Genomic DNA, 72,089 nt, shown 5'->3' on the forward strand with positions numbered 1-72,089 from the left:
TTGGGAAATAAGGGTAGAATGAAGTATATAACTACCCGCTGTTATCACTTGATTTGTTGATTATACGTGATTTGAAGAAAATTACAATGAAAGTAAATATTTAGCAATAAATAACCAAATAATTAGTATTTTATCTCTGATATAATTATTAACCATTCAAATTGTATGTAACCTATTAATGTTAAAAAAATACACATACTTTCGACTGATTTTTAACTATTTTTGAAAATTTAAGATAGCTCTATAGGCATGATACAATGTAGGTACCTTAGACTTAAGTGTTATCTTCGATGTTTCCTTAGTATGGGGAGTTTTATGCATATCACGTAAGTTTTGTGGGCGTGACTTAAAACAACTAAGATTTTACTTAAGAAATACTTAGTTTGAGATTTTTTATGCATACCACTTAGATAAAAAGGGCGGAGCTTCCTTAACTTAAGTGATTACTAAGGAAAATCTTAACTTAAGTAGCTTTGTGCATACGGCCCCCGTTCTTTACAATTCTTTGTTCACCCCGGTAGTATGTTTTTATACTGGTAACAGTCAGTTATGTCTCTATAAAATGAACCATAGAGATCATAAATGAGAACCAGTATGTCAACAAATAAAAATTATCTATGAAAATTATATATCTCCCCCAAATAGGCATAGTTTGAGAAACAGACGTATTTACATAGTTAAACCTATAAAGGTTAGACAAGAAATGTCCGATTCGATGTATTTGTTTATGCGCTTTAATTGTTAGCTTTAAAAAGGTAGCCTAAAACTTTTTGACTCCATCTTTAAAAAATAATTAGTAGACATTTATTTGCTAACTGCTTATTGCTAAGATACGTTTTCTCTAATTCGAAGGCAATAACTTTCCTAATGTAAAGTAACTGATACACCAAACTTTTTAAAAACAAACAAAGACAAACAAACATAGCAAATTACCCTGCCAGCCATATTCCTTGCTTTGTAACAACCTGATCAGTTATGAAACAATTCAAATGCATTTTATTCAGTGTTCGTATGATATACTTTTACCCCATTGATCCAGGATAGGTGAGTTTTGCAGACTTCAAACTAGTTTCGCAACATTCTTTATTTGCCTGTCACAGGTCAAGAGCCTGAAATTCAGTGTTTGTTGTTTTGTGCTTTTTGTGACATTTGTTTGTTTTTTCATTATTTTGTGAAAATCGGGACATTTGTTTACATTTGTCCTATCAGAGCAGTTTATCCACGTATGAAAGACATGCAAAAACCTATATTTAAATTAGATGTCATTTGGTCCATTGTAGACAGTTGTCACATTGGCACTCATACCATATTTTCTTAATAAAAAATAACCCAAACAATACTACGCTTATCGTCACCATTGTATATTGAGTCTTGATATAAGCCAACTAGAAGGAAACACATAACAAACCTGACTTCTTACGGTTTGTTCTTTTCATTGTTTTTCAACTTTGCTATTCATTTGGCCTTTCAAAAGTTTGGATTTTGTGATGAATTCTTTTTTTTAAAGAAACGCTCCCGTCAACCATAGTAACTTAAAAATCATGTATTGTTGTTGATTTTTTTCACATATGATACATACCTGTATCTGTATATATATGCGTATGAGGAAGTTCAATCATTGGTTAAAAATCTACGGAAATGAGGATAGTAAATTATATCAACTATGATTGTTTTTGTCGCAAGCTATAATTTGTACTACATTTCTATTTTACATGACGAATTATTGCTTCAGCAGGCTCGTAAGTTATTTATAAAACATTACAACATTTATTAATTCAAAAACTAAGATAATAAAGGAAAAAAAAGTACAAACATTTTTAATTAGCCTCATTCATCATGAAACCCGTAGGCAAAACATTTGATAGAACGAAGAGGACATTACAATGTTATAAAAATTTGTGAAGGTATATTGTACTGTGTACACTAAAATGAAAGCTTATCTTGTCGTCAATTGCAGCCACCGATTTTGTTTTACATTTTTGCGATTTCACTAAGATGTACTTTTATATGAACAATTATTCTTTTTGAAGGACAAAAATGTTATTACAATTTGATTGATTATTAGATATTCCCAGTTTCGCAAGTAATACATAACCTCCCACTTATATTTCTCTGACAAAATGATTGTTTTTCATGATCCTCTTTGCTTTGCTACTCTAAACTGGATAAAATATAAATATTTTGTTGAAAATGAATGAACTACCATGGATTCTGTCGATTTCCTTGTTCCATGCCCTTTAAAATCATCTGTGTACAGCTTCAGTGGTTCATAGTATTTATATTTTATTTTGTTTTATCTACTGTTGATCTTATATGAAATATCAATGAAGCAATTAATTGATTAAAAGATGTGGAATAATATGGAACATATTGGGTTTCCTGCTCCAAAGCATGTATAGCCTAAGACATATTTGACTCAACTTATTATTTATTTTTGTTTTTACCGAGCTTTCACATGTTAAATATCGATTTGATTTTACCCTCCAACTGTCTTGATAACAGAGTCAATGCTGAATTGTATATCAAAGAAGCGCATGTTTGGCATACAAAATCATAAGCATGTATCGTCAATTAGTTTTGATACACATAATATATGTCCAAGTAACTCGTTTGTCATTGGATATATTTAATATATATGACATTAAAAAGGGGAAACGGTTCCTAGTGAAAAATTAAAATATTAAGTCGTAGATATTAGAAACAACTTCATCACCAAAACCCCGGACAGAAGAATCATAATTCATCTATTGTAATCCAACAATTAAGGATTTAGAAAACTCAACCCCATTAAAACATAGTGTGAACTCACGTACCTGGAAAAGGTTGGTAGTTTATGTACTACAAGAAGATCCTATCATATTAACAAGATTTATGTTTAAACTGAAATTGTAGCTATATATAGGTTACTAACATTTTGAAACTTTTGAACGTGCAACTTCCTCTTCATTTAAAGGATTTTGTGAGCTCATTTGATAAAAGATAAATTTTCATGATATATATAGGGTACTTTTGATAATCATATTCGTGTAACTCTTTAAAATGTATCATATTTTTCTGTAAATATATCCTTGTTACCAAGTATTTCCTGTACGCGACTATTCATTAACCTTTCAATATCGGAATATGAACATGATACTTATAAACACAATAGTTATCGTCACAATAGATATAATGATTTGTACGTGTTGTGTTCATTGATATTATGGGGATTTATGAAAAATTCAACCGTTTTTTAGGCATTTAGAAAATCAAATAATACCCCCCCCCCCCAAAAAAAAACGAATGTTACAATTAATAAATCTCAATTAATCATTGAATTGTTGTATTTTTGGTATTTTCCGATCTTGAGATTGATGTTTATTCTATAATTAAATGTTCGTTTTATATGCTATACTATTAGTAATTCGTTTATTTGAACTACTTTGATTCGTTAATGGATAGTCACATGTTAAACTATATTTTTGAAGGTAGATAGAAAACGACGGATAGCAAAAACCATATTGCACGTTATTTTTAGGATATCTAAAAACCGATATACTTTGTGACGTCATATTATAAATTTCATGATTTTGTTAAAAGCTTTGTAAACAAATATCTATGATAGATTATTTAAAGAAAAATATCGTCAAAGACATAAAATGTAAAAAAAAACCATCAAAAGAGACAATATAATATCCATAAAATTCCAACAAAATCAAATGAACATTTTGATACAAAAATTTATAACATAACACTGATAGCCTATTTATAGGGTCAATACAGATATATCGACCCAAAAAATTAAATCGATCTCGGACTTCGGCCTCAGTCAATATACGTCTTTCAGGTCAGTATATCCTTGTATCTACCGTAATAAAACGCTATAATAATTGTTTTGCTGTTTTACAACATGTGAGATTGTAATCTTTGTATTCATCAAGCATTAAGATACCGAGTAAATGATGCCCTCGGGGAATAATTCACCAGTAGTATTGATTGCAGTTAAAAGTAAAATAACAGAAATACGGAACTATGAGGAAAATGTATATATTTGTGTTCATAATGAATTAAGCTTCATTAAACCAAATTAACGATGCCCTTGGAGAATAATCTACCAAAAGTATAGTTTCTTCTAGGAAGAGTGTTGACATCAACTTTGTTGGAGTAAAAAGTAAAATAACATAAATACCGAACTACGAGGAAAATCTAAATTACAACCCTGTCGACATCTATACATCAGGGTGGATCACGTCTTTCTGAAGCGTTCATCCTGTTATCTTGAATGTATTGGTCTGATAATCAAAACACACACCTTTTTCTATCTTGCGATGAAGAGTTCATAAAATGTTTACAAATTATATGTACTATACAGTACTAGTGTACAATTTGTTTTACTTTTAAAGGTCATGTGTAATCTTACAAAAGTAAATACCATATTGATCTGTTTATGGATGGTACAAGGACATATAAGTGAGTACACATAGTAACTTTTAAGAATGTTAATTTTCAACTTCCTATATAGTAAAAGGAAAGCAAACGATAATATAAAATAAAATAATCACTTAGAATGCATATTATCACATATGGAATGCGCAGAATTCCTTGAGTATGATGCGTTTACTTATTTGCATTTCGGTTTCAAAGGTTACAAGTATTTAAATACACAACGTCTATGCTGATATACCAAAGATATATCGTTCACCATTGCACATACTAATAAAAAAATGACTCTGTCAACAAAACGAAGCTTTACATATCTGACTCAAATGATTTTTACGAAAGGATTCATAATTAAACATTTGAAGTTGCATCTGACAATGTTTTATTAAAAATATTACCGATAAGTTTTCCCGTTTAGTGTTTTAAAGCATGTTATTATCTTTCTACTTTATTTTTCTATTCTTTTTACCTATTAACTGTATCTTCTTATTTGACAGCAATGAATGAAACTATCAAATACAAGTTTGTTTGATCAATATTGAATTCAGTTAAATGTGCTCATTCAGACCAGTCAAGACAAAATTAAAAGGTCAAACCTGAGTTGAGACGAATAAAAAATGATCAAAACAGGCTGAGACAGGTCGAGACTAAGTCGAGATAGGTCGAGACTGATCTACACTAATCGAGACTGGTTAAGCATTTGTCGACCATATTCAGACTTAATCCAGCTTTTGAAGTACCCAACCCGATTTATTAAGTAAATCTTACCAAAGACAAATATACAATTACCATGGTTTAGTACAGTTTAGTACTTTTGTACAGATAAACATATTTGGTTACACTTATTTCGGATATTTTAGGTAGGTGTGACATTCGTCTCTATATAATCTATTAACATGTTAAGTGAAAGTCGAAACAATCAACCTTGAAATTCAAAGGTGATATAGGCGGTTGAAACAAGTATTTGTATTTGGTGGAAAATTCCAATATGCTAGTGCTTCTAAACCGACACACCTTTTCGTGCCAATTTTTCCTTTTTTGCACTTACAGAATTCCGAAATAAATCGATAAATAACCTACTATCACTTCAATTTTTAAAGACTATATGTTATGTTCTTGTTTAAAAGCAAGAGTACTATCTTGAAGTTGACATCTTAAATTTTTCGAACTCCATCACGAGTTGGTTGGCCGTTGTAGAATAATCGTTTCAAAAACAATATCTAACATGTTCCTTATATCTTTACTACAATCCCTTCCCTTTTTCACAAATGTGACCTACCGAATAAGTCTATTTATCGGAATTATAATAACATGAGTAACACACTGTAGAACAAGATCTGCATACCCTTCCGGATCGCCTGCGTTTATCCCTAGTGTTTGTGGAGTTTGTTTTGCGTAGTCTTTAGTTTTCTACATTGTGTCATGTGTACGATTGTCTGTTAGTTTTATTAATTTTTAGACATGGCGTTGTCAGATTTGTTTTTATCTTTAAGTTTGACTGTCCTTTTTGTATCTTTCGTCACTCTTCTAGATGTTTGTGCATCAGTACATCCAAATCAAAAACAATGAATGTCATGTTAATACAATTACTTGACACTGTACATTCAAAAGTGGACATGAAAAGAATAACCAAAGCCACATAAAAGCCATACTTTGTAAATGTAGTGAATCCGACGCGTTCTCTCGTATTTTCTATTTTGTTATAACTAAAATAATGTTTAAATACTGAACGAGCTATATGACCAACAAGTAAGTAAGAATGACAAAAAACCCATCTAAGGTCATTTTTGCTTAAGGGTAATTGAGCCAAATTTCTACTACTTTTATACTTTTTTACACGTATGTTCAAAATCAGGAAATAGACTAATAGCTGATATCTTAACTAATGACACTTGGTTACAGTGTTGTTGATGTATACCCCGAGCCTCATTTTCGTAACATAGACAATTAGGTTCACTTAAAGACAAGTTTAAACATTACAATAGAAATATGTGAGTTTGAAATTAAACAACATACATTAGCAAATAACAAATCCTCCTACATATGAACATGATGATTACTGATAATCAACTTTAAACAGAACATTGTAATCCATGTTTTCTGCTGTAATAAAAATAAAATGTGTGAATGTGAATACGATGTACATCAATTTCAATAACTATTAACACATGTATAAGTACCAGTGGACAATGTGATAGAACAATTTATGATACTGCTCATTATTTTATCGGTCCATCATTGTCTGTATCTGGTCAGTTTAATATTGCAAATGATGAACATCAAGCAGTATATTTTTCATATATTTCAGATCATAATGTTACCACTTTGCCTAAATATACTTGCAGTCAGTTACAAGTAAAGACAGGAACTTCAATAGTGTTAGCTTGTCCGAATTATAATACTGAAATATCAGTTGAGTGGTTATTTAAGAACAACAGTAATGAAGAAGCACTTTTTGACGGAAATAAATATAACGCTGTCCTCAATGGAACTCTTATTGTTTTGAACAACGGATATCATCTCCGTATAGAAAATATCACTCAGGTTGATGAAGGAAATTATACGTGCATCACAGAACTTCAGCTTACTAAATTCCAAGTAGATGTGTCTGGTAATGTTATCATTATTTTATATATATATTTTTTTTATTCATCATGGATTAACAGGCATTTACATAAATTATCTATAGTGGCACATAATAAAACAAGCGAGAAAAAAAATCATAATCAAGCAAAAAAGAGTAAACAAAAATAACACTAATAATACGATATGATATAACGGAATATGGATGAAGTATAACATTTTCATTAAATATTATATAGTGATAATAGAAATTACATTTCAAGCACATCTATACAAAATAATTCACTATTAAATTAATAAATGATTTTATCCCAGGGGTTCCAGTACATGTTATAATCTTTCACACTCATATTTTTTGAGAAATATGTTTTTCTAAAATTAAATTTTCTTTGATATAGTTTTTGAGTCCCTCTATATGAGGTTTTTCCTCTCGCATCTTTGATCTGTATATAAAATACTTAACAAGTAAAACGACTTTATTTTTTATAAAATTTAGTTTATAGTTATCATAAAGACCAAACATGACTATATCTAAATTAAGTGGAATTTCAATATGTGTTGTTTAAAAAATCCAGGCATTCAGAGGGTGCCAAATGTATGCTACAATATGACAGCCCCACAATAAGTGTTCTATGGTTTTTGGTTCTTCCTTGCAAAATGTACATAATTTACATTGTACACGGTCCATCTTTAAAAGTAAAGTATTAGTAGCTAAACTACGGTGAATAATTCAGTATTGAAACCAACAGAACTTGGTATTTTTTTGAAATTTTAATGGCACAGTTATGGATTTTTTTCCAATCCCCTACAACGTTATTCAATATAACATCCCATTTTCGCTCAGCTGCTATTCCAACTGGTACCGCACCTTGATTTAATTTATTAATTTATTATACATGTCTTTTGAACCTTTGTTTGACTTTAAAAAAAATGTTAATATTAAAAGTAAAAACAGAGCTTGTTGTTGTTTATCCCTTTCAGTGTTGATTCCGATAGATTGTAACCATTTTTTTTAATGCTACTTTAATACCATAAAATTGTAAAAATGTCGGTTTAAAAGTATATAGCTGTTCAAAGTTTTGATAAGACAATATATTTCCTTGCTCATCTAGAAGGTCATTTAAAGTGCATACCCCGTTTAGGCCCCAACTTTTATAATAAACACTGACGTTATCAATTTTAATGTTCTCATTATTCCATATGGATGAAGATATGACTTCCTCAAAATAGCCAACTCTGTAAAATTTATATTTTGTGTAGCAGTAAATAATTTGACCCACTTTGAATTTGAATTAAATAATCTCTAACCCAGGTCAATTTTAGCCCTTGTATAAAGTTTCTCAAATTAATCATTTTTAAACCTACTCTGCAGTATTCTTGACATAAGAGCTTCCGATTTACCTTGTCAGGTTTATCATCCCAAATGAAAGTATAATTTTTACTATTGAGTTGTTGTAGTACATTTTCATCTGGACTTGGTATGGATAAGTACAGATGATTCAATTTTGATAAAATTAAAGATTTTATAATAGTTATTTTACCAAACGGAGAAAGCGTTTTGACCATTTTTGTATAATACTTTCTACTTTTTGAATTCGAGGAGCATAATTTAGATTTAACATTCTATTCAATCAACACAAAAAGTGATACCCAATAATTTGAAGGTACTGGAACCCCATTTCAATCCCCACTTTACGCATATTTCATCTTGACTATGTGTTTTACTTCCTATCCATATAAAATTTGTTTTATCTAAGTTGAATTTCAGTCCTGATATTTCAGCATATAATTGTAAGATACGGAAGGATACATTTAAAGATGAAGGAGATCCATCTAAAATAAGTGATGTATCATCAGCATATTTAGACAATATAAAGTCTGTATCATCTATCGTAATACCTTTTTAAATTATCATTACTTTTTCTGACTAAATTGCCAAGTATTTCTGCACATATCAAGAACAGGTAAGAAGACAAAGTATCTCCTTGTCTGCAACCTCTTTCCACACGAAAAAAAACAGACAGACAACAATTTTGAGTTACTGTTGAAGAAATATTGTTATAAAATGTTTTTATCCAGTTCATGATGGATTCCCCAAAATTAAAATATGTAAGTGCCTAAAATAAAAATCACCAGGAGATATAGATAGTCAAATGCTTTTTCAAAATCAATCAAGAGTAATATACCAGGGATGTCATTTTCCTCCGTGAAATGTAAAATATCGTTTATAAGTCTACAGGTCTCCCCAATAAATTTCCCCGGAATAAATCCTATTTGGTTAGAGTTGATTAGTTTATTAAGAACTGACTTTATTCTCTCTGCTATACAGCTAGATGCTAATGTATAAGTTGAGTTAAAAAGGGTAATTGGACGCCAATTTAAAAAAAAAAACTGTCTTGATTTACCTTCATTTGGGATACATGTAATTAATCCCTGCTTCTGTGTGACAGACATTTCCCCTATTTCATATGTATCATTTATTGACCTGAAGACAAATTTTCCAATATCTATCCAAAAAACTTTAAATAATTCTGCTGTGAAGCCATCTGAACCAGGGCTTTTATTATTTTTCATCCTTTTTAATGCTTGTGTTAGCTCACTAAAGGTAGTATTATCATTATTAGTTATGATACCAACAGTTAAATTAACATTTACAACAACGTCACGAATTTCGCAGTTTCAATTTAAAAACAATTTGTAGTAGTACACACATACCGTTGTCACTTTGTCGCGAAGGTGATCTCATCAAGTAAGATACATTATTTTATTTAAGATTGATGAAAATCTCATCTTTTAAATCGAAGGATACATGAATATAAATAAACTGTAAATACAAAAAAATATAAGGTTTAAGTATTCGAGCAGCTTATTGTATTTGACACATAAATCAACAATAATCGCATAGACTTAAAATTTAAACTGAAAACATAATGTCCGCCAGTGTACATTATGGACCTTATTTCTTTTCAGGTTTCACAGACACTGACATAACTAGAGTCAAGGAAACAATCAAAGAAGGGACTACTGTTGAAATCGGTTGTTTTCCAAGAATTCATCAAAAAGTAATAAAGTTTGCTGTTGAAGAAAGGTTCAACCGGGACACAAGCGAAAATTTAAAATATCGAATAGTTAATGCTTCCAGAAACACAGAACTTTCTTATTTCTGCAAAAACAAAGATTCGTGTGATGCAATATATTTGGTTGTACAGTGTAAGTGGTATTGATATTTAAACTATTTTTTTTATTATTTAAAAAAAAAAAAATTAAGAGTAGTTATCCAATATAGTTATTTATTATGAAAAATACAAAAATACAAACGAAATTAATTTATTACTTTAAAATACCGTACGCCATATTTAGTTAATAGTGATCAAAAATTTAAAACATGCTTCACAAAGAAACAAGTGATCAATATGCTGAAGTTTCTTTTTGACAACATATCTAAAAAAAGGAGGGAGGATGACTTGTTCAACATATTGTTGGCGTTCCTACGGAAACGATTAGTGCGCCTCTCCTTGTCGACCTCTTCTTTTTGTCATATGAGTCGGAGCTCCTTCGGACACTTGTCAAATTAAGATGATCAAAGATCACATTCATTTATATTTCCAATGTTCCTTTCATTATCAATCAAAACTTTTCTGACTAAGTGCCTCTTATATATCCTCCCAATCTAGAAATTAAGGAATCAACAGACACGACTTCCTTTGCTTCAAAATTACAAAGCGGATATGACATGCGCGTTCGTCACAGTACATAAATCTATGACAAAAGCAACAATTTTAATTTTAAATGATTAATTACCAACTCATTTGGTATGCGAGAGCCTGCAGCTTTTACATAGACTTTGTAAATGTCACCAGTGTCTGAGCAGAAATTTGATGCATCAGGGTTATATAAAAAAGTCATTGGATGATACCGATTCTTGATGATCAATATTCCGTATCAAATTCACCAGTAATACACGATGGCTGTGAGCTTTCGATTATATGTATTGACGTTCATCATCTTAATTACGTGCTATAGTGATCTTTTATTTGTCTTTGTAAAATATAATTTTAACTGTCTATTTTTGTTCAAATCAATTGTATGTGAGACCACTCAGTATACCGATTTACTTCTAGACGTCATTGATGAATAGTAAAATACCCTAAAAAACAAATTGATTTACAAAATGCTTGTCAATCTGAACAATTCGTCGAAGTATAATCTAATTGGAATTAATATGTTCTTGTAGATGCTCCTTCAGTTTTTATACAATTGATTAATGAAACACTTCACTGTATTACACGTGGTGGAAATCCTCCTGCTACGATTGTTTCTCTAAAATGGGAACTCAAGAAATTCAATGGCGACCTCATATCTAACATTTTTGAAACATCAAATGAAAAGTTAAACTTGACAAATTTTCAGCAAGACGATATGTATTATTTGCAGAACGGAAATTACATATGCACAGTAACTTACACACAGGATAACAGTACAAGTATTTCAAAATTGCAAAGCAGCATATCAGTTGAAATGGGAGGTTAGTCTGAGTAAAACATATGAAATATATATGAATTGTGTGTTGGAAACGTCTTTCAAGAAAAGACCTGTATTTGTATTGCTATGAGTTACAATTTATGACAAAAATCAGCAAAGACCCATCGAAACAACATCTGATACATAAATTTAATTATACTTTTAAATATTTGGATGATGTTTGAGTTCTCAATAATGACGACTTCAGTATGTATGCTAAAGAAATTTATCCTGTTGAACTTACTTTGAATAAAGCTAATACTAACAATGACCACTGCTCTTTTCTCGATCTTGATATCTATATCATTAACGGAAAGCTTAATACTAAAATTTATGATAAAAGAGATGATTTATCATTTCTTATCGTTAATTTTCCATTTTTAGATGGTGACGTTCCCTTGTCACCATTTTACGGTGTTTATATATCTCAACTTGTACGATTCGCTCGTGTATGTAACAATGTTTTAGATTTTAACGAAAGAAATTTATGTATTACTGAAAACTTATTACATCAGAGTTTTCAATATCACAAACTTGTCAAAACATTTACTAAATTTTATCATCGGTTTAATGACATCTTTCGTAAATATAGCTCTACATGCAGACTTCTTTTACGTTCAGTTATTTCACATTTAATATTTTATGGAAATATTCTTTAAGAAGCACAAAAATGTCAGTATTCACCTCAGAACCTAACAAAATCTTGAAATAGATTTATTAAGAAGGGATATAGATACGATACTGTTGTCAGGTCATAACAAATTGCATATTTTGGCCTTAATATTGATTCACTTAAAGGGTATTTGCATCGGAACTAAACACATTTATTTGAAAACAAGTTGTTGGCATGACACGGGTTATGTTTTTCTTGTATATGTTATGATGGTATGATACTTAACCCCTCACGTGAATGATTGTTCCTGATATTCATATGATGAAGAAATAATCTCTCAATCAGTTAAATTGGGTCTGGAGCTGGCATGTCAGTTAACTGCTAGTAGTGCGATGTTATTTATGTGTTATTGTCTTAAATGGACATCTATGAGAAAACCATGCAGATGGTGCTCCATGCAAAGTTGTTTGATTTTGATAAAACTTTGCTGACATGTTCAGGTTGACCCTATATGAAAGTCATGTAAGTTTGAAGCCCTTACACTGCTGGTAACCATGGCAACGATAGAGATTTAGGGTATTTCCGAGTTTATTTATAGATGCATATACTGAAATGCATAGATTTCATAGATTTCTCAAATAGAAATAAATACTATAAAACTTCTGAGTGTTTAAATACTTTAATAGCACATATAGGATGTGTATGAAGTAAAAATCACATAATTTTATTAAACATAATGATATATATAGAAAATAAGGGCGTGGCAAAACACATAAAGTGATAAAAAATATGGCCTTTTCATCAAATCACACTAAAACAGACACTACAGGCCAAAAGTCGCTTTAATTTACCCTCAATGTCAGACATACATTGCATTTTCTTTGGTTCAAAATATGTTGAAGGGATTTCGGTTGCAAATTTGTTTTATAGATTTTATTGATCATTTAGATAGCCTCCCCCCTTTTTTTTTGTGTATTTTCGCAATAAATTGAGGAAAGTCTCATATTTCAATTAAACCAAGCATTCAAAAATAAATACTTGAATTATACAGATTGTATTATGCAAAATAGGTAATTCAAATAGAAAATGCAAAGTGAAATGGATTTTTGTGTCACAAACAATAGTAAGCATCAGGCTTAAAAAAGGGGGGAGCTGCCAAAAACAATTTTTTTTTTTGGTATTTTTTTATTACACATTTCTTCAGTACACTTGTCCTTATTACTTTAAAGAGTAAAATCCTTTCATTTCTTCCTAGTAATCCTATTTTATTTATTGCAGCTTGCTAATTACTAAAGTTTTATTCTGGTTACTCAAAAATGATATGAAATTTAATGTCAACTTCATCATATTGAAAAATCTTAAGTATTGACATTCAGAATATGTGTTCTACAGGTAAACAAAGTTAAGAAAGTTGCAACCTTTTACTTGCATGCTGGTAACAATATAAGTCATTTTGATCATGAGTACATGAGACAGTGATGATAAAATCTGAATTTCTATTGTACAAAGGGAGATAATCCAATAAAAATGTCGTTTTTTAAAACCTTAAAATTGCATGTACATATTTATTTAAACTAACATAAGCTTCATCAATTTAATAAAATATAAACATATCTCTATTTGGTTATCTGGTGAGAAAGAAAATAGTGCATTTGAGCATATACTATTGGTTTGATTTTGTTGTAGTACTTTCTGAAATTCTCCTCGAAAAATGTCTAAATTTATAAATTCCTTTTAGCATTGATATATTTTTAAATATTTCAATCTGTTTAAATGATCATAAATGTTATTTTTTTTATAGCATTAGTATTATATTTAACAATCAATGAAGATGATACAATAACACAAAATGATGCTTAAATGCAAGAATAAGATTACTATAAACATACAAAGTAACATAAAAGTTAATTCAAATTGACTTAGCAGCACAAGACAATTGTTGCATTATATATGGAATTTAGGGACATATTAAATTGTTTCCATACTATCTGAAAAAAATTTACATACATGTAACTACATGAACTACGAAAGGTAATTTACTAATAATTCAATCAATAAAACTAGTTAGTCAATCTAAGTAACAATTTCTGACAAATGAAAATATTTTAATATTTATCAAATGGGCAAGTACAACCGTAATCTTCTTGATTGTCTTCAATATTGATGACCTTTTTATACAGAAGTAATTTTAGACTTCTTCTTTGCTGATGAGAAAGCCATTCTGATGGTGAGACAGTGAGAACACTCTAAGTCCTTGCAAATGTCTCTCTCTTCTCATTTGTGTTGCAACTGTGTGTTGACGTGGTTGTTGTTAAGACTTCGGCAAGATTCATATTGCTGTTTCTTTCTTTTTTTCAAAGCATATCTATGAGTTCCATTTCAATTTGTTTTTATTTGAGCTTGCAATTTGTTCACACCAACAGGAAAAATCAAAGACAGATCAGAGCCATATTCAAGTATCCGTAATCAGTCTTGTTTTATGAACTCTAGTTATTTTTGGATCACGAAATGTCTGTAAAAAATAATAAGATAACAATTGTTATCCATTAAATGAATGAAATTTCCTAAAAAGAAATTAATCATTAACTGGGTCTTAGTGTAAATGTGTTTCGATTATCACAACTCTGACATTCCAGTACATAGTATAAGAAATAAAGTATACTAGCTAAAAATGGACCTAAATTTGATTTTTTTCTTATTCCAAGCTACAGCAAACTTGATTTTAATGAAGTTAAATTTGCAGATTTCATCTTGTATTTAATTAATGACATTATGACAGCACAAAAATAGGGAGATGAGCATTGATTACAAATGAGACAAATATCCACAAAAGATCGAATGAAATGAATGTAAGTCCCCTGTACAACCTTCAACAATGAGATTTAAACAGCTCAAGTACATTCTATTACTACGCAGAGATTGCACCTTAATGAGATTGGAAGTGTTGGGGGGGGGGGGGGGGGGGCTGGTATAGACACTACATTCAAACTTAATCCACATGATACAGTTCAAAATTTGATTGTGGTAAAAGAACTTATGATTTTAAAATTGGACTTGTGCCAATATCCAAATTCTAAAGTCTAAAAGACATGATTAGATTTGTCATATCAAAGAACCCCATATATTCCATTTTTAATGAATTTAGACAAAGTTTAAATTAATCTGAATCATCTTGAAAACTGAGCCCAAATTATAAATCTAAACATGCTAAATGCATGATAACATTAAGCATAGAAAAAAACACCTTTAATAATATTTTAATAAACTAACAAAGGTTGTTTTGCCCCTTTGATCTTTTTTTCAATTTGAAAACAAATATGAAAAATCTAAACATATTTATAAAAAGCTTTTAACCCAAAAAAGTACTTTTAAACAAGAGTGCACACGCTGAAATGTCTCGCCTTCCTATAATCATTGCTATCATGTTGATAGACCTAACTATAAAGCTTTATTACAACTGTCACTTAAACTCAACATTAACCAAAGAAAAGGAAACATTGATCAATGAACCATGAAAATGAGGTCAAGGTCAGATGAACCATGCCAGGCAGACATGAACGGCTAACATTTCTTCAATACAACAAATACAGTTGACGTATTGCTTATAAATTTAAAAAAACAGACCAAATCACAAACACTTAATACTTATTAATGGACCATGAAAATGAGGTCAAATAAAACCTGTGTAACAGACATATAGATCATAAAATATTTCCATACACCAAATATAGTTGACTAATGCATAAAGTATTAGAAAAATAGACCAAAACTCAAAAACTTAACTTCGACCACTGAATCATAAAAATGAGGTTAAGGTCAGATGACACCTGTCAGCTAGACATGTACACCTTACAATCATTCCATACATCAAATATAGTAGACCTATTGCATATAGAATAAGAAACACAGATCAAAACACAAAAACTTAACTATAACCACTGAACCATAAAAATGAGGTCAAGGTCAGATGACACCTGCCAGTTGGACATGTACACCTTACAGTCCTTCCATACACAGAATATACTAGCTCTATTGCTTATAGTATCTAAGAAATATGGACTTGACCGCCAAAACTTAACCTTGTTCACTGACCATGAAATGAGGTCGAGGTCAAGTGAAAACTGTATGATGGGCATGAGTACCTTGCAAGGTACGCACATACCAAATATAGTTATCCAATTACTTATAATAAGAGAGAATTTAACATTACAAAAATTCTTAACTTTTTTTTCAAGTGGTCTCTGAACCATGAAAATGAGGTCAAGGACATTGGACATGTGACCGACGGAAAGTTCGTAACATGATGCATCTATAAACAAAGTATGGAGCATCCAGGTCTTCTACCCTCTAAAATATAAACCTTTTAAGAAGTTAGCTTACGCCGCCGGCGCCATAGCCACGCCACCGCCGGATCACTATCCCTATGTCAAGCTTTCTACAACAAAAGTTGCAGGCTCGACAAAAAAATCAAACTAATTTAAGTTCTGAATCCCTTATACCTTGATGTGGTTCAATTTAAAGATTTTGAGACATGCCCGAAATTAGAAAAAATATGACTATAATGCACTGTTTAATTTTGCATAATATCAAAGAACACCAATTATTCCATTGTTTTATCAAATCAAGTTTAACTTTATTTAGATTTTAACATATTTTATTTGCTCAAAGCAAAAAAGGATTAGACACAAGTAAAACATACCTAAAGTTTAACTTTGGACGCTTTTGACCCTAGCTGATATGGATTATTTAAAAACAAGCCAAAACATTTGAAATTGGTAAAACAATAAGCATTGAAAACAAATATATAATTAATTTTACAGCTGAATTTCTAAGGCATGTAAATCTAAGACTTCGGTTAGCTTGCATGGTTTGTTTGTATATTGTACAATTGCAATTGGCATAACGTATAATCAAATTTAAAAGTACTCTACAAGAAGATATCAACATTAATTACAAAGCTTGAATTAATATTTATACAACGGAGCAAGCAAACCTTCCAAAGTTTTACTCTACATTTAGAAGGAAAAAAGCTGTAATAATGCTCAAAGAGCTTTTTCAAAAATGAAAAATACAAATGTAGTCTTCGGGGTTTACAATATATGCATGTATACTATAAATGAGGATCTGTCAAGCTGACAAGAACACATATATTTTTTTCTATGTTTAATTCTTATAAAAAAAAAGAATTTCAATTTGATGAGTAATGAAAATTATGTTGTGTAAATTGTACTGATATGGCCCTTAATTGATCATAAAATAAGAATTTGAGTGTCTCGTTTGTTATTTTTACTTTTTGTTTACCAGATTCAACTTTTCTAAATTGAAGGGTTAATCTTATTTACTGAACATTTATCATGTTTTTACAACAATAAATGTAACTGGTCAATTTCAAATTTCTATATATGATTATATTTCACAAATAATGCCACAACACAGGTCTTATTTGCTGTCTATTTAGTTGTCTCTTGTTATGACTTGTTTGATTCATATTTTTATCAATTATATCATATATTTACCTATATAATCTCCTATCATATCTGCTTTCATTTTCACATTTTTTTTTGTGCTTTTCCATCTTCAACATTAACCTGCAGTTGATAAGAAATAAAATATTGTATATGTGTGCATTTGCATGATCAGTACAGTGAGTTACATCTACATGTACATTGTACTTTGAGTTGGCTTTACAAAATAATGCATTGGATCATTGAAAAAAAAGGTTTGTAGATAAGATAATTAATCTGTGTAAATGTCATAAATACTACGATATCAATCACATCATCAAGTAATTCATTTCTTCAGTATTGTTATTTTGAATTTGTTTTATCTGAGTAATCTGTAATGTTATAATCTCATGTTGCCCCTTCTGTGCCCTTTAATTTGGAATACATTTGTAAGCATATTATATTCTGATTCTATTTTATTAACTGATAGAAGTAAATACATGTACAAGTTCTCTTTCCATGTTTATAACTATGATACATGACCTTCACTTAGGAAATATAAAGAAAAAGTCTCACAGTAACTAATATTTAGAGAGAAAAAAACCAAGCTCATAGTCTGTAAAACATGATTTTGAGTTCCTGTTCAAAGGGTTTTACACTAGTAATTTTGGGGTCCTTTATCATTTTCATAGCTTGTTGTTCCGTGTGAGCCATGGCTCTGTGTTGAAGGCCATACATTGACCTATAATGGTTTACTTTTATAAATTGTTATTTGGATGAATAGGCACTCATACCACATCTTCCTATATCTATCTTTACTGAATGTTTTCTATTTCAATGGGTTTTATTTAAAAACAGGGATTTGAAGCAACCATTAATTTGAATTAGGAGAAAAAACCTGAGCCAACGGACTCTTTAATATTGACAATTTGGAAAACAAACTCAGGGCGAACTTTGTAATCAAATATATATTTTATCATGATTATTATAGATTTCTTGAGAGAAAGAAAAAAGTCTTTCTCTTCAAATTAAGAAGGCAAACACATCAATCTTTTAGTTTCAGAAGGATTCTGAATCATTATAAATGTATGTCAATGAAAATTAAATCAGTGTTTGCTTCAAGAAAATTATGAAAATACCCCCCCCCCCCCCCTTTCTTTTTCTCCCAAAGACAAATGGTCAATGCTCTTCTTCCTATATTTATGAGTTGATGTGATGTTTCTACAGTAGGTCTTTTTATGGTGTCAATTTGCTTTTTCTAACCAAAAGAAATAAATAACAAACTTACCAGAACCAAATGTAACTGAACGTTTTGCCTTCGAATTTCCGTTGCTAGATTTGCAAGGGTCATAAAAGGATGACAGCAACTCATTTTGTCTTCTTGTCCAATGCAATCCAACTCCTGTCCATGTTTGCAGCATATGCATTTAAAATTATGTTATGTGAGTCTGAAACCTAGACATGATAGACATGATAGTCTACGGCCTCATGAGTCCTGTCTAGACTATCTCAGTATCTGATCAGGATCAGACTTATCCCAATCTGAATGGCAGTGGGAATGTCTTAGCCACATGGTTTACTATGTCTTTGTTACACTCTTACAATGAAAATAAGTTTTTGGCTACACCATTTTCATCAAAAATACCATTATTTTCTATCCTTCTGCACATTTGTTGATTTCCCTCCTTCTGTTATTGACATTAAATCTACCTTTTATTGTGAAGAGTTTTACAAAGGGAGATAATTTTAAGTATATTTTTCAGTTTTTCATCTTTTATTCAAATAAGCTTATATCAATTTGCAACGAAAATCCTGTTAAGGAATAGTAGTTTTTAATGAACCATAACGTTTAACAAAATATTGTTTCAATTTGAGTGACTTTTGAGGTTTTATGGACATTTTCAGTAAAGGCTGGATTCAAATTTTAGAAAAACACATTTATGTCAATAAAAATAAAAACAAAAATAAAGGTTGAAATAAGATCAAAATTACAGTTTATTTTAGTAGAAAGTCTGAATTTTAAGGTAAAACTATTTTTTTTGTCATATAATACTTTGAACTATTCAATAAAAAAAAACCAAAAATGTCCATTTTCAGCAACATTTTTCAGCAAATTTGGTACTAAAATAGAATTGCCCTGTAATCACATATTTTGAGATAAATTGTCATTTTTTATACATAGAACTATTAGATGTACTAAATACTTTACTAGGAACCCAAAATCAGCTGAAAACTCCACAACCCCTTTCATAATTTTTTTTGGATTTTGCATGGTTTTCTCGTAGACATCCATTTAACAAACAATTTACTGGTGACTTGTTTTCACAAAAGATACAATCTATTTGCTTTTCGTTTTTATATGTTAACTTATTTCTACTTCGCAAAAAATACGGCCATTATTTAAACTCTGTAGAATCAAATTTTTCATCAAATTTGCGTTTTTGACGGCGACAAAATAACATAAATTAACTTAACAAAAGGATGAAATATTTATAAAGTAAATTAAAAGAATAAAAACCAATCGATCTCGCATTGTTTCAGGTGCACCGGCTTGCATACAAGACAGTTACGAAAAACAATATGGAATGTTACAACAAGAAGCAGCCTTGCATGTGGAGTTTTACAGTTTCCCTAAAATCACTAGCATTACATGGATGAAAGCAGATAAAGAAATTAGAACAAATCTGTCGATTGAGAAATATAGCTTATTAATGGAAAATAAAGCAGATAGTTTTCGTAACATTTACACTTCAACATTGTATATCATAACAACAGAAACAAATGATATTGGTAACTATACTGTGAAGTTGTCAAACATACATGGAATTACAACGTGTACCATTGAATTTTTCCTGACATGTAAGTCTTTTTTGAAAAGATTAGTCAGACAAAATGAGCATATGCCATAAAACACTTACACTAGTCATTTTGGCGCCCTTTATAGTTTTTTGTTCGGTGTGAATCAAGGCTCTGTGTTGACGGCCGTTTATATTTTTTTTAAGTTATTTAAATGGAGAGTTGTCTCACTTTTTTTTGCACTTACACCACATCTTCCCATATCTATCAATGTCATGGTTAAAATAAAAAAGGACAAAAAGACCAGTAGTACACAAACACATCATATCATAATGAACACTGAGTAACACGAACGATAAAAAAAGACAGAAACAAAACCCAAGGATGCTCAAAAAGGGATTTCGGTATGTTTCATGTGTTTACGAATTATATACCAAACAGTCACAGTTATCTTATCTGCATAGGGAAAGCCACAACACATTATATACGCCAATATTCTACTGAAACATGAATGTCCAGCTCTTGAACACATTAAATCAAAGAAGCTGACAACTTCGTATCGAACTCCAACATAAGTCAGACCCGGAGTCTCATAATAAGGAGCACCATCTCCTACTTTGCATGTATCAATCGCCATAAGAATCCACACACAGCATGCCTAGACAGACTTACATATTATATGGTAATTAATACTTAGAGTACATATACTATTTTATCGGATACTCTACAAACTTGTTTAAACAACGTTCAGATTACAGTTAAGAACATTCGTACGTTTGAATAATTTAAAGCATTTTTCATATGTTTATAGTTGTAGATGTAGTTACCGTTATCATCTTGTACACGATATACGCAATGCAATTGTAGATATACAGTTTGTCGTGGAATACACATACGTCCAGATTTAATCATTTATATGCCAAACACATACTATTGTACAAAACATACTTCGACATGAAAAAATCCAAAAAAGTGTTTATCATATGTCAAATTACAGTGCGATCTAACATTCGCGTAATACACAACTCATAAATTATACTTGCCTCATAAATCTTAAATGTGATTAGAAAGCAACGACGCACAAATTTAGAGCGGTATAGGGTTTTTTAATTTTTAGTTTGACACTTCGTACGCTATTGCAATAAAAGTAGAAGAGGTGGCATCTACCTATCAACAAAATATGATGATTAATTTTTCGTTACAGTGCCACTTGTTATGACAAAATTACTTCAAAGTTCCGTTTAATTAACATATTAAAACAATTTTCCTAGATTGCAAAAATGATTTTCAGATATATTGTACAACATACATTCTTACAATTTCACTATGTTTTCTTGTTTTTCCGTCCGGTCTTGTGTCCGTTCAATCGTCTGTCCCGCTTCTCATTAAAGGTTTTGATCGTTGTAGTTTTTAATGAAAATGAAGTCGAATCAACTTGAAACTTAGTACACATGTTCCGTATGATATGATATCTTTTATTCCAATGTCAAATTAAACATTTCCCCCATTTTTACGGTCCACTGAACATAGAAAATAATAGTACGGATGGGGCATCCGTGTACTAGGGACACATGCTTTTTCATGAGATAAAACCTAAGCTAGCAAACAATACTAGGTATAGGAAGTTGTGGTGTGAGTGCAAATGAGACAACTCTCCATACAAATAACAATTTGAAAAAAGAAACAATTATAGTTCAATATACGGTCTTCAAAACGGAGCCTTGGCTCAGATCGAACAATAACATATAAAGGGCCCCAAAATAACTGGTGTAAAACCATTCAAGCGGGAAATCCAACGGTCTAATTTTTATAAAAAAAAACGAGGAACGAGAAACACGTATAAATTTCATCGTCAGACGACAACTACTGTAATCACCTTACTTAGGACAGGTGCAAACATTAGCAGCGGGATTAAACGTTTTAATGGATTCAAACCTTCTCCCCTTTTCTGAAACAATAGCATAACATCACAACATAGAAAAACACACGCTAAATAACAATTGGCATGCTAAACTCAATGAAAACAAAACGTAAATCAATACACTATAAACGAAAAAAATTTGATCTGCGATATCTGAATGCAAATGCACAGTAAATAAAATATTAGGGACAGACATTTAAAACTTACAGGTAAATCTTGAGTTTATACAAATGTAGTAAGAAGAAGTATAAATTAGAAGATATTCCAAATAATAAAAGCTGGTATATCGACAAGATCCATATGAATATAAAATATTATAAACAATATCAGCAGGTCAAATTAACAAGAAAATACGATTTGGGAGTACACAATTATGATTTATACAATCACATCTGTTGAATAAGTTAATTTATAACGTTTCAATACTGTATTCGTCGTATTTTGATTAAAAATAGGAAATTAATTTTACCTTTATTATTTTTAGATTTATTAAACCGCACTTGTAAGTGTATACTACATAATATCGTTCATATCATTGACATTCTGATCGATTTCTTTTCAGGTGAATATAACAACACAGTTATACAACTATACATTCTTACAACTGGATGTCTGACAGTTATAACATTGATAGCAAATGGAATTTATTCACGATTTTTTGTTCTTAAGTGACATAAACATTAACACAAATACGAATGTTAGCGAACATGTATTTAAAGAATGATGTCAAGTTAGAAACTTTTAAACAGGTTTAGTCGTTACATTTGTACATGTAAGATTGTAGATTGTTTGCAATGCAAAAATTCTATATTTTATAATTGAAAGTGGCTTTTATTCAGTTTGTTGAATACTTTTAATACATTTCGGGCTATTCCATGTAACGTATGAATGTGACAGTAATTGTAAAACTTTGGTTTTGTTTATATTTTATACTTTTATTTATCTTTATGAAAAACTAATATATTTATTCCAATATGAATGTCAAATTATATGACATGTATGATATTTTTTATTATACTTTTTACAATTATAGTGTTGACAGGTTAATAAAAAACGTGGATTTGAATGTAGATAAAAGAAACAAAAGATATTCAATCTAGTTCAATATTCAAAATTCAATATTTTCAAAAAAAACATTTTGTGTTGGCCAAATATATCGACAACTTGTTAGTACTTTATAATATGTAAACAAATAATTGTTACATTGTTTTTTCCCCGTATAATACAATAAAAAAAAACCATTTAATTTGGTCATACTGTCATTAAATTTAAAAGAAAACACGTTACAAATTCAACAAACGTCTATGTGTCATTTAAATGCCTTACACAATACTTGTTACCGATAGATGCGCCTTGTGGATGTCATTCGAATTTAGAAGTTTGTATGTGTAACCTTGATTTGTCTCTTCTTGTAATATTTAAATACCACCAAACATGCACTCTATTATTTTTTTAGAATAAATAACAAAATTTGATAATACCTGTTCAGAAAGCCAGGGTTCCCTATTTGAATAAGTGAATATGGATGTTTCGTACATTTTTATTAAAAGACAGTCGGGAATAACAGCCTTATACTTTCGTTGATGTTGGTCCGAGGTTTGTTTGCTTAGACCAATACAGCAAGCCGATGAATAATAAAAGGCCAATACAGAAATAATCGCGTAATGATATCTCTATAAATTTAATACAGATTTAACCTTTTTGGATGATTTGTTTACCCTTTTCAGTCACTATAAAGTGTTACAATACCTATTTGACACAATAAATCAATAGTAATTGAAAAGGTACTACCATTAGCATTGCATAGACGTTTTAGAATCAATATAATTATATAGGACTAGGAGTTGAATCTGATAACTGTCCACAAATCAACACCAAAGACTTAAACAATAGATTACAGGTCATCCTTGAACAATCCATCTGGTTTGGGTTTAAAAAAATATTATGATACATAAAAAAACATGAGAAGTGAAGGCAAACATTTGTTTGAAATATATGTGCTTTGTGATAATCTACAGACTCGCTGCCCAAAACTGAAATAATTCAATAGTTTGCTTTTTAAATTCGTTTTGAAATGAAAATGACCGTTTTCAGCCTGACGATCATATTTCGCCTCTCTATGAAGTGAAAATATAACATCGTTTTCGTCGTGAATTTCAAACTAAAATGCGAGACGTCCAAAAATTCTGTATAGACTGAATCAGAACTCGGCCAAGACATGCAAAAAATCAATATCCTTCGATATAAGTAGAGTTGACATTTTTGAATTGCGTAGGCAGTTTTGATCGTATTACGTCTAATAACAGAGTAAATGTAGTTAACTAATAATCAGGACTATCAATATAAAATTCAGTAAGCGAGACAGTTCAGGGTATACGCTCTTGTCGATATAAGAACAAGTATAAACTAAGGCAAGGATATCACAGTTGTTTTCTAAAAGTTTCATGTGATTGAGCTTTTTAATTTGATATTCGATAAATTTTCTACGAATTTGGTATTCCTGAATATGTTTCTTCTGATGTATGTCTGAATAACTCTAAACCACCAAAAACATCGTTAAAATAAGTTTTTTTAAGTAAGATTAACTATTACATCTTCCTTTTTGAGGATTTTGCTTGCTGTCTATTGAAACTTTTACCTCAACTATCTATTTATAAACCCGAAATAAACGAAAACAACAGTACATGAAGAATGTTAACAGCCGTGATCTAATATGACTTATTAATACAACATAAATTAGATGCACAACAATAGGTAACATTAATCTGATTCAACGAAAAAAACAAATTTGATGTTGTATTTAATAAAGTTAAGGGTGAATAAACTCATCATTGATACCAGCATTGAAATTTTACATTTACGACAGACGCGCGCTTTGTTTACAAAAAACTCATCAGTGACGCTCGAATAAAAAAGTGTCAAAAAGGCCAAATAAAGTTCGAAGTTGAGCATTGAAAACAGTATTAGATCACATTAATATTGTTCAGATTTGTACAATATATAAAATAAAAAAAAAAAAAACGCTGAAAAAATGCTCATTTGTTTAACAGTAAAATAGCATTTGAAAAGTCTGCAATGATTAAATAGTAGATAAACAAAATAAAAAAAAAGATTTGCAAACAGCCTTTATAAATTTGGGGAGTCCCAATCATTATAATTTCAAATAATTGAAAACCTGCCCCCGACCAAATTCTAGGGAACGATTATCAGCATGATTTGTTTCTTATTCAGCTTTTCCTTATATGTTGTATCTAGTTTTATAAATATCTATTATCTACATAACTTAAATTAAAAATGTACTATTCATCATGTTCATATGTCTTACAACTAAATTTAAAAAAAGACGTGTTTGTTGTGCAATATGTACAGTTATTAATTTAAAGATTCGCGGAAATCAATTATTATAATAGTTAATCGTTTGCTTTTGTTCACATAGACAATGAATTACCATGAACTAGAAGGGTTAGTGCACACCATACTAGCCTAACATATCATCTCTTTAAATTTAACGTTTAAAAATAGATTTTTTGTCTAGAGCAAATACCACGAAAATGTCCCAAGATCTTTAAATTGACAACCGTACAACTGTTACTATCAACAAATAATTTTTAAAATGGCGAAAATAAATGGAAGTCATATTACTGTATCAGCGAATATTATTCTGACCGCCTCTTTAATTACAAGGGTAAGTTATTTTGCATTGTGTTGAATCCTAAATGCACTTTAAATTCGTACTTATTTGACCTTTCAATGTATTTTTATTTAACAATGTTTAAGTGTCATTGACACTGATGATACTTAGACAAAACACGCGTCATCCGAAATATAAGCATTGAATTTTTAAACGTTTTACATTATTAATTGTACATAATGTTTAAATGTTTTATTTGCAAATAACTGAGTTTTAGATTGTAAAACACAAATAAAAATCAAAATAAATTCAGGTTGAAATCATGAATAATGATTTATATAAGTAAAGAAAAAAAATATATGTGCAAAATCTTTATATTTTAATGAAACGTTTATTGTCGAAATGCGCATCTGGTGCAAGAAAATTGGTACCGTTAATTTTATTACTACCACTAAGTCGATGCCTCTGCTGGTGGACTATAAATCCCCGAGGGTATCACCAGCCCAGTAGCCAGTACTTCGGTATAAAAATACGGATTTTTTGTGTTATCAAAATTTGCTGTTTCAAAATATTAGAAATTATTATAAATCAAGGAATGTATATATTATATGCAAAGCTCTGATTCCTTTCACGGATTTGGCTATACGTTTTGGACCTTTTGAATTATAGCTCTTCATCTTATATATAAGCTTTGGATTTCAAATATTTTGGCCATGGGCATCACTGAAGAGACATGTTTTGTCGAAATGCGCATCTGGTGCAAGACAATTGGTACCGTTAATTTTATTCAACAATTGTTGAAGCACCAAGCTGTATTTTAATATGTGTTTAAATGTCATTTTTATACAGTTGTGCTTGATGTTCATGCTCTTATATCATTAATTTTATATTAAATGTTTTAAGAAAATTTCTTTTTTTTTTATAATAAATGTTTGAAGAAAATTTCCATTTCTTTTATAATAAATGTTTTAAGAATATTTCCTTTATTTTTGCTTGTATAATGTTAAGGCTTGATTGGTAATAGATTTCTTTGTGCAATTCATCCCCTTATTCCCTTTTTTTCATACGCAATTTCGACTAACTTATCATACATGACGCCATCGGACTATTTAATGAACCGATTTGGTAATATTTATTTGAGATATGAAGTACATGATATTGATAAAATCTTCCAATTGTTATGTTAATGTATTCTTTAGATTGACAACAACTAGTGTATTTGTTAAATGAGTTTTATAACACCTGCGCTGTGAAAATAGGTAAACCTTTATGACAAGATAATTCTTTACACTACGATTTTCCAAAATATTGAATATGATGAAATCTAAATGTCATTCGCAGTCAAATTTGTGTCATACATTTATGAATCTGAACAACACCTAACAGTTTGAACTCTTCCAGGAAATGTTTTCGGTGCCAACATGATTTGTGTGACGACTATTTATGTGATACTACATCATTTCGTTGTAAAACTTTTCGATATCGTTACAAATATTCAGCCACCCCTTAATTGATGGATAAAGCATGTTTTTATAACACTTGCACACATCGTGACATATACCCAGTTAGCCTTTTATTGGTAGATATAAATCCTTATTATATATACACATGGAAAAAAGTATTGCAACACCAAATCGAAATTGAATTTTAAAAAACTCTTATCATTTTTTTGGGATATAATTTGGTTAAATAGAACTAGTTAAACATTATTTAAGTATCACCTGAGTTTAATCAATAAATATCGACTCGATATTTTTGTATCTGCACATGCAGCTACTGTACCCGTAAACAGCAAAACAGTTGTTTTTATCCTCATTGTTTTCAACCCTTAAAATACTCAAATTTTTAAAGTTATGTGATTGTCACATTAAAATGGGTCCTTGACTGCAACAAGATGGCAGATTATCAGCATAAGGGGAGCAGGGATGTCGCTGTAAAAACTGCACGTATTGTTGGTCATCACCATTTCACTATAAGTCGTTTTGAGAATAAATCAGGCAATAAACGCTGTTAAAGACATTCCGAGATATTGAAGACCGCCTATACTATTTGCTAAGGAAAATCAAGCATAATGAAGGTTGGTCAGAAGGAAACCCATTGCATACAAGACAATCCTAAAAAGAGAGTGGTGGCCATACAGGAGCCTTTTAACAAGAACTGTTCGAGATCGACTCATCGCTACTGGTTATCGTGCGATAAGACCATTTCGGAGACCGTTGCTAACGAACAGACACACAGTTTTCCGTATCCAATGTAGTGCAGAGCTTGCCAAAGTTGTAAATTAGCATCGAGGAGGAAGATCCAATGTTCAAATGGAAGTCGGTTTATCTTCCATGGCACGATCGTAACCCGGATTTCAACCATATCGAGCATATGTGGGACACTATTGTGCGGTAAGTGCGCGAAGGACACCCCAGTTCAAACACATCATGAAATAAACAATGCCCTTTATCAGAAAAGGTTGCTGCTACCTTTGTTACAAATTCGTCGATTTATTGCAGGAAACAGAAGACGTGTAGATGCGGTTATCCGTTTGAATGGAGGCTGCGCACAAAGTACTAATTTCTTTGGCGTGTAACGATCAACCATGATATGAACAGTCATCTAAGGATTAATTTTGAAATGTCTGACATTGCAAAGTTCGAATACAGTAAAAGTTGTAAAACGCATTTTCTTGTACAAAAAACACTCCATTTTGGTATTAAAATTTTGGTTATATAAATCATTTTCAAAATTTTTCTGTTCGTTTCAATGCCAATGTACGAACAAAAAAATGTTTGAAAAAAATGATTTATAGTATAAACTATGATTTATAGTATAAATTATGCTTCAATAATATTATACACATATTTTATTATATTTATCCAAAAAAAGAGGCTGATTCTTCAAATTTTAAAAAATCAAGGTGTTGCAATACTTTTTTCCATGTGTATATATTGTTGCAAATATCCAGTCTCATCTTTATAGGTGGATATGTTCCAGACCGTATGAGGATTTGGACCGTATGCGTACTTTTTGAAAATACGCATACGGTCGGACCGTACGCGTACGGTCCGACTAATAATAAAAAAGATGGTCTAACTTTTAAAAAGGTCACGCTAAATTAATCTCTTAATCTCCTGTAATAAGCATGTTAGTAGTACATTAATTAAAGGCCAATATGCTCATTGAAATTGAGGTTAACTGTTGAAACAAAACATACAAGGACAATTGTTATATAATATTGGTAAACTTTTGAAGAAAAAAAAAATGCATATGCAAAGGAACATGCATGGACCGCAAACATGAACATATTAAATAATTAAAAAAAAAATTCTGGTGATAGTTAGTGTCAAGTTGAGGGAGAGTACAAAAATGGGATTCAGATATAGAATAAATCAAACATTTAATTTCAAGTGTACGGTTATTCACTTATCCATCTAATGTTAAAATAGCATCTTGGAGAACTAAAGCTACACATGTTTGGTAATTGTTTTTTTATTTTTTTCCTATTAAACCCATATGATACCAAAACATACCGTACGGTCTGTGGATATCATTTTCCATAAAGTATCAAAACATGCCCTACTTCATTAGAAACACCATTACTTTAGCGCATGTCACATAAAAGGTGATCAAGTTTCTAAAGCGCTAGCAGTTGAAAATAAATGTAAGATATATCCGTTTGATTGATGAAAATAAATAACGTTTTTTTTAAGAAAAAAAAAAAATTCATTGCAGACCCTGACCTTTGGTTTCATATTCATGTCAGTATATATCAAAGTCAAAGACGATATTTTAGATGAAGAAGTTATTAAAATCATCGACTTGGAAGTTGTAGCCGGGATGCCACTAGGATCAACTGTTAGATCAATTATATTTTCCCTCATTGGAGTATTTGTGGTAGAACTTATTACCGGCATTGTTGGATTGTATGGAGCTTTTAGAAGGGAGAAGCTAATGTTAGCAGTGGTAAGTAAAAAACTACAGAAAAAATCAAGAAATATTTCTATCACATTCATAGCGCTAATTTTAAGCCCGGCTTTTAATATATGATATTTTTATTTTTTATTTTTAGATTTAAGCTGTTCATGTTTAAAGAAGTTTAGGATTGTTTTTATCACATCTATATTCAATCAGCGCAAGCTGAATTTTGACTCTTAATTGGACATATATAGATATAAAACAAAAGTGATATTAGAAAAAAAGTATACTTTTTATGCCATTAAAAAAAATACAGTTATTTCAGGTCTTGGCTCTACTGATATTTGGCTAACAAATAAAAGCAATACAAGTTCTGTGTACTGTGTTTTTCAAACGATTAGTGATACAATCGATGTAACTAAGGGTTATCTCAGTTGGTCCGGAAGGGCAAACAGATCCTGCTCTAAATGACATAAAAACAGATCATGCCCTTAATAACATGCACACATTTTAGCTTTGGTTTTTTTATGAATAGCAATTAATTTATTTGTTTTAGGCCGTCGTCCTGAGTTCCTTCCTGATTTGTGTATACATTATATATATAGTACTTCTGTCGATTATATATCACAAGGTAATTCGTCCATATTGATAATTATAATAAAAAATACAACAGACATAAAAAAAAAAATCATTGAAATTATTTCCTGTATTTATCATTGCAGGTTTTGAAGACTTGACAAAAAATGTAGATTATTTTGAGAATTTGAGAATACATATTTGAATCAGTTATCAGAATGTTAACTCGTATTTATGCGATGCTCACCAAGTTGCAATAATGAAAACGTGGTTATTTTTTCTAAATAAACAGTATACAAATTGAATATTTGAAAAAAATGAGGTTCTTTCGCACATTATAAATATACTTAACAAAGCGAGAGAAGATATTAATGCAATACAAATGTCATATATATTAAAATACATCAGAAAAAAAACCCAGTTGAGGAAACAAACATGATGAATATAAAAAAGAAGATGTGGTATAATTGCCAATGAGACAACTCTCCACAAGAGACCAAAATGACACAGAAATAAACAACTTTAGTTCATCGTACGGCCTTCAGCAAAGCCTATACCGCATAGTAAGTTATAAAAGGCCCTGCAATGACAAATGTAAAACAATTCAAACTAACGGCCTTATTTATATTAAAGAAAATGAACGAAAAACCATATGTAACACATAAACAAACGACAACCACTGATATGCAGGCTCCTGACTTAGGAAAAATACATACATAATGTGGCGGGGTTAAATTGAAGTTGTTTTCATTGTCTCTGATGTTGAGCAAATTTTAAAAAAAGAGTGAGAAGAAAGAAAGAAAAATTAAAAAAGAAAAACCACTGAAATAGAAAATGCAGTAATTCATCCATACGAATAACAATAACATTATCTTCAGTTTTACAATTTGCTTTTAATTTAATGTAGACATACAGATAACTAAGAACATTGAGTCGAATATAACTTAATTTTCTCTTTTTTGGGATAACAGAAAACTGAACTCTACAATACATTACTTAATTACACAAAAGCTTATGAGTCTGGTTCTAATTACTTATCGTACTGGAACCGTGTGGAAACATTCCCTGAGTTCTTAACTAAGGTGAGACATCAACTTTACTGTGTTAGGGACACGTCAGCAGGTAGATTATGAAGTTAAAATAAATGCTACAATTTTTTTTTTCATATTGTGACAATAACGTGTTTTAATTTTCATTCAAGGATTATAACTTTTGAAATCTGAAAAAGAAGATGGTTAATGCTTAGACTTTAGTTACGCAAAAAGAGTCGGTCACTTTTTGAATTTGATTACATTAGTATGGAAACTATAAATAATAAGCACACATCTAACATGAATGAGGATTTTCTTCGATTTTGTAGCTTGGATGTCAAAATTCAAGCCCGGAAAGGCACTATTGCTGGAGTTTATATGTCCAAGAATTAGGCAGCTATCTAGAAATATACATCGGGATAATTGTGACGTGCATGGTTTGTCAGGTATGTATCAATATAATGTAAAGCTGTGTGGAATTTCTAGAGGAGCAGGTTAACTCTTCAAGCCCGAACAAAAGCACGATCAGTGATGGAAGGATTTCGTGTTTCAATTTGTTATGTTTTCAATAAAGTGTTCTTCTTCAAATGTTTGTTGGGTTAAACTTTTTGACATGACGTTTTCAGTTTTTACTTTTCATTATCCCCTTGCCTTTCTTTATAGTATTGATTAGGTTCGAATTGTTGAGTATTTTGTTTCCAGAGTTGTGTTTTATATACTGCTATACGTCTTTGATAATTTAATTGTGTCATGGCAATAATTGGATTGTCTTAGCATAGGAAAACCTTTCGAAATTGCGGCTTCTTAACATCCTTCAACTCTATACTTTCGTGTGCCCTTTTAACTCCTTAAATTCGAGCGTATCTTATGAGTCTTGTAGACAAAACGATTGGAGTTTAACATCCTAATATCTATGAAGAGTTTATTATCATTTTGCTTTCGACTTATTAGTTGTTAACTCTTTGGTATCCTTTGCATCTCAATTAACAATCAATAAAAACCAAAAGACAAATACATATAATTATAAGAGTATAGAAACGATACGGACCAATATCGAAAAGAACAATGTAAATAGCAGGGAGTAATGTCAAATAATGAAGAACATTTGATAGAAAAAATATCACAACACGCTATGGCTTGTATGCGTTTAATGCGTTTTTCTGAGTTGACCTTCGAATTAACCTTTCTTTTAATCCAATCTTTTGATCCTATTTACATTATTTGATATGTTTAAGAGTCTTAGATAATTTATATTCGAGCAGCTGTATTCGAGTTATCGTTGTGTGGAGATTAATCGTACATTACTATATTTCTAGGTTAAATGACACGTATGTTTTTAAAAGAAATATTGTGAAATCAACGATGTGGTAAAATAATTTAATCGAATACGATGTTTTCAGTTAGCGGAATATTACTTTTACAGATTTGTTCAATAGTTGCAGCTGAATATATCTTCCGTAAACTTGAATTCAAAGAAAAGAAACCAAGCATTTCGGAGAACAAGTATTACTTATTGTTAAGTTTAAAGCATGGTATGTTACGGAGTTTGATCATCTTCATAAAGGATAATTGGAGCAGGTAAAATATAGTATTATTTCAATTGGCAACATATTTTTCTGGTTTTATAGTAATTAAAGTAGTTGAGAGCAACAGGAAATTATTTGGATGGTGTAAACCACCCCCTAAAAAATTAAATAATGGTGTATGACATTTAAAATTATTGAAACTATTGATAAGAACTGTTTTTTAATTTATACATTAATTTAAAATATTGTAATCAAAATTCTTTTTTAAAACAGTCAAACGCTTTCCCTGAAATTAAATTGCATTATAATGTAATGTGTAAGGTGTATGGTGTAAAGGTGTAACCTGTATGGGGTAATGGAGCAGAATGAATGGTGTAATGATGTATAATGTTAGTGGGAAGTTAACACCATCCAAGGACTGTAGCCTATACACAGGTTTCATTTTGATCATCCTATTGTTTTCACTTTTGTAAAAAGACTGTAAATATGAAATCTTTATATACAAAATGGTATACATTTCCATAATTATTTTTGAAAAAAGACACAACGTATATATATTAAAAAAACACTTCAAACTGTAAAGTTTTGTTTGACAATTAAACACACTTTAGACTAATTAAGAATAAAGACTGTTAGCGTTAATAATACTTAAACTTACTGAAGATTTATTATTATTCGTTTGACAAAATTTGTCGTGGATTTTGTGGTTTCAGTTGAACCGCAAAATTAAATGTTCAACGAGTGACTTACTTCGCCATAACGAAACAAAAATTCTTCTAAGATGTAAGTTGTTACCCAGAATAAATAAATTAATCTACACTAGTATTTAACCATGTTAATAACACCATTCAAGAGATATGAATAGTCCAAAATGCGCATTTGGTGCAGCAAATTTAAAACCATTTATCGATTAACATTATTTTCGTTGCAGGTCAAAAGTTGGTTTTGCATCGGTCATACTTAAAATAAGCTCGCTTGTAAGTAATAGTAGTCATGGGCCTCGTAAGGTCTAGATTCTATTTAGTGATGAAATTTACACGTTAGCAATTGTCTGCAGCCGTAGCACGTATTTAGATTGAACTTCACCAGGAATGCTTAAAGCAAAATATTGAAAGCCAAGGATGAATAAGAACTGAGAAAGTTTAAGAGCGCTATAGTCAAAAGGTCATAAACAAAATAGCTAAATCGATAAACGGACAACTTTGCTTGAGGGAGTTGAAGCCCTACTTTCTATAAACCGAAATTTTTAACAGATGTTTTAATTTAAATGATGTCACAATCGAAGTACTGATGTTTAAGCTGAAGATACTAAAAATAACTTACAGTCCACTGACAGTGGTAAAAAGCCAAACTTGTAAAAATGAAAACAACGCGATAAAACGCTTGGAGTGTTTCTCTGTATTCACCATTAACAAAAACGCTGCCATAACTTTTCAACTTTCTCATAAAGTTCAACATTTGTAATATGAATATTGATGACATGACAGTTTTTTCTACCTGATTAGAGATGTTTTCAACACGTTTATATCTTGCTAAAATCAAAATTACAAATCTCACCTCTGTCTTTAATTAAATCTTGTAACGAATCAAACACGAATAAAAAATAAGTGTGCCATTTTAACGCTAAAATAGATACAAAAAGAAAGAAAATAGAAAACAAAAAGAAAACAAAAAAAAACCACTTTAGTTCTACGCTCAATTATATAATACACATATAAAATGTAATGTGTAATTGCCAAAAAAGAGGGACGAAAGATACCAAAGGAACAGTCAAACTCATAAATCTAAAACAAACTGACAACGCCATGGCTAAAAATGAAAAAAGACAAACAGAAAAACAATAGTACACATGACACAACATAGAAAAATAAAGAATAAACAACACGAATAAACTACTCTACACTAGAAACAACATTGTATAGAAGTTAACAACAAATGATCACCATACAGCCATTACCAATGAACAATACCAATATCGTATATCTAACTATGATGGCCCGAAATGACAAATGTAAAACAGTTCAATAGACAAAAAAGAACAGCCAAATTTTTGTACAAAACAATGAACGAAAAAAAATTATGATATACAGCAACAAATGACAACCACTGAATCAACTAATCATGACTTGGGACATAAACATTCATAACTTGGCGACGATAAATTAGTCTGCTGGTGAAAAACCGTGTCCCCAACATTTAATCTAAACTAAGTTCATATATTATAGGTTGCAGGTTTAGGGCTTCTTGGACTAGGATTAACACTTATAGGGGACGTTTTTATTAGTGATGGCTCACTCAGACATATATTTTACAAGATGCAGTTTTACCATTACTATTTCTATGATATACTGGTGGGTTTAGCTGCAGCATCGGTTGTAATTGGAATATGTACTTTGTTGGTGGCTGTACTTGGCTTGCTTGGATCCTGGAGAAAATCGAAACGCTTTCTTATTACGGTTAGTAAATATAGAAAGATAGAGATACTTGAGACTGATTGACGAATTATGTCACCTTAAATACTAACTATAAATGTCACTTAACTCCAAACGTTGTATTAAATCTTGTACGTCTTGAAATACTTATATACATAGACTACTTTAGTATAATATCCCTAGAAATTGTTGATACCATATAAAACCGCGTTTTTACATGTGTTATCATGAACACTTTCAAACTTTGTCTTTTTCCTATCGTTGGTTGACATTCCAACAAAAGAAAAATCCGATTTTCTTGAAATAAACATACAATGTGCTGATATATAAAAACTAGATATAAATCATTTTCTTAGCATAATACTCAGGAATTGGTGCAAACAACTTTAAATTCATATTTTCATAACTAAATTAGAAATGTCCACTGTATTTGGCAACCATTGGTTTTAATGCCCTCCAAATTCGTCTTACTTAGCTTTTAAACACTTTTGTGAATTCGAGCGTCACTGAAAACTCTTATGTAGACGAAACGCGCGTCTGTCGAAAATATTTTGTTTTAATCCTGGTCCATGTATCTATGGTTAGTTCCTGACTGGACAATTTGTTTTTTCACCTAGTGGAATAATACCTCTTTCATCCGAATTATATTTCTTATGCCATATTTTCTTTCCAGAGCTCTGTTCTGTCTTTTGCTTTGCATATACCAAGAGTAATTGCAGTTGTTATATGGATAGTATTTATTGAAGAGGTAAGAAAAAGTAGATACAAAGTACATTAACGGAATTCAAACGTTGCCCAACGATTAAGGATATTACATCTAGAGAACCATTATATTTTATAAATAAAGGTTTATGACCCCTTCTGTAGCCATTTCTGTACGAACTTTTCAAGCTTCAATTGTATCAAAACTACAGATATAATAATTAATAGAGATTTTGTACATTTTCAAAGGGGAAACTTGATGCAAAGCATTAATGCTTACTATTTCATTGCATTTAAAAGAAACGAGGACTTTGTGGCAAATAAATCAAGATTTTAATAGAAAATCCACAGCCTTTAATACTGAGATGTTTGTTATAAAATTTGAAACATAAATTACTCACTTGATTTTTTATGATGTGCTAGTATTTATTTTTCATAAAAAGTTCTAAGCAACCTGTAAATTCCAAAACACCTCGTGCTGAGTCACTAAAGTCGAGCGCACCTTAAAAGGTGTACTTGATTTTGGCCATATTTATATTTGTCTCAACCAATAACTACATTTATAAACTTGTTTTGAAGGAAATCAATGCTAGCACTGCATGCACTAATCCTATATATTTCAGTCATCAAATTGCAAAATATGAACGTACAAGGATAAAGGCTGTGGATTTTCTAAAAAAAATTATAGTCTTCTTAAATCTGTCCTTCAAACGTTACATAACTTCCTTTGTAGATCAACGATGGTATGAAATTTCAGTTATGGTTACAACAATTAGGATATTTTTATGGAGGCAACGGAAATGAAATCACGGGAAAGTGGAATGACATGATCATGACAGTAAGATATACATGTAACTCATTCAACTTGTTATAATGAACTCTTTTTTATTTTCTTGTGTATTGATATTTCAAATTAGTGATGTCAATGATAATGTACGTATGACAAGACACTTGTATTTTGTTTTATCTCCCAAGAATCCTGCATATTTATTTTGCATTTCAGATGAAACATAAATATTAAGCAGAGATTATAAGAACATGTTGTGTTTATTGAATCAAAGATTATCTCTACGTTGTGGGTTATACGTAGGAACATTTGAAAAACAGGAATATTTTTTTATTGTAATTTGAAGGAAAAAACTGATAACATAATATAACAGCATTTGTTATACGGTGATTCAATACATGAAAATCAAAATTAAAGACAATACACGTACTAATTATCAATAAAAATCGAAATTGAATACATATCAAAATACAATTGCTAAGCGAAAATCTATTGACATATATGGTACATTTAGTACTAGAAGCTTAAGGGTTGTGGATAAATCCTGTTCAAATACAAACACATTTGAAATCAATAACAAATGATGTTACAGAAAGGTCATTACTACATGATATAATTTTTAATGAATATGTTTTCAGCTGCAGTGTTGTGGTGTCCATTATTACTCCGAAACACATACGACTCAGGGAATACAGTTCTGTTGTAAACATGCTAATCTCAGAATACTAGACAAAGAAGATCCAAATACAAACTCCTACAGTGGCATTTTCAATTATTTTGGTGGCTGTGGTGGCTACAAAACAGATGTAAGCTTCATAAACACGTGATACTAAATTGAATGCATAAAAACTATTTTTTATAACCTTACTGCTGCACATTTTACAGAAACGTTAATCGGCTTAACAAGATTAAATTGCAGTCAGATTTTTCTAGTACAGCAGCATGAATAAACGTATATATGTGATCACTGTGTGTCGTTATGTTAGAAAATAATACAAAAGTTCAGTACCTACTCTAAGAACCGGTTTAAAAAAAAAAAAAATAATATTCGTTTGAAATTTCTCGTTGTGAAATTAAATAGCTCGCAAAAATAGTTGGTTTGAAGTATCTTTTCATATATCGTCGAAGTGACCTGTCACAGATAAGCATGACAACCAAGGAAAGAACACATACTATGAATAAGTCAAAATTATACACGTGCTTGCTTCTACAGATAGCGTAGCTGCTCTTTTAAAATTGAAAATGAAAGGAAACGAAATTAGATAATATACTAAAACTGTTATGATAAAGGAAAAACTTGAACATATTTAATCTACATCTTTCAGACATGTGCAGAAGTAATCTTGGACAAGACTGATATGTTTATTGGATGGTTTCTTGCGATTGTGCTCCTGCAAATTGTTTTAGAGGTTTGATTCATTTGTGGTATTATATACATTGATTTGTGTTGGTCTTAAACATTTATAGATTTTTAGCACATGTAAAAGTACAAAAGAAAAGAAAGAGAAACAGAGGTAACACAAAACTATAAATAAATTGTTCGATATATGCATCAAAGACCAAGTGACGTAAAATTTGGCATACGACATTCAACAAGGAGCAAAACAGCGAACAATGAAAAATTCTGAAATGCATCTTTATATTATGTTTTTATAGAATTTTCATCTGAATTTAAAAAAAACAAAACAATTGTCATTGTATTGAAATATTAAGTGAAAAACGTAATGATTGGCCACAATACATCATTTTTATCATAATTTTGTACTTGGGCTTCAAGTATGAAACAAGTATTAAATGTTAAAATAATTAATTTATGAAGCAAATACATTTGTACTTGAAGTTTTCATTTGATGATTTATTTTACAAAGTTACACAAAAACATACATTTATTTTCCTTAGATCGTTGGGTGTTTCTTTGTAAACAAGGAGTATTCAGATATAAGGTCGACGGAAAACCCCGACATCTCAACAGGAAAACTAAGGCATACAAAGTCTGTTATATTTAGAAAAATCTGCAGCGGAATCAAATCGTTCTTTTTAAGTAACTGGAAAAGGTAATTGAACAAATAAGTAAATGTTATTTTAGTATATTTAGGTTCCCGGTGCATTAAAGAAGAGGGTCGAAAGATACCAGAGGGACAGTCGAACTTATAGATTGAAAATAAACTGTCAACACCAAGGCTAAAAATAAAAAAAAACACAAAAAGACAAATAATAGTTCAGAAGACACAACATAGCAAACTAAAGAGTAAGCAAGACAAATCCTACCAAAAACTTTGGGTGATCTTAGGTGCCCCAGAAGGGCACGCAGATTTTGATCCTCATGTGGCACCCGTCGTGTTGCCTTTGTTATAACAAATCCGGTGAATACATTTAGTCTTATTCTGTAGGTCCAATTCGTGAATAAAAGAATTGTATTATAGTTGTATACGACAAACTAGGAATGTTATTAGGCCTGCAAATTAGGCATGCAAATTATGGTGTGTCTATTCTGTGTTGGTCTTAACATGAATTCGGGTTTAGTTTTCTGTAATTAATTAATACTTCAGTTTTGTAATGTATATCTCTTTGATATTCATTTGATAAAATTTACTGTTTGCAATAGCATGAATTGTTCTAAATATTAAGGATGTTCTTATCCCATACATAAAAACAACGCCGTATTTGGCACTATCTTTTAAACTTTTGATCTTCAGTGCTATACAACTTTGTACTTTTTTTCACTTTCGATCTTTTATATATGGGCGTCACTGATGAGTCTGGTGTGGACGAGGCGCGTTTTTGGCATATTGAATTTTAAACCTGATGCTTTTTTGTTATCTATTTATCATGTGTTTCTTTGTCTAATATATTCTCCTGTTTATTTGTATTGTAGTCCTGTAATTTAATGTTGTCATTTCAATGTTATACTTAACTTTGCCATTAAAGTGCGAGGTTTGGCATGCCACAAAACCAGGTTCAACCCACCATTTTTTCCACTTTAAAAATGTCCTGTGCCAAGTCAGGAAGATGGCCATTGTTATATTATAATTGTTCGTTTCTTTTTGTGTTGCATTTTAACGTTGTGTCGTTTTTTTTCTCTTATTTTTGAGATATTAAGATAAGACGTGGCACGGTACTTGTCTATCCAAAATTCATGTATTTGGTTTTGATGTTATATTTGTTATTATCGTGGTATTTTGTCTGATGCTTTGTCCGTTTCTGTGTGTGTTGCCTTTTGGTGTTGTATCGTTGTTCTCTTCGTCTATTTAATGCGTTTCCCTCGGTTTTAGTTTGTTACCCCGATTTTGTGTTTTGTCCATGGATTTATGAGTTTTGAACAGCGGTATACCAACGTTGCCTTTTTTAATTTTTTTAGCACATTTTTTTTGTTATAATGTTTAACAACCTTATTAAAGATACAAGTGGATTTTGCACATACTATTGTACATTGTAAAACCGCAATTTTAGGCTGCAGCATCTTACTTAAATAATCTACTTTACTTACATTATAGGTCTAAATTGGCATTGGTTCGATTTATATCTCTAGGAACTATATTTGTGAGTACACTTTATTTGATTACGCTGTGTAATGATTAGATAAGATAAGATTAATAATAGCAAACATGTTGATAATGGAATCATTGATGGTTCCAATTTTGTCATTCATCTATATTCCTAGATTTCATAGGAAAGAAGATTTTTGTAAAAATTACAAAAGTTTTACCTCATTTTAGACGGTTCTTTAAGATTTATGATTCACATTACCAACTGAGTATGTCTATTTCATAATTTCTTTACATGTGACCTCTTCTTCTTCCAAAGAGCAGAAAACTTTAAGATTTAACTTGACTAAGTTCACATGAATGCAACGACATTAAAACTCGATAAACAAATTTAACAATAACAAAAACACTATACATTATTTATTGTTTTGCATTGAGTTAACATGTAGTTCGATTATTTTTAAATGATGTTGGATATGTATACCAGTGTTTGTGTTTCATGGCCATGCATAAGCACTTTAATTAGAATTAAATATTCAATAAAAGTTAAATAATTGAACTGAATTTATACAAATGCAAACATTTCTCAAGGACGGTACACATTTGTGTATGTGTATGAATTTATCCATGTATCAAGTTATTATTTAAAAAAAAAGTAATACTCATGTTTTTTACAAGTCTTTGTTATTGTTCGCCAAAATACTTCTGTTTAATATTGCAGATATGTAGCATTGTGGTGCTTTGTCTAGCCATCAATATAAGATACGACAAAGTATTTGGTAACTCGGATATAGAAGACATATTTGCAAGAATAAACGTTACCGATCATACCTTCTCAAGGGCCATCAGCATATTTTCCATTGTGGCTGTCACCTTTTCGTTAGTATCTATAGCAATTGTTATCTTTTCCACAGTTGTGATGGCCTTACAGAAATGGAAATCAGTCCTTAATATTTTGGTAAGCTTTTTAATATTTGAATAATATGAAATTATGTTTTATCGTTATTTTGTACCAATCCATCAAGCTCATAAGAATTGGCATACCTTGGATATGTTAACTTTGATGAAAATGTACCTTAACTTTGAGATTGTATATATTACACATATAAATGTCCTGCTCATGACAAACTCTTATTTGAAAAATAAATAAAACGTAAGACACAAAACACAAAGTATTGATTGCTTTCCTAATGATTCAAAGTAAACAAATTTCAAGTCATATTACGGATTTCGATCATGATCTAATGGATTGTTCTCGTATTTACTTTATACCTATAATATCGAAGATTTTGTTCACGATATAAAAAAGGAACCTTTAATTGCTTACTTGAATTTGTATGCGTTTTCTTCAGTTGTTGGTTTGCTTTCACGCCATATGAACTTGAAAAAAATGGTAAATAATACTTGGTATTCATGGTATTACAAAACAAAACAGTAATATACCAAAAAAAACAACGGATTCCAAGGAAAACCCCAAAACTGTAGTTCGTTAACAAATGGTAATATAAAGCTTAATTAATTTTGGAACAAGCAAAACAATATATAGAATTAATGATAACTTTATGAAGCCCAAAACAACAACAATATGATGATGAAAGCTACATTTGTTTGTCATTCGAATTATGTTAATCATACCATTTTGAATTTATAGACTGTTGGGTTATTGAGTGCTGTTGTAGTTTCTAACATTGTACAAATAGGATTATGGGGAAAGTTCTTGGCTGGAGTAAGTAAACAAATGAGATAATGTATGTATTGATAACGTCTTTTAAAGAGACATAAATCTTGCATCATTTTAAACTGTGTTTTTAACGTTATTGAAACAAAGTAAACAAATTTGCTCATAAGTCTACTCGACTTATAATAGTGAAAATATTTAAGAAAACAATCATAACTTTATAGTTTAACAATACGGGTAATGAAATCATAACATAAATCAGCAATTATATTTTAACATGAACACAATAGTGAAAGTAGGTGATAATATCGGATACGAAACACAAACCAACAATGGTTATGAAATAAATTAAGATTCTAGGCATATAACTTTGTACAACAGACACCCGCTTTGTCTACTGTATAGTCTTCAGTTTCACTCGAATCAAACAATATGAAGTTGACATATAAACAAAGTAAATTGAACAGTAAATCACGAAAATATTTTAAAATGTAACAAATTTAATATTTTTCTAGCCGTAAAACATGTATAAGTATTTAGAGTTTTGAAGTACAAATAAAAAATGTAAACGAACAAACAACTAAAAACAATACTTATTTAAAAGACAGCAGAACAAAACAAACAAAATAGTGAGAAACAAACACTCCACAAAAAATTCCTGAGATGTTTACTGTAATGATGTATATAATATATTATAGAGAAATTGTATTCATCATTGTATTGTTTGAATTTAATCAAAGGTTTCATCGGAGCTAGAAAATGAACTGAGAGCACAATTTGTTAGTCAAGATGGTGGCTATCAGTACTCTCAGAATTCAGCAACATACGACACGTCATTATCACTCTCTTGGAATACCCTTTTCATACAGGTATGACTTATGGAAGATCTCTTAATAAATTAAGACACATAGAAGATATGTGTTTGTAATCAATACTCTAATAGTTAGAAATGCGTAATGGGCTTTGTTCATTGATGATTTATATTTATTAATTTCTGAGTCATTTTGGTCTCTTGTTGAGACTTGTCTTATTGGCAATTATACCACATCTTTTTTCTTATTATAATAATTATTATGCCTGACATACCCATATGGTTATTTTATAGTATCAAATGTACCAGTAATTGGACTGTTTTTATTCACTGAAATTTCCATGTTATATCCATATCGCAAATATCTATTTATCGGTCACCATTGTTTAGCCTACTAGTTGTCGATTTTCAAATTCATTTAAAGTAGTTATGTAAGGAAAAATCAAAATTTAAATTTTCGTGACGATTGATATTCGCCTTATTTTCTCTGTCGCTAAAATCGTTAAAATAAACTGTGCGCGAAATATAATTGGTTCAACGCATTGGAAAGGACTTCAAACTTTTTGGAAAAGTACGCACTATAGAATATTGTAAGCAATTTCAAGATACAGTAAATTCGTATATATTGTTCCCGAGGGTATCACCAGTCCAGTAGTCAGAACTTCATTGTTGACATGCATATCCTTTATATGGTCATTTTTATAAATTTTCTGATTACAAAACTATAATATTTTGGTAAAACTAAGGATTTTCTTATCCCACGAATAGATTACAATAAATATAGGAAGATGTGGTGTGCTTGCATATCTGTATTAATTTGACACACCTTTTTGGAATTTTGGGTTCTCAATGCTCAATGCACTTCAACTTTTTACTTGTTTGGCTTAATAATTATTTTGATGTGAGCCTCACTGATGAGTTTGATGTAGACAAAAAGCGGGTCTGGCGTATTACATCATAATTAAGGTATCTTTTATAACTTTTGATCTGTAACATTGCACTTATAGGCAGAATGCTGTGGAGTAGGATCATTGATAGAATCATCGTTTACCTCCACCAAGTGGTACTCGTCTGGGGACAGATCTGGAAATCGAATTCCAGTACAATGTTGTATATCCCAGTCTGATGTCTTCCCATACGCTACTAGGACAGATAGCCATTGTACAACATCTATGCTAGACGGATACTTTTACTCACAGGTTAGTACTGGGTACTCATTTGTGAAGGAAACATTTTTGGTGGATTGAGCGAAAAATGCATTTTCGTGGATAATTGATTAATTGCAAAAGCCTAAATAACATTTCACTTGGGTGATCATTTTAAATCGATGTTGCCCTATACCCATAATTTTCAAGAAAATAATTATTTTACGATTCATAATGAATCTGATTAAAATTTGGTGCTGAGGGTGTTTTGTTGTGTTTATGAAATATGAGATTTATTTTTACAAGTTTTAAATAAATAATGAAGCAGACGGGGTTATACTTCACACGATGACAAGTTATAAACCTTACGAAACGTTCCAATCAGTACAGTGTTGATAATAATAATAATGATATTCAAGTAAAATTCTTTTTAATTTATTTTTTTCCAACCTAAATTCCTACAATTTTGAAATCTTCAAGATAACGGAGGTTTTGATGAGTGGATATGCAAATATGAGCGTTTTTTAATAAAATTTGTGAACTTTATGTTCTAAATCAAAGGTAACATATCGTTTAAAAAAATAGATAATCAATATTAGTGACAACACCATTTCATGCAAACTTTATCAAAATTTATTAAACATGTTGTTCCAGAAAATCAGTGTCTGCAACATCAATGTATATGAACAAATCAAAAGAAATAATATATCTTTCAGTCATGTGATGATGCAGTTGAAAAAAGATTGAAGACATACAGCATAATCTTCTTTGTGTTCATGGCGATCACCATTTTAGCTGAGGTGTGTATTGAATCAACAGACATATTTAAGTCAGGTGATGTGATTAATAGTTCTTTACAGTATTTCATGGTATTTGGACTTGACATGATACGTAATCAGGAAATTAATCCAATGAACAAAAGCGTTTTGATGCTCGCACAATACTGGTAGTCAATATACTGAATTATTCTGCAAGAAACTGATATTTAGCTAAAAGCTACAGTAGATAAAAGTTTCCACAAAGGATCAACTCAGACAGTTTGAATCGCATTTTAATTAAAAACTACTTTTTATGTACCCGCTATTCAACCATCCATACGTTAAGATAGTCTCAGTTTTTTGTTGTTATTTGCTCTTTAATCGGGGTGTTATATCTTTGACATATCACCCGTTTCCATTCTCAATCTTATCATTATGAACAAGTTACACTTCGGGTAGACAACGAAAGGTGCTTCGAATTATTTTTATTTGTTCAATGAAACAAATTGGCTTCATTAGTTGTTCATTTGGCATTCAACCATACAACGTCATATATATATATATATATATATTTAAAATCAGATTTACATGACAATGTTAACTATTTTTCACAATGCAACTACTGACCACATTTTAGCCCTGTGCCGAAACAAAAAGCACACACAATAAAGCGTACATAACAAATTATGTAAATAACACATATCACAACATTTGAGTTTTTGTGATGTTTGGTAACTGTCAGGTTAAATCCACATCGAATTTTATCAATGTGTCTCATTTGCAGTAAGCAATATAAATTTTAAGTTTGGGAGAATAGAATTGTTCAATATAGGAATGAAAAATTTCATAACAGTTTCCATAAATTTAGGGGAAAATGCCATTTTGTACTCATTATAGTGACTATGTCTATAACACGGCTTTACGGGGTTATTTCGAAATGTGTTGAAATGAAACTCAGAAAATTTACTTTCTAATTATGATTTTCAGATGAGTTGCATTATAATGACTGTATTCGACGTTATAAGGCTAAAGAAATTAACGCTGGGTATAAAAGCTGGTGACGACACAAAAGAAATCATAAGAGAAAACGAAAAAATCATGCTGAAACAATCAATTGGGGATGAAGCAAATAAATCAGAAAATAAAAAAATACAGAAGGATAAACCAGAAAAAATACCACAAATCAAGAAGTCGATGTCGAGAGGAGCATTTGATTTACAAAAGAAAGAAAGTACAATTATTCAGGATAAACACGAAGACAAAATTGAATTACAACCTGTAAAATCGATGGAAATTGCGTACAAAAATAAAGCTGCAGGGGAAAATATGAAAGTGGAAACAGTCACTGGTACAACTTTGAATGATGTTGCGGAAGTCGAAACAGTGGCTGAAAAAGATACCACAGCGAGGGACACCGCGATTGAAGATGCGACTGACACATCGAACTAGTAGAAACTAGACATATAATATCAGGTTTCCTTTTGATTATGTACATGTTCTTTCATAATAGAACATAAATCAGTAGAATTTATATCTGTGTAGAAGTAAAAACAACTTCGGTGTAACTTTTCTTGTCGCTTCAAAACTCACCAATCGACGCTTGTTTTATGTAGTTGTTAGCAGAACGCTCATAAGTGTGTGTATAAAACTAAAAAAAACTTTAAAAAGGTAACTGTTTTGCATGATTAAGACAATAACATTAATAATTTCTGTTAATGTTGTGAACCAAATATTAATTTAAACATTAGTAATAAATTTTTCAATCAGTTTCTGAAAAACTATTATATTTGCTTTGATTGTCTTTTTTTCATGTTTTATTGTTATGAACTGTTAATTTGTTTTACTGCATAAAAAAGAAACGGGAAAACACTGAACAAAAATCTCGTACCCTACACCAATTTGCAAAAACCAGAGTAAAAGTATATGATTATGCGAAAATAACTGTACTTGTACATGCATTCGCAATTATTTTTAAGTATTCGGATTACAAAATGTTAACACAACACGGTCCGCTAACTTATAATCACTTTACAATTATTTGTTCCTGCTTATATATCTACCGATTGTTCTTATAGTTTTTCCAGAAGTCTGCGGACTAGTTGCCTCTTAGTGTTAAAATAATTTTAAATTTTATTTGGCTGGGAACGACTACGATCTTGATATGTTATTGGTGAACAGTTTACCGGCATCAAAAGTTTTGTTAATGATTTGAATCGCTTGAATTCTAGTTAATTGACGTCTCCCTTCCTGTTAATGCTGTCTTTTAATATTCACAATTTTGTGTAGGGAAACATCAGATGCGCAGTAATTGGTTATTTTTCACAAACCTGTTTGCCTTATATTACTTGAATATATGAACAATACACTTGTGGACTCGAATGATTCGAAGGGTATCAGTTATTAAAACATGTATTGACCAACCATGAATTTACATGATCAACGAAGTGAAATTTTTCTTTTGCTTGTACATGAACAGACCACATTGCATAACAATACAATCAAATATGCACAGTTATACATTTTTCCTCAATCCACGAAAATGTGTTATCACGAAAACAAACGAATTCACAACGATATATATCGTGCATCTAAAGAGCTTTTCTAGATTTACCAATATATGATAAAAACTTTGAAAAACACAGGAGCTACATGACAAATCGAGACAAACAGACACAAAATAAACTGTGATAAAATTAGCCCAATAAACTCGTCATACATACCTGGATTACAATTCACTATGCCAGTTACGCTCGAACCATAAAAAATAAAAAGTCATATAAAAAGGAGTTGAAGGGCATTGAGGAGCTGCAATTCCACAACGCTTTGCCAAATACAGGTAATGTAATATATTCCTGGTTTAACAAATTCGATAGTCATTAGTTCCGAAATATTACGAAAGTATTACAATCATATAGCATAAGAATATATGAATTTATTGCTTTTAAATCATTTTTCTGATTTTACAACAAAACATAAAAAATAGATGTGTTTAGAAAAGATATAGTACAATTGACAACTATAGACATAGTTATCAAAAGTACCAGGATTATAATTCTATACGCCAGACGCGCGTTTCGTCTACATAAGACTCATCAGTGACGCTCAGATCAAAAAGGTTAAAAAGCCAAATAAATACAAAGTTGAAGAGCATTGAGAATCCAAAATTCCAAAAAGTTGTGCCAAATAGACAAGAGACCAAATGAGACAGAAAATAACACCTATAGTTCACCGTACGGTCTTCATGTGACTTTTTCATTTTTTCAAAAAGATGTTTATTGTCGATAGGTTCACTGATCTTATATCATTTACTTAAGTTACGTTATAAATGGGTAAATTTTAATTATTGAATTTTTTTCTGTTAATTACTTTTAGAATCTAAATAAAGGAGTAGATCCGGTAAGGACCGATTTTGGCCTTAAATTTCAGTTTCATCTGATGAATGATTTTGACCACTTTTTAAACACTGAAGTGTTTATTAGATATGATTCAATTAATTTATGTGCAAGACTTTAACTTATTTAGTCATTAAAAACGGCCCGATCCAAGCTCAAATATGAAAAATCTACCAAATACGCGAAAAAATGTCACTTCTCAGATGGTTTTTGTCAAAAACGAAAGTGGCCGCATCCGTATTCATCCTCAATCTTTATAAATGGTATGTATTATCATCAAATACAACTTCCATTTCAATATTTTGGACGGAAACCGTCTAAAATTTAACTAAAATACTGGAATTGTGAAGATTTCGGTAATTTAGCATGACTTAGTGGTGCTAGTACATGTATATGTGCATTGTATTGTCAAAAACAGCCAATATTTATATAGCAGAACCATTCTACTAACCAATAAATAAGTAAAAGTATACATTTTAACAATTTTTTAAAACTGCTATATTTTGGGGCCAGAAAGCAGTCTTACTGGACGTACTCCTTTCTTCAAGTACTCGCAGGCCAAGTTGATCTTATATCTTTTTAGTGTTTCTGCATTTTCTGATTGTTTTATTGTAAATCATATATACTCAAATACAATGCAACATTTATTAAATCCTGATGTTTCTTAAGCGTTCTAAGTGATGGTTAATGCCCCGAAAGAAGAAGCGCTACACATAAGATTAAATTTTAACATGAAATAGTTTTGGTTGTTTTACTTAAGACCAATGTGATGTTTTGTGTCATTTTGGTCTTTTATGGATAGTTCTTTCATTGCCAATCATTTTTCCGCCAAAATTTGGGTTTTAAGCAAAATAAATTTGACTCTTTATCGGTAACCTATGTTTTTTATTTACTCATTCTTTGAAGCTATATTTCAGCTTTTAATATTACAATTTTGAACCAAGTTTCATAGAACGTTTTTTTAGCATTCGAATTGAAATGTGTCATCATTTCTATTTGTTCTATCATTTCATTGAAAAAATGGTCCGTTTGACATACCTGTTAAAAAATTAAAATTTTGAGCTTAAATGGTCCGTGACCCCCTATTTTGTTTCGACTGATGTGATTCACTTTTTGTAAAGGTTAAAATAACAAAAAGTGCTGCAATTTTGATAGAAACTTCGATAAGGCTCGAGCCACCTTAAACCCCTAGTTAAAACATTCATTATTTAATTTACGATTAATATGTAGTTTCGATACGACACAAACATGATCCAGACAATGTAATGGACTGACACTGAAGCGCGTTTTTGATCACACTGTGGTGCAATGATTTGACGCTGCTGTGCATCTTTAAATATGATCACCGTGATGTTCAATGATGGCATTGTGATATATTGTTAATAGCTAGCTAGTTGTAAGGGAGGCGTCTTGCGTATTAAATTATAAACCTTTTCACCACTGGTTTGATGGTACTGCTGGTGGACGTTTCGTCCCTAAGGTATCACCAGTCAAGTAGTCAGCACTTCGGTGTTGACATGACTATTAATTTTAGGGTAATTTTTAATAAATGTCCTGTTCCAAAACTTTATATTTTCGAAAAAAAACTAAGGATTTTCTTATCCCAGGAATAGATTACCTAAGCCGTATTTGGCACAACCTTTTAGAATTTTTGATCCTCAATGCTCTCCAACTTTGCTCTTGTTTGGCTTTATAACTATTTTGATCTGAGCGTCACTGATGAGTCTTATGTAGACGAAACGCGCTTTTGGCGAATTGAATTATAATCCAGGTTCCTATGACACAGTGTAGATACTATTATGTACGCTATCCGGAAGTCACGATTTTCGAAGCGATGATTTCCAACTGGCTAACGGGACGGGTTTGCCTAAGGTGACTTATCTCATCAATTGTTTACTCCTATATCTATAAAGTGCTTTGAATATATGATATGTATAGCATCATAAATATTATTAACTGTAACAAATACATGCATTAGAATATAAAATATACGTGTGCATCACACCAACTTGATAAAAACAAATGTAAAATCGATGGACAAGTGTGCTCTCGTAGTACAAAGCAAATAGTCGTTCATTGTAAATGTTTGCATCAGTTTACAGTTAAATATATACTGTTTCAATATTCTTTTCGTATTTCAGTAGAATGTTCGTAATTCCCATAATAAAATATGTTTTTCTTGAGGAACTACTAAATTACTGTACGATTTCAGATTTTTTGACTGTATGACCAGTCGTGATTTTAAAAGAAAAAAAACCCCGACAACTTGTAGGTATATACGTGTCTATGTGATATTTATAACTCTCCAGGGAACTATAACGTGTAATTTCTTTCATCAGACAATACAAATATATTTCTTATGATTTTTGTAGACGGCAAAATAATTGTATTTTTGTTCCGTTAGTCTTATTTAAAATCAAATGCATTAAAAGCAATACATGTTTCGTATGTGGACTTTGTACTAGTGTATCGTTGCAGTTATCCGTTTAACTATTACATTTTTAAAGACTATTTACACCGTCCGCTGATGAGGGGGATAATTAATGTGATATAAATTGGGTACAGAAATCATTACCTGTATCAATAACGAATGAATTTAAAATGAAAAGGATGTTATCAGTTTAATTTAATCGATTTCTGGGTTAATCCATATATTTCATTGTACTGATTGCATTTGTTAATTGCGTGGCAACTTGTAAAAATGAAAATAATACATCTTCCCATAATAGAAACATTCAGACTAAAAGTTGGTACTGATGAAAATTTTGAGATGGAGTAAAGGAAGGCGCATCATTAATATCTAGTCCGCTAACTTTGTGATGTGAAAACTGTTTATGAACTCAAATGTACATGTTAAATTCAAATCAATATAAATACTGTAATCTACATTCAAGTAAACGAAAGATACATTTCTTTTTCAAGATAACCCAATGACAGAGTTCGTTGTTTTATTGCACAAATTTACGGTCAAAGGATTTTGCAGAACTTGAAGATCATTACATAATTCGTCATGATGCGGAAGAATTAAAGTTGAAAGTTGCAACACATGTTTCTCCATCTATTACAAATGTTCGAACCAAAAACTTCAAACTGATACCTACTGAAATAAAGAAGGACAATAATATCATTATTCCACATTTTGAATCATGCACACTGAATGTATGTAATACTTCTTTGGAACTGTTGTCACATGTTAAGAAAAAATATGGAACAGAAGTACAATTGAGTGTCAAAGAGACAGCTCTACATCCAAAACAAAGTGAAGGAACTGTGATCAATTATAGGCTACAGTACGTAAATACATGCATTTTTATATAACAACTAAATTAAAACATTTTAACATCCTTAGACCTAATGTTGTAAGTCGAGTACACCCTATCAAGCTAACACATGTATCATCAGTTTTCAAAATGTGAATTTATTGAAATATATTAGTGTTATTTAGAAAATGCCACATTCTAATGTATCGTATATATATCTTTGAAATCACTACTAGAATACAGTGAAATAAAGACTGATCATACAGTTTCAAAATATACAAGCGAGAATGATCGTACAGTGAGAATTTTCTTATTTATGGCTTCAAAGATCTGGTTGAAACTTTTACCCCCACTTGAAATATACTTCATTTAGTTAATTAAACCTGATTCATACGTTAATTTGTACACTAACAGGGTAAACAGATTGTTTTTAGGTTCACCGACTGATTTGCCTGAGTGATGCACTTGAAAATCTATTGATTAACTCAAAGATACGAATAATGAATGTGCTGAATTTAATTATAAACCATTTGAGAATATTGATGTCAGCTGAATTAATCATTAAGCAATATACAGATGATAAACTTCCGTTTAATTCAGTATATCCATCAAATTTAAAATGTGATCCAAAAAGTTCTCGCTTCGAAAATCACGACTTCAGGATAGTGTACAGAATAGTATCTACACTGTGTATGATAATTATTTAAAAACTTAAACATTTTACGATTTTTTGATAGTGGAAAGTTAATCTTTTATAGCGATTATATGTTCGAAATCTGCACAAAGGTTTCCTATTACGCACACTTAAGCGTTTTATACAGTTAATACACACGGGTACGCAGGTAGACACTCCGAATTATTATTTAACAGTTAACGTGGAACAAAGTTAAGATAACATGTTGATGCAGAATGATGTCTACATGTGGAAAATCAAAGAGGTTAATCTCGTATTAAGTATGCAACTGTTAATAAGGACAAACTTGTTCAATAATGAATGTACATGAACTAAAAAAAACTTGTACATAGTTGAATCATAAAAACATGGAGATTTTGTTAATAAACTTTATGTTTATTTCGATTTAAATGTGGAAACTTTGAAATGTAATTTATGATTTGAAACATTTATATATTTCATCAGCTACTTATGAGACCAGATTGTAATAAATGTATCACTAATTTTGAATCAAAATGACTTCTGAACGTGCAGACCTCAGAATAAATATGTTTTACATGATTTATTTCACTTGACTGGGCGGGGTTCAACCGGTTCGAATATTTAAGACCAGTCCAACTATAGACAGGTGTGTCGGGATAAACTCATTTATAAGGTGTCCAGTTTTTCGTCCGTTTGTTGACACTGATCGATGGTTAGAAATCCATTAAAATTATAACGTCCATCATCCTTATCACGCATACCTTCAAAAAGACTGTCCTTGTGCAAATTAAAACAAACACCCCCCCGATCAGTTGAAATAGCATTGGTTAATTAGTTTATTGCAAACCATATAATAACGGGTTTCTATGAACATATTCCAGATATTGCCATTTCTTTTAAAGGAGACGTATTTATATAATAAGTTCTTCTTGTTTCCGAATCCTATTTTTTGAGGTATAATTGTTATTCCTGCACTTTTGAAAGATAAAACACTATTTAAACTAGACTAACAATCATTGAAGTCAATTTGACTAAATACTAGCTGATCTTAACAAATACTCTAATTTTCATGAAGATAGATACAAGTTCAGTGTTGAATTCCTTAAGAATTACAAGATATTTTTTATGTTTGAAATACATATGATATGTATAGAACATCACACCTCTTTCAAATAACACTTCAATGAATCATGACCCGGGTTTTCCTTCAAATTTATTCAATAAGTTACATGTCAGGACTAATGAAGTCTGTACGAAGTACTACTAAACGCATTCTAATGTTTATGTGGTTTCTATGTACATCTATTTCCTTTAATTCTTGCTAAAAATACGAAAAAATAGTAAAGGAAACTGATTAAAGCGTAAACTTTTGCAATCAATTAATAAGGTGTGGTGAAAAAGTAAATTTCTACCGTCCCAACGAGAACAATTTTTTTTTATATATATTAAAAGAAGATACATTAGTTACTGCTTCAAGAATATCTATTCTTTTAATGTACAGCATAACTGTTTTACTAATGTTAAACATGAAAACAAAACTATACAAATATGGTGGTCTTTTTTATCAACCTTTTACATGTTTAACAGGAATATTCATGTTCAAAACCTAATTTGTAAAGACAACGGATAATGATAACTCGATTACGCGTAGAGCTAAATGGCTAAATGATGCCTAGTAGAAAAGTTATATCCTTCTCAGGAAGTGAAAATTCATATCGTTTAGCTACAACGTGTTGCAATAGAAACCAAGGATTTGTGAGGGAGAAAATTACGTGCAAAATGTTACATCTCCATGTACAAACCTTTAAATAACATATAAATGTTTTCTCTAATTAACAATAAAGATTATGTTATATTTAAATCAAATTATGTATACAAATTGATGACAGATATGGGACGTCTTAATCATTGTTGGCTTGGTTTAAAGGCACATAGAATTAAAAAGGCTAATCCACAATACCATATTATACAAATGATCTATTTAAATCTACCGTTGACAAAAATTTTATTGTTAAGAACATTTATTACGAAACGTATTCAAATATATAAATTGACAACCATTCAACTGTTACCATCAACAGATACCTTATAAAATGGCGAAAATAGATAGAAGTCGTCTGACTATTTCTGCTAATATTATTCTGACCGTTTCCTTAATCACAAGGGTAAGTTATACATTTTTTTTTGTAAATTCTACTTACTATTTGTAGACTGTACTATTTTTTTTTATTGCCATAAACCAAACCAAGTAAGGGAGAAAAAAAACCCAGGAAATTTAATAATGTTGTGTTTACTAACAGAATGTTTTTTTTTTAAGAAACTTGTACAATATATATTACTTTAACATGTTTAAAAGACGTTTAATGTATTCGTTGAAGGTAGCTATAAAAGCCCATTAGGGGACCCTTTAGTTCGTCGACATCATTGCTGTCTTTTGGTTGGATGTCTATCTTGCAATTAAACGTCATCGTCTGGTCTTTACAATTATGGTATAGTTTCTCGTGCTTGAGATTTATGGTGTATTTGATATTAGGTTATGATGGATTAACAGATTTCATTTGGACATCTTATTTAATTTCGGTTTATCGTTGACATGATTGTCTCCTGTAATCTTATTTTTCTTTTAAATGATGCAATCTAGTTTGTCTAATTTTGTATCGTTTGTCTTGTTAACAATGAATCTTATATACATATGTTGTTAACAGTATTCTATTTCAAAAATAATGCCTTGAATAAAATGAAAGACACTACAAGTCAATCCTGGCCCATCATAGTTTGCGTTTTTATCTATTTCATCTGGAATAAAGGTATGATTTTGTTTAAAATGGAAAAGAGCAAAGAAGAAAATTACAAACAACAGAAAAGACAACAGTGTAAAATTATTATGTACAATGTTAACAACCGATGACCTCGAACTTCAAAGATGTTGTGATAATATCAGCTACTATGATTGGGTTCAGAATGTCCTGTTCCACAAATCACACATTTTGCGTAAATTGTGTCAAATTAATTTCACGTACAAGTTTTGTTCAAAGACAATCAGTCTACAGTATACTTATAATTTTTTTATGATTCTTCAAACTAAACTTAAGTCTATATAACTTATTCATTTCAGACACTGACCTTTGGTTTTATATTCATATTAATATACATCAAAGTTAAAGACGACATCTTAGATGAAGAAGTTATCAAAGTTGTTGACATGGAGATTATAGCTGGCATGCCACTAGGATCAACCGTTAGATCAATTATATTTTCTCTCATAGGAGTATTTGTTTTAGAACTAATAACAGGCATTTTTGGAATGTGTGGAGCTTTGGGAAGGAAAAAGCGATTGTTAGCTGTGGTGAGTAAAAAACCCAAATATACTCTACGACATGTGTTCTTTAGTACAGAATTGTGTCATCGGCAAACATACCACATCTTTTCAACTTTGTTTTTTTTTATATTTCTACTATGGTTACCTTAAAACTATCATAAAACTTATTTCTAAACTTTTTTTCTAATTAGTACGAACTGCATATATTTGACTTGAGTTAAAGATCTTTAAAGATGCAAGTAAATGTATCACCATTAGAAGATACGAATAACGGGACTTATTCTAATCCAAAGTAATGCGGCGTAAAGCAACTAACAATCAATTAATCTAATCCAAAGTTTCAAAGCCGTTGCAAAAAGCGAAAAAATATGTGGCCTGCAAAAAATGCATGTGTTGATATAATGCTAAGGTCAAACATTACATTTTTGCGCCTGGCCCAAGTCAGGAGCCTCTGTTTAATTTTAGTTTCTTGTGTAAACTTTGGAGTTAAATATGACATATGTTATCACTTAACTAGTACATATGTTTGTTTAGGGGCCAGCTGAAGAACGCCTCCGGGTGCGGACACTTTTCACTGCATTGCAGACTAAGTATTTTATTTTTCATTGTTATTAAACGTAATATCAGTATTACAAATCTATTCTTAAATCAATCCTAATGATATTTTATTTTTATGAAATATTTTTAGAAATTCGAATGTGACGTCACCTTGTGTGCTTTTTTAGAATTTCATATGTGACAACACTTTGTGCGTTGAGGCTTAGGCTTACTCGGGTGTTCATTGTTTTGTGATGAATTAGGTTGTTTATGTAATGTATCTGTGCACATGTTTATTCTGTAGTAAGTCAGCACTTCGGTTTTATCATGTATATTTACTATATTAATTTCGATTTATGAGTTTGACTGTCCTTTTGGTATCTTTCGTCCCTCTTGTATATAGTCATTTTATGTAATCTACTTTTTGCAAATGTATAAATTATTTCAAACAATGAGGATGTTCTTATCCCAGGCAGAAACCCTAGCCCTATTGGGCACAGCTTTTTGACATTTTTGGTCCTCAGTGCTCCTCAATTTTGCACTTGTTTTAGTTTTCGAACTTTCATCTGAGAGTCACTTGTTTGTCTTTGTGGACGAAACGCACGTCTGGTGTATTGAATTGTAAACCTGGTTCCTTTTGTTAGCTATTATTCGCGTGTTTTTTTATGTTGTTTGTAGTGTTGTCCTGTCATATTATGTAGTCATCTTAATGTTATATTACACATTTTCGTCGCTTTGACACATTCCCCATTTCCTTTCTCAATTTCATCATGAAAGCGGTAGATTTGGCATGCCACAAAACCAGCTTCAACTCACCATTTGTTTTTTTTTAAAAATGTCCTCTACCAATTTAGGAATGGCCATTATTACTTTATAGTTCGTGTGTGTTACATTTCATTTTCATTATTTTTCTGCTGTGTTGCTGTTTTCTTATATTTGATGCGTTTCCCCTCAGTTTTAGTTTGTAACCCGGATTTTTTTCAATCGAGTTATGAGTTTGGAACAGTGGTATACTACTGTTGCCTTTATCTATTGGTGACCTTCAGTTGTTGTCTGTTCTATTGTTAGGTTGTTGTCTCTTTGACACATTCCCTATTTCAATTCTCAATTTTATTACAACAGGCTTACATGCAAAGGTGAAACAAAAGAAAGCTGCTTGATCAAATTTAGACGACCCTCATTCCTTTTTATTCAGTTATAAGGTATTGGTGCTTTAACTATAGTGCATGAAATATATATTTCTATTTGTATATGCAGAAGTATGTTTGTATTTTTAGGCTGTCATTTTGAGTTCCTTCCTGATTTGTGTATACATTATATATATAGTACTCCTGTCGGTAATTTATCACAAGGTAAGCAATGCATTTTGAAAAGTATTTTAAAAAGAAATGAGGTCCGAAAGGCAACAGTTCGAATTTAAAAAAAAATATATTTGCTTTGGCAGACAGGAATATGAGTGCCTTTTGGCACAACCAATAGTAAAAAAATAAGCAGAAACATATATAAGTCAATATAAATCACATAATTAAATAATGATAAATTACTTTTGATGACATGCACAGACATGTTCCTTTAGTTTTTTTGTCACTGATTTTAAGGTAACCCAAAGACTCAAGGATTTTTTTTATTATCCTAGAATATTTCAATAAGGTTATCATCAATTTGATATGTATTTACATTTGTATTGTTTCCTTGCATATATCTAGTTCATTTACAAAAAAAGACATTTGCAACTAATTTCGATTTAAATAAAATTGAGGTTTTAATCATTTTAATCAACAGAAAACGGACCTCTATTACACATTACTGAATTACACAACAGCATATCAGTATACTTTATATGGTTATCAACACATATCATACTGGAACCGTGTGAAAACATTTCCTGAGCTCATGCAAAAGGTAAGCAATTTGGATAATTAAACACCGCCATTGTGGTTGATAAAAAATACCTTCATTAAATTATCATACACTGAAAGGTGTTTTTATTTTATAAATAAACCGGAAAATTAAACAACATTTGCACCCACAAAAAAAATAATTGATTTTTGTATTACGAAAATCATGTTTTGCACAAATATCAATTATACCGAATAAGATTATTTGCTATCGGAATTTGAATTGACGTTGGAAAACGTGGATGTTAGGTGTCACTTTTATACTATACAAAACACACTGTCAGTAATCTCGAGCACTCTGAGATATGTACTGGGTATTTTTAATTGTTGCTGTTGATATGTATATAGGTTAGGAAAATACGGTCTGTCTCTTGAAAATCATCAATAATTTTAAATCAAATCAAATGTTACATCAAAATCCTTGATTTTGTAGCTTGGATGTCAAAATACCAACCCTGAAAGATATCAATGCTGGAGTTTATATGTACAGGAATTAGGCAGCTACTTGGAAATATATCTTGGAATAATTGTGACTTGTATTATATGTCAGGTATTTGCACATTTCCGTTGTGGATTTTTTGTTAAAATTTTTTGTCGTTTTTTGTTTTTTTTTATTAACATTTACAGTCAGTGAAATTACTCTCGGTATCACATACATTGTTTTTAGCCATGGCGTTGTCAGTTAATTTTTGATTGACGAGTTTGACTCTAGTATCTTTTGTCCCTATTTTCTTTGTATGTCTTCCTTCTTACATTTTCTTGTTAACAGCTTCATATTTCATTGTTAAACATTGTTTTGAATAGTTGTAATGTCGAGTTTCTTCTCAATAAAACATTCGCAAAACATCTCTTTTCCCATAGCTTAAGTATTGAACAAATTTGGACAAAAGAATCTATCAACATGTACATTTGAATTGTATTACCATTTTGAGCCTATTGATAAATCAAAACGTCATATATTTTGTTCAAACAAATAACTTAAAACCTTTCGAAAGTTCCTACGTAGATACAAAGATTTTGCAATCAACAGACAAAATGTCGCATTATATTTACTGTAATGTTGATTATTGAACCAAGAAATTCTATTTAAGTCCAACCTTTCTTTCAATTATAGATCTATTTGTAAAACTTTTTAAGGAATTTTTAGGAAAAGTCCAAATATCGTTCTTAACTTTAATGATATCCTTTTCATCATTATAATGATTTTTACTCACCTATTTAGACTTTTTTATGAAGTTTAAATAATATGCTATCTATGAAATTGAAAGACAGGATATTAACGATGTAAGAAATGAACTTATTGTATGAGACATACATAAACTAATGTTTTATCACTTTTTCAGATATGTTCAATAGTTGCAGCTGAGTACATATTTCGTAAACTAGAATTTAAAGAAAAGAAAACCAGCATTTCAGAGAATAAGTATTTCTTATTGCTGAGTTTGAACCATGGGATATTTCGAAGTTGGATTATCTCCATAAAGCAAATGTGGAACAGGTGAACTTAAGCAATAGTCCGTTTTCTTTCAGTTTCTTATAATTGTTTTTATTGTAAAGATATACATGATGTTATTCAGAGTTCTTACTCTTTATTTCGCAAATAAGAGTATAATACCTCAGTCATTTTTGTTTTTCTCAATCATGATATTGTTTTATTTTCTGGAAAATGTTTACACATAAAAAAAGTAGTTTTATTTCTTATTCATGAAAATAAAATAAGATGAAAATTAATTTCAGTTAAACGTTTATTATTATGTTAATTATCTCTCATTATAGGTCAACAATTATATTTTCTTCGGTCATGCTGAAAATAAGCTCATTGGTAAGTAAATGTAGTGATTGGCATCATATATAATTATGTTAAGTAGCAACAAACTACGTAACCACAATCTTCAACACTTATAGAATATTCATCATGTTACAAATGTGTAATGCAGTATTTTGAATTCATGTTTCTATGTGTTTAGAATTAAAGCATTTGTAGTACAAACTGTATATTTTACTGGGCAAATATGTTCATGACAAAATTAGAATTGTATCTTGAGATAATTATTAAGACAGTAAAAAAATCAGATTAGAATTAATTGTTTAAAGATAACACATGAGTAGACAAAATTTAGACTGCAATACACGATAACAGAGATAAATAAAAAAGAAAAATTCCAGTTTAATAATAAACTCAGTCAATAATATCACAACATAGTAAATTTGTTTTAGGTAGCAGGTCTTGGACTTCTTGTCCTCGGATTAACTTTAATAGGAGACGTATTCATTACTGATGGCTCGCTGAGACATATATTTTACAAGATTCAGTTTTACCATTACTACTTCTATGATATACTGGTGGGTCTAGCTGCAGCATCGGTTGTTATTGGAATGTGTACTTTATTGGTGGCAGTTCTTGGTTTAGTTGGATCTTGGAGAAAATCAAAGCGTTTTCTTATTACGGTATATAACTTTGATAAACACATGAATATACCTACAAAAGACCGATAAAGATTGTTTAAATTAACGGGAATACATTTTCATTTACCATTTACAAATATTTAAAAAAATCATAAAATGCTAAAAATAAAAAAAAAAGGTAATAGAAAATGTCAAGTATACACATGGTATACAAACATAACATGGTTTGTTTATTATAACTTAAATTTTGATTTAAATAGAATCGACGACAAAAAAGTTAAAACAGTTCAAAACCGCGTTTTTAAATGGTCACATTGTAATGCATAATACTTGTTCGGAATAAAATAAGGCACAGAAAGCAATCTGTTCTTTTCGTTTGCGTTTCAGCGAGAGAAAAAAAAGAGAAAATAATAGATAAATTAAACCGAATTACGTCTTTACACATAAACACGAAGTGATTCGTTTAATGAGTTTGTTAGACTTAGTTTTATATTTTTATCAACCTCTGTCTTTAATCGAACTTGATATTGTCGTGCAAGTTTTTTAATGGTGTATGTTCTATTCTGATAAAAGTTTAATGCTGGAGATCCACTCGCAATGATTTATCTCCTTATACAACCATAATAATGTAAATCCTCTGCATTTACGTAAAAATTTATCTTTTCTTTATTATACATTAATATTAGGATATTTACTTATTTGAAATAATCACAATAACACACTTTCAGAGCTCTGTTCTATCCTTTACTTTGCATATACCAAGACTTATTACAGTTGTATTATGGATAGTTTTTATTGCAGAGGTGAGCATATTATTGCAAATTTAAACAATTTTCATTCATTGTTCAGTAAAACAAAGTTTTTACTATCAATCGAAAACCAATCCCCCCACACGCTAATCAAAAGAGTATTGAAAATTTGAATAGTCAAACCCTGCTCTCTTAGAACAAGATGTGGTTGAAATTCATAAAAAAGTGGTAAAAAATAGAAAATCATACTTTATTAATTGTATGCGTCCAAATCAGTAATGTTCATAGCGAAATATTTGAAAGCCAGAAGATATAAGAAACAAATCAATGGAAAAGAGTATCTCTCCAAAATGGCCAAATCGATATATATATATCCAAAGAGAGTTGAAAACTGAGTTTCTTAATAACTTGTAAGCAATTTAATCTTGTAAGCAATGTAATGCACACTTTGAAAAAGGTATGTTAGAAATAATATAAGTACCAACGCACTAACTCTATATCTGATTGCACCCAAAGTTAAATATTTAAACGACCAGCACTTTTAGTACTCGAAACACGACCAAAATGAACCTTAAAATAATATCTGTTTAAGGTCAGCTTTGATCATTTGTCACACAATCTGAATTCTTTTGGCTTATCTTTGGTGTTTATATCAACCTTCAAATGAAAAAAAAAATCGACAAAAAATAATTTTAATTTCACTTTTTGACATATCTCTTCTTTAGCTTGAAACACTTTTTATTATGAACGATGGACTCCACATTTTGGGTCAAAGTTGGCGCCTGTACAACACTTTCTGTTTGTCATTGCTCAAAATATTAATTTAATAACAGTTTACCTGAGATTTACAATTTTTGCCGAATTAATTCAAACTTTGTTCTTGTATATTTACTGATTATTTAAGATTAAAGTAGGACTTTTTTTTTCGAAGCAGTAAAAGTATTTTGCTTGGCATTTAAGTTGATCATGAGCATGTATGAGTGGTGAATTGGTTATCAACATGACCCTACATGTCTGTCGTAGCTGAAACCCAGAAGACTGTCCACATTGCATTTTTATCAGATTAATCAATTTATTGTACGATATAAATAACAGCAAAATGATGTCATGATTTTTTGTAATTGTGACATGTCTTAATAGATATTTCATTTAAGCAATGCACGCCATTGAGTTATTAATAATACACAAAATATATATATTCTATGGGATTGATCATTGGTCAAATTAATATGATTAACATTCTTTCCATATTAACTAGCGTTAACCCAAAAGGAACACAGTAATGGGATTCATATGTCGTTCAAATCAAACTTAACCGTTTTTTTTTAGATCAACAATGGTATGAAATTTCAGTTATGGTTACAACAATTAGGTTATTTTTATGGAGGCAATGGAAATAAAATAACTGGACATTGGAACAACATGATAATGACAGTAAGACATACTTGCACATGAGCACGGTTAATAATACAAACATTTTTTTTTATCAAGTATCATACATAACAGTTGAAAAAATGTTTACTTCTGATAGTACATGAATATTAAACTGAAAATTGCAAAATAAAGAAAGGTCAAAATGTTTAATAACATTATGGTATAAAAAAGAAGGAAAGAAAAAAAAAGGGAAACTCGAGCATAAAACATGAGCTGCGTCGAATAGAAATAGACCTTCAGAAAGTGCATGAATAAATGTACAGGTAAAAGACTTTTGTTGATATTTGAACATTCAATTACGAAATAAAAGATGAAATTTTGTCTGAGGTGTAAGATTCTTATATCTGCTCAATTTTCAAATAATTACAGACTTTGTATAAATAACTTTTTTTTAACCCGAAATAAGTTTCAGTGATAGTCATCTAGCATAAGGGCGATTTCTATGTCAGGTTAAATATAACATCATCAAAAAATTGCAAACGCATTTCACAAATGATATCGGATATGTTCCTCACGTCGTAACTACAATCCCCTTCCCTTTCATGAATTTGACCTACCGAATTAGACTATTTACCGGATTTGTAATCACATAAGCAACACGACGGGTGCCGCATGTGGAGCAGGATCTGCTTACCCTTCCGGAGCACCTTAGATCACCCCTAGTTTTTGGTGGGGTTCGTGTTGTTTATTCTTTAGTTTTCTATGTTGTGTCATGTGTACTATTGTTTTTCTGTTTGTCTTTTTCATTTTTAGCCATGGCGTTGTCAGTTTGTTTTAGATTTATGAGTTTGACTGTTCCTTTGGTATCTTTCGTCCCTCTTTTAAGGGTTTTAAAAATCAAATGTCAATTGAAACACATTTGTCAAGAAGTGTAAATGGAGTGATATGTGATGTTAAATACTAATAAGGTTAAAGATTAGATTCAGCCTATTTCCAACAAAATGTAGAGTCAAAAGAAATCGATAAAACTGTAGGTAGAAAAGTATATTATACTTAATGACTATTGTTTTGATGTTTTCAGCTGCAGTGCTGTGGTGTCAATTATTATTCTGAAACACATACGACTCGGGGAATAAGGTTTTGTTGTAAAAACGCTCATCCCAGAATACTGGATAATGAAGATCCAAATACAAATTCCTACTATGGATTATTTGATTATTTTGGTGGATGTGGCGGGTACAAAACAGATGTAAGTTTCAAATAAATGTGACTTACCGAATGAGAGAATGTACCTGATTTGTTATAACATAGGCAACATGACGGGTGACACGTGTGGAGCTGAAACTGCTATATTCATTTCATTAAACATTAAGTAGTGGATTTCACATGTTTTACCGAGACGTTTGTCTATGTTTTAAACAATAACGCTCAACTAAAAAATCTTTTATTTTTTCCAAACTATTTTTAACATTTACGCTCATTTCAAAGAGCTTGTATGTTTTTTTCAACTGGTTTGTTACAAGGTTTTCAACTTGAACACAATTAAAGAACCCTTTTCAGCAATTAGTACTGAATCTACTTTTAAATTTTTTAGCTTCAACTTTAATAGTAAAGTGCAAATAAGTGATTATATTCAATACTAGTAAGCCTGTCAAACTAAAATGAAAACAGTTATATAATTGTCTATATGAGCATAAATATAAGACTTCTATCAAAACCATACTTATGAAACAGCTAACATCAATGCAAAAAGTATGTCGGTTGAACTATCATTGATATGGTTATATTTATAAATTAACTGTTTACAAAATCTAGAATTTTGAAATACTAAGTTTTTTTCCCTCAGACATATATAACCTTAGCTGTTTTGGGCAATACTTTTAAGAATTTTGGTCCTCAATGCTCTTCAAATTCGTACTTTATTTGGCCTTTTAAAACTTTTTTGGATTCGAGCGTCACTAATGAGTCTTTTGTAGGCAAAAAGCGCGTCTGGCGCTTAAACATAATTTAGTCCTGGTATCTATGATGAGTTTATTTGGAAAAAGGATGAGAAACAAATAAACCGGGAAAATGCATACTTATCAGCTCTTTGGCTAGGACCAATACATTATTATACGTTAATTTGCTGAAGACATTTACAAACACTTACGGACATGTATAAGAAATGTTACATAAATAATTATGGATATATTGTATCATCATGATAACCGTAAGCAAACATGCATAACATACGAAACTGTTTCGACAATTAAATATTTATCATAGGTTAACACCTATAATAGTTCTATACTATCAATATATTAAATATCAATTAACTTGTTTCATCTTTTAATTACAACGAAAATAAATATAAATAATGTGTGTTGTGGCTGAAGATTGAACATTTTTGCACAAATAAATATGTATAAAAAAAACCCAGAAATCTTGCTGCTGAAATCCAGTGAGTGCGTCACGCAATTTTGTAACCTAAACTTTGACCAAATGTAAAGCTGACACCAGATTTACTCATGAAAATGATAACTGATTATGAGTGCTCAACTTATTAGATAAAGCTAATACTCGACACTTGCGGCGAGCTTATAGGTTAATGTTCAGGCTAAAAATGGACAGTACCTTATCAATTAGATACAGTGGATTCATTTATTTTCGTGGGTATCAATTTTCGTGGATGGACGAAAAATGGCATTTTCGTGGATATTTGATTTTGTGGTTATGCCAATATTTGCATACAAAGCATATAGAAAATTTACGTTTCGTTGAACATTTAAATTCGTGGTTGTCATATACCCACGAAATCCACGAAAATTGGTATCCAACGAATATTAATGAATCCACAGTATAACATTTGGAGACAAATGCTTGACCAATTGCAAAGCCTGTAGAATGTACAGTTCAAAAGGAACTGAGGATATGGTCATAGAGGTATCAATTAAAAAAGTCCATTCATGTATACGAGTTTATAAAATAACAACAATTACATCTAACACTTAGCGATAATAAAACTACGTTTTAAACATACTTACTATTTCTCTTTCAGACATGTGCAGACGTGATCATGTTCAAGACTAAGATGTTTGTTGGGTGGTTTCTTGCGATTGTATTACTTCAAATTGTTTTAGAGGTAAACGAGATAAAAGTGTAATAACTTGTATAGATTATTTTGTTGTCCTCTCATATGATATAAAATGATAGATTCTAATAAAATTGAGAATGGAAATGGGGAATGTGTCAAAGAGACAACAACCCGACCAAAATAAAAAAACACAACAGCAGAAGGTCACCAACAGGTCTTCAATGTAGCGAGAAATTCCCGCACCCGGAGGCGTCCTTCAGCTGGCCCCTAAACAAATATATACTAGTTCAGTGATAATGAACGCCATACTAATTTCCAAATTGTACACAAGAAACTAAAATTTAAATAATACAAGACTAACAAAGGCCAGAGGCTCCTGACTTGGGACAGGCGCAAAAATGCGGCGGGGTTAAACATGTTTGTGAGATCTCAACCCTCCCCCTATACCTCTAACCAGTGTAGAAAAGTAAAAGCATAACAATACGCACATTAAAATTCAGTTCAAGAGAAGTCCGAGTCTGATGTCAGAAGATGTAACCAAAGAAAATAAACTAAATGACAATAATACATAAATAACAACAGACTACTAGCAGTTAACTGACATGCCAGCTCCAGACTTCAATTAAACTGACTGAAAGATTATGATTTCATCATATGAACATCAGGCACAATCCTTCCCGTAAGGGGTTTAGTATCATACCATCATAACATATATGAGAAGAACATAACCCGTGTCATGCCAACAACTGTTTTTAGAATAAATGTGTTTAGTTCCGACGCAAAGACCTTATCAGTGACTCAATATTAACGCCAAAATATGCAATCTTTAATGACTTGACAACAGTATCGTAATTATATCCCTTCTTAATAAGTCTATTCAAAGGTTTTGTAAGTTTATGAGGTGAATACTGACACCTTTGTGCTTTATAAAGAATATTTCCATAAAAAATTGGATGTGAAATACCTGAACGTATAAAAAGTCTGCATGTTGAGCTATATTTACGAATGATGTCTTTATACCGATGATAAAATTTAGTAAATGTTTTGACTAGTTTGTGATATCGAAAACCCTGGTGTAATAATTTTTCAGTAATACATAAATTTCTCTCGTTAAAATCTAAAACATTGTTACATACACGAGCGAATCGTACAAGTTGAGATATATAAACACCGTAAGATGGTGACAAGGGAACGTCACCATCTAAAAACGGATAATTAACGATAGGAAATGAAAAATCATCCCTTTTATCATAAATTTTAGTATTCAGCTTTCCGTTAGTGATATAGATATCAAGATCGAGGAAAGGGCAGTGGTCATTGTTAGTATTAGCTTTATTTAAAGTGAGTTCACCAGGATAAATTTCATTAATATACATGCTGAAGTCGTCATTATTGAGAGCCAAAATATCATCCAAATATCTAAAAGTATTATTAAATTTGTTTATCAGATGTTGTTTTGATGGGTCTTTGCTTATTTTTGTCATAAATTGTAACTCGTAACAATACAAAAAGAGGTCCGCAATAAGTGGTGCACAGTTAGTCCCCATTGGAATTCCGATAATCTGACGATATACGGAATCCCCAAAGCGAACAAAAATGTTATCTAGTAAAAATTCAAGGGCATATATAGTATCAAAGCATGTCCAATTAACATAGTTTTTTTGTTTATTGCTACTAAAAAATGACCTAAAAGAGTTTGAACATATATATTCACATTCTGATTTTTTGAATGCCCATTTAATTAGATGTGTGAAATTTTTCTTAATGAGAATGTGAGGCAATGTGGTATACAGGGTAGAAAAATCAAAACTTTGAACAGATTCAAAATCACCAATATAAGCATGCAATTTATCAAGTACTTCCAACGAGTTCTTGACACTCCAAAAGTAATTTATTCCACTATTTTCGAAGGCCTTATTTGAACAATTTATTATAAGGTTTTTAATTGTACCAAGTGTGCTGGTAAGAATAATAGACAATTTAGTAGTTGAACAATGGCTTGAAGACGAAATAAATCTATATTTGTAAGGGGTTTTGTGTAGCTTCGGAAGCCAATACATAGTTGGAACTTTCATTGTATTTGGCTCTGCTTGTAAAGCGGTGGCTAAAAGTTTATGTTTGTTACAGATTTCGTTTTCTGAAAATGGAGTCAGTTGGAATGTTGGTGAATTGGTGATTTCCCTTTTCAGAACCTCGATGTAAAATTTACGTCAAACAATAATAATATTATTAGCAGCTTTATCGGCCGGGACAAAAACAAATTCCTTGGCTAGTTCTTTTAGTTTATGTTTGATACGAGAAATAGGTTTATTGTGGTTATTGTTAATAGTAAAATGTTCTTTAAAATGTTGAATACGTATATCAACTATCTTCATTACTGAATTAAAAAAAGAGTCCAAAGATTTTTTGTCAGCTTTTTCCCGTTTTATCCATTTCATACAGTAAGTAAGGAGTGAGTCGTGGATGATATAACGACACTCATTCCAATTAATAATTGACGGGGGACGATATTTAGGTCCTTTACTGAGAAATGATTTTAACTCTCGGTCTTGAACGATGTTAAGATCTCCTGTTATAACATGGGAAATGGGTCCATAAATATATTCGGAATTACTGCAATTACATGAAGTAGGTGTATTTTCATTGATATTAACATCTTTACACAATTGACTATAATTAAACACAAATTTCCGGGTAGATTTCTTGTAAATATAACAAATAAGAGGTAGCTCAGTATTGTCAAAATATCCAGGAATTTGTTCTTTAACAGAATGGTCGTTAAATATACCGGCAATATTTACAAAATCAAAGCCTTTGTTGACATACTTAATTTTAATAAAATGTTTTTTATGATCTTCAGGGCGATCAATTTTGGGAAATAATTTAGAATAACAATATGCCATAATAATTTGAACAATTTCATACTTAGGACTGCTATATGAAATTGTGTTGCAATCCTCCAAAATTTTATTTAACTTATTAACCGGTAACGAACAGAGTTTTGTTAACAGATAATGTCTGCCGTTGTTTTTTGAAATAGAAATAAGGTCCGAAATATTGGTATGATTGGCCCGAAATTTTCTTTGATTGCGATTTGTTCTACAACCGTGAGAACGGTTTTTACGAACAGTTTTAGAAACAATATCCAAAATGTTAACGGAATTGGTTCTAGATATATTACCAATTCCCATGATATTATCATTTAGACCGAGAGGGTAAACTGTCTGTAATTTTTTAATCCAATTTAATTCAATTATTTTCCGTGATCGTACAAACTTTGAATGCGATTCACCAGGCTGCTTATTTACTACTTCTAAAGGTTGAACTGCTAAATATTTAAAAGGATGGTTGTGCTTCTTAAGGTGTTGGTAAATGATACTTTTGAATTTATTAGGTCTTTTAAAACGATACAGATGTTCTTGAGTGCGTTTTGATAAATATCTTCCAGTTTCTCCTACGTACTGAATACCACATCCCGGTTTGTTTCATGTGAGTAAATAAATAATACTGTTTGTTTTTCAAGTAATATCAGTTTCAAAATTTAAAGAAAATGTGCGACCATTAAACGTGGACCTTACCGTATTGTTGGTGGAAAGACGGGGACATGTAAGTCATTTTTTGGCATGACACTTATCGATAAAAGGGTAACCACGATTTTTATTGTTAAAAATGTTAGCGATGGTAGTATTTTTAGATAACCGATTTTGAAAATTGAGACGTGTAGATACCCTTTGAACAAGTTTAGTATTTAGTATTTTTCCGTTTCTTAGTTTCATAATTGTTTTGTTAGTGAATTACATAATAAAGGAGCAAAGATTGGCGTCCAGAATATGAACCAGCATACAATAATTAAGTTAAGTAAAAGTGATAAATTTGTTCGGCTGAAAATGTCGAACGCTATCAGTATTAATTACCCGAAAAAGATAGTGTATATCAGGGTATGACTGATGGCTGACCAATTAGTAGAATGGGGCTGAATATTGAAATACTACTTTTTGATAAACATTCCTAAAGTAATGAACTAGAGAAGTTCTCGCTCGGACACACACTCCATAATCTAGTATATTATAAGAGCATAAACCTGAAGCACGGGGAGGCACTCTACTGCCTCCACACGGCACTAAAGACAAACTCTGTAAAAAATAAAATTGAGAATGGAAATGGGGAATGTGTCAAAGAGACAACAACCCGACCAAAATAAAAAAACACAACAGCAGAAGGTCACCAACAGGTCTTCAATGTAGCGAGAAATTCCCGCACCCGGAGGCGTCCTTCAGCTTTAAGTACATTTTAACGTATGAAAAAAAAAACATAAATAGAAATGATTTTCAAAAACATCTTCAAATCGAACAAGGATATTGCTTTTGTTAATTTTTATATGTATATATCCATCAGGTAATTTATTATTCTTTTGCTCTTATGTTTATCATTCAATGCAATTAGATAGATTCTTTTTAATACATAATGCCTTTATATTTTCATACTAGTTATACATGTAATAATACGTTTTAGATAATAATGAGAAACAACTAATTATGATTGTCATAAATCTTTACTCACACGATTGACCATCAATTATTTTCACATGTTAACATTAAAAAATTGACCCAGAAAAAAAATGTGTCCTGTGCTTTAATTGTGTACATTTTATGAATAGTTTGACGAAATCTTTTTATTTGTCTTAGGTTATTGGAATCCTGTTTGCTAACAAGGAATATTCAGACATAATTACAACGAAAACAACCGACAACTCAACAGGAGAAGAAATGTATACAAAGTCTGTAATATTCAGAACAGTTTTCAAAGGAATAAAATCTATCGTTTTAAGTATCTGGAGAAGGTATTGAACAATGTCTATAAATACATTATATTTATGTTCGAGATACAATATCTACATCTAATAGTCTTCATCATCTATCATTGTTTATTGTCTCTTTAAAAAGAGGACAAGATAAAACTTGGTTCTTTTTTTTTAGATTTGTTTCTGACATGTTGAAAAAAACCTATCGCAAGGTGATATGACGAAATATCAACATTACCATTTCTGATTATATATGTAATTAGGTGTGTTGTAGCGTCTTTTTAATAGATCACAACTATTATTTTTTATTGGTTTAATATTGTAATGCTTCGTTAAGTTAATAGTGTCTGAAGTACACGATCACTTGTATGGTATTGTCGTAATTTATGTAAAAGAGATACGAAAGATACCAGAGGGACAGTCAAACTCATAAATCGAAAATAAACTGACAACGCCATGACTAAAAATAAAAAAGACAAACAGAAAAACAATATTACACGTGATCAAACACAGACAACTACAGAATAAGTTTTACAAACCCAACCAAAAACTAGGGGTGATATCTGGTGCTCCGGAAGGGTTAGTAAATCATGCTCCACATGTGGCACCCGTCGTGTAATAGTTATGAATCAGTGTTGCAGTTTGAGAAAAGATAACCTTCTGGAAACAATAACTACTTGCAAGCTAAGACATTAATTGAAAATTGCATTTTTAATTTCATAAAATTTACATTTGCATGATATCCCCATTACTCCTAAAAAAAGAAATATTCTCAACTTGATAATAGAAAGAATGAACACACTGAAATAAGTTATGACATGATGTATATTTTATTCTTGAGAATAATATGATCTGACTTAGAGTATATATTAGAAGAGATTAATTGAACTACGTGTTATGTGTTGATGTGTGCTAAAATACAATCATTTGAAAGAAACAGATTTTTGATTGAAATAGACACACAGATGACCGATTATAGATCACCTTTAAAAGAAAAGGAAAGTGTATATAGATCTATATACACATTTTAAAGAGAATGATAAAAGTATAAATGAGAAGATTTGGTATGAGTGCGAATGAGTCTACTCTCCAGCTTAGTCATTTTATAAAAAAAAAGGAAAAACAGACAAAGTACGGAGTGTTTGATCACATAATTTATCACAGCATAAATCTATACACGTATAGTAATGTTTATAAATATATACGTTTAGTATAATGAGTATTGTCCTTACATTTTAGGTCTAAAATATCCTTTGTTTGCTTTATAGCATTAGGAATTGTTTTCGTGAGTATATTGTATTTAATCAAGTTGTGTGATCATATTTTTTCTAATGCATATTATTTTTTGTCTCATTAAGCTGTATGACTTATTATTTTTTTTACACCTGTTTAAGATGTAGGAGAAAAGAGATACATATACAACATTTAAAGTATAGCTCATTTTAGACAATATATTACAGTACAAGTTATAAAATTTGATCACAGTATAAGACATCTATGATTGATAATAGCATTTACGGTACCAATTTTCCTGCACTAGATGTGCATTTCGGCAATATATGTCTCTTCAGTGATGCTCGTTCAAATATTTAAAATCCAAAGCTTATATAAAAGGTGATGCACTCAAATCCAAAAGATCCAAAATGAATAGCCAAATCCGTGAAAGGAATCAGAGCGTAGTAGAATTAACTATTTTTGGATGTCATAAATTCTATTTATAACTTTTGGAATAGTTTGAATCTCGGTCTATTTCTGTTATTTATCCTTACATACTTTTGATTTCTTAACCTTGTGTGCTTATATATTACCTATGTAAATTTTGAAATTGTTTGTCAGCACATTGAACGACAAATTAATGTGACG

At 30.6% G+C, this 72,089-nt stretch overlaps 3 protein-coding genes and 1 long non-coding RNA gene across 4 annotated transcripts; all 4 read left to right on the top strand.

The window, feature by feature from the left end:
- Positions 1-1,650: 1,650 nt before the first annotated feature.
- LOC134684213 (neuronal growth regulator 1-like) lies at positions 1,651-23,643 on the top strand. Its single transcript, XM_063543486.1, has 7 exons — positions 1,651-1,739; positions 4,383-4,449; positions 6,728-7,030; positions 9,973-10,212; positions 11,237-11,527; positions 20,122-20,439; positions 22,860-23,643. Exons 1-7 carry the CDS (start codon positions 1,713-1,715, stop codon positions 22,967-22,969), a joined length of 1,356 nt encoding a protein of 451 aa, XP_063399556.1. The 5' UTR covers positions 1,651-1,712; the 3' UTR covers positions 22,970-23,643.
- A 7,804-nt stretch (positions 23,644-31,447) lies between these two features.
- Positions 31,448-33,945, top strand: LOC134684214 (uncharacterized). Its single transcript, XR_010101204.1, has 4 exons — positions 31,448-31,489; positions 31,768-31,884; positions 32,862-33,016; positions 33,896-33,945. It is a non-coding gene; the product is annotated as an uncharacterized LOC134684214 (long non-coding RNA).
- Positions 33,946-33,957: 12 nt separating this feature from the next.
- LOC134684954 (tetraspanin-3-like) lies at positions 33,958-38,300 on the top strand. Its single transcript, XM_063544276.1, has 6 exons — positions 33,958-33,966; positions 35,190-35,420; positions 36,070-36,144; positions 36,832-36,936; positions 37,524-37,691; positions 38,211-38,300. The coding sequence occupies exons 1-6, from the start codon at positions 33,958-33,960 to the stop codon at positions 38,298-38,300; spliced, it is 678 nt and encodes a 225-aa protein (XP_063400346.1).
- A 493-nt stretch (positions 38,301-38,793) lies between these two features.
- On the top strand, positions 38,794-46,534 carry LOC134684215 (uncharacterized). Its single transcript, XM_063543487.1, has 8 exons — positions 38,794-38,939; positions 40,380-40,425; positions 41,092-41,328; positions 42,022-42,096; positions 42,789-42,917; positions 43,867-44,058; positions 44,721-44,804; positions 45,750-46,534. The coding sequence occupies exons 3-8, from the start codon at positions 41,290-41,292 to the stop codon at positions 46,209-46,211; spliced, it is 981 nt and encodes a 326-aa protein (XP_063399557.1). The 5' UTR covers positions 38,794-38,939; positions 40,380-40,425; positions 41,092-41,289; the 3' UTR covers positions 46,212-46,534.
- Positions 46,535-72,089: the final 25,555 nt, after the last annotated feature.

This window comes from Mytilus trossulus, chromosome 9 (assembly GCF_036588685.1).
Source record: "Mytilus trossulus isolate FHL-02 chromosome 9, PNRI_Mtr1.1.1.hap1, whole genome shotgun sequence".
NCBI lineage: Eukaryota > Metazoa > Mollusca > Bivalvia > Mytilida > Mytilidae > Mytilus > Mytilus trossulus.

Coding starts and splice junctions, on each gene's coding strand:
- LOC134684213 (XM_063543486.1), top strand. CDS start 1,713: ATGACGAATTATTGCTTCAGCAGGCTC. Junction 1,740..4,382: donor ATTATTGCTTCAGCAGGCTC/GTAAGTTATTTA, acceptor TTACTTTTAAAG/GTCATGTGTAATCTTACAAA. Junction 7,031..9,972: donor ATTCCAAGTAGATGTGTCTG/GTAATGTTATCA, acceptor ATTTCTTTTCAG/GTTTCACAGACACTGACATA.
- LOC134684954 (XM_063544276.1), top strand. Junction 35,421..36,069: donor CGAAACGCTTTCTTATTACG/GTTAGTAAATAT, acceptor TTTTCTTTCCAG/AGCTCTGTTCTGTCTTTTGC. Junction 36,937..37,523: donor GGAATGACATGATCATGACA/GTAAGATATACA, acceptor ATATGTTTTCAG/CTGCAGTGTTGTGGTGTCCA.
- LOC134684215 (XM_063543487.1), top strand. CDS start 41,290: ATGGCCTTACAGAAATGGAAATCAGTCCTTAATATTTTG. Junction 42,918..43,866: donor GGAATACCCTTTTCATACAG/GTATGACTTATG, acceptor TTGCACTTATAG/GCAGAATGCTGTGGAGTAGG. Junction 44,805..45,749: donor CGATCACCATTTTAGCTGAG/GTGTGTATTGAA, acceptor TATGATTTTCAG/ATGAGTTGCATTATAATGAC.